Source organism: Melospiza georgiana, chromosome 4 (genome assembly GCF_028018845.1).
Source record: "Melospiza georgiana isolate bMelGeo1 chromosome 4, bMelGeo1.pri, whole genome shotgun sequence".
NCBI classification, from domain to species: Eukaryota; Metazoa; Chordata; class Aves; order Passeriformes; family Passerellidae; genus Melospiza; species Melospiza georgiana.
In genome coordinates, this window is record NC_080433.1 from 50488432 (window position 1) to 50560520 (window position 72089).

General features: G+C 38.4%; 2 protein-coding genes across 2 annotated transcripts; one reads left to right on the top strand and one right to left on the bottom strand.

Moving 5' to 3' along the window:
• Nucleotides 1–30557: 30557 nt before the first annotated feature.
• On the bottom strand, nucleotides 30558–34841 carry ATP23 (ATP23 metallopeptidase and ATP synthase assembly factor homolog). The gene is made up of 6 exons (XM_058022493.1): nucleotides 34618–34841; nucleotides 33414–33459; nucleotides 33225–33306; nucleotides 32808–32945; nucleotides 32008–32091; nucleotides 30558–31095 (listed from the first exon to the last, which is right to left on the bottom strand). The coding sequence occupies exons 1-6, from the start codon at nucleotides 34799–34801 to the stop codon at nucleotides 30892–30894; spliced, it is 738 nt and encodes a 245-aa protein (XP_057878476.1). The 5' UTR covers nucleotides 34802–34841; the 3' UTR covers nucleotides 30558–30891.
• Nucleotides 34842–35293: 452 nt separating this feature from the next.
• On the top strand, nucleotides 35294–53527 carry RPAP3 (RNA polymerase II associated protein 3). The gene is made up of 16 exons (XM_058022960.1): nucleotides 35294–36802; nucleotides 37399–37539; nucleotides 37959–38081; nucleotides 39283–39410; nucleotides 39923–40044; nucleotides 40370–40440; nucleotides 41366–41497; nucleotides 42851–42978; nucleotides 44602–44723; nucleotides 46169–46239; nucleotides 46402–46518; nucleotides 48238–48449; nucleotides 49575–49770; nucleotides 50375–50472; nucleotides 51866–51966; nucleotides 53041–53527. The coding sequence occupies exons 1-16, from the start codon at nucleotides 36650–36652 to the stop codon at nucleotides 53130–53132; spliced, it is 2007 nt and encodes a 668-aa protein (XP_057878943.1). The 5' UTR covers nucleotides 35294–36649; the 3' UTR covers nucleotides 53133–53527.
• Nucleotides 53528–72089: the final 18562 nt, after the last annotated feature.

Sequence of the window (72089 nt, forward strand, 5' to 3'; positions counted from 1 at the left end):
GAATTTAGGAGTCTGGGGTTTTTCTAAAATTAGAAGGAAAAGGAGGTTTTGTGGACTGTGGATCTGTGCACTTTACTGCAGAACACTCTGAAATTGGTTAAATCCGGAAGTCCTTCTTCAGGGAGCACAGCAGTTAGGGATTTGAGAACAGCAATCTGACTGAATAGTGCCTTCTGGGGTGAAAAAAAAATTGATTTATTTATTGCAATGGACAGAAAATGAAATTTTCAATAACAAGTCAGTTTTGATCATGATCTCTGTTCATGATTTATTTCAAAAGCTTGGTTTCAGCTCCTTCTTTGAGAATTTAGGATGATGACAGTGTTCTTTTCCTAACAAGACACATTTCTCATTGGATAAACTAACCCTTATTCTGTCTTTTAGGCAGCCTGTGAGAGTTTAAAAATATTTTTCTCACTGCAGTCAAGGTAGATAGGCCCTGCTACGAAAATATATATCTTAAAATTTCCAATCCAAATTTAAAATAAATAGCCACCAGAATCTTTGCTGAGATCTAACACAGCTTCAGAAATAAATGTGAATATAAGTTCTAGTTGCTGAGTGCATTGGAACAGCAGTCAGAGGATTTCAGCATTACATTGTGCTTTCAATTACTAAGAGAGTAAGGAAATTTTATATTCCTTAAATCACCTTGATATTCAGCAGTTATGTTGAATCCCTGTATCTTCCAATATTTATTTTTTTCACAGTAAGCCCTAAACTGTCCACCTCCCAAAATTAGCATTACCTCGGGTGATCTCTAGTGGAACTCCTGCTCAGAGTCACATTTCCCCTCTGACCAGGTTGCTCTGGGCTTTCCCAGCCAGGTCTTGAAGACTTAGAGGGAAAGAGGATGCCCAGCCTCTGCTCGGGGCAGCCTGTCCCTGCCCTGCCTCCCCTTATGGTGATTCCCTCTGCCCCTGCCCCTCCGTGTCAGGTCAGAATGTCCCATCTCAGTTCACGATCCTTGCTTCTCATCCCTCTTCCCTGTGAAGGCATTGCTTGTGTTTTACCAAAAAGAATTCTTAGTTTTTTGGAAAACTCTTTACATTGCTCCCAGATTTCTCTTCCCTGGTTTTCATGTGTCCTCATGTTCAGTAACTCTCCTACAAGATGTTTGACATCAACTTATCAATAGAAGAGATGAGGTTTTTTTAACTCCATCAGCATGAAATTGAAAAATCTGTTTTTCATAAATCTTTCAGCTATTATATTTTTTTCCTGTAAAATATCAGAAATAAGGGAAATCACACAAGTATACCTCTAAGCTAGTTTTCATTCCTAAACTTGTAATATATGATATGCAAAAGAAAGATGAAGTAATATCTGTGTGTTCATTGACATAATCATTGCTTTTTCTTAGTAGAAAGCTAGATCAATTTTAGCATGAAAATATATTTGCTTATTTTTTACTTATACTTCTGCTTCTTCCTTCCATAGGAATAGAGGCTAGGGATGAAATCCTGGTACTTTACATGCTCGTTGGAGTTCTGCTATTGACAAAGAGGAACAGAAGAAATTTCACCTCTTTTGACAAAGGGAAATAACACAATTGACTCCATGCTTTGGTTTTTTTTTTACTCTTGTCTCCCTTTATGTATCAGAGGGAATTTTTTTCCACTCTATTTGAAATTTCTGCACGAAAGTCTACAATTTAAAACATTTTTAATTTAAAAACAAACTGCATAGATAAAGATTAGTTTATAGGTATTGTGTATTTGGCCAGGTAACTTTTCATCATTTGCTTGAGCTGCACTTTTTTTTCCCAGATGGGGAGCTACCAGGAATTAGGTTTTGTATGTTGGAAATAGCTGCAAAGGTTGATGTGCAAACATTGGTTTTACCAGCAGAAATTCTGGGGAATGGTTCTGCTGAATAACAAAAGAGGCACTGGCTCCAAAACAGGACAGGTGTTTATGCATGTCTTTCATTATTTAATTATCAGATGTATTAAAATGTGCAGCTATGGGGAAAGAAAGCTTAGATGTGTATTTTAAGTGAAATAGGACTGATGTGAAAACATGATGCTTATCTAATGGAAGATACAGTATGTTGACATATCAAGGAATTATCTTTCCAGATAATCAAAGTGCTACTTAAAAGAAAATCGCCATTTCTTTCTCCCAGATCCTCTTTCAAATGCCTTATTTTCTTAGTCAGTTTTATTCTGTTATTTTTTTCTCCTTCCTTTTATTTTTTTCTTTTTATGAGAGCTGACCGTTTATGTAGAATAATTGATATTTCCCAGGTATCAGCCATAATACAAAGACGACACTGAAACTTTCTTGGCACTTGAAGTGCAGTCATTCCTCTTCTCATTATTGCCTTCCTAGTCAATCTGGCTTGTTTATAGTCCATTCAAGTAATTTGTAAAGATAACAAATTGCAAAATCATTTGGAAGCCTACAGACATCCCACATCACAGAGCTTCAAATAGATGTGGTCTTTCTCCTGTCAATTAAACTGCTATATATTCCCTATTTCTTTTGCAATTCTTGATTTTATTTAGCCACACACTTACTGTTGAATCAGTCTGAAGATCTTTGTCAATCAGCCTGTTATTCCGTCACTGCTGGTGTTCTGCTCTTCAAATAAGCATTTTCAGGGGGAAAAAAGAAATTGAAAAAAAAAAAAAAAAGTCTGTAAATACATCAGATGACAAAAAGGAGACAGTAAATGGGCAAATTTTAAAATGTGATTAAGAAAAGCCCAGTCTGTGACAGAAATATATTTTCTATGTGAAGGATAGTTTCAGTAGATGACCTAAAACCAAATGCAACAGACTTAATACAATGAACACTTAACATAAATCATTCCAGATCAAGGCTTATAAATGCCTCTGGGAACTGTGTGTGATATCCTTCTGCTTCTCACTAAGGCTTCCCTTTATAAACTGCCCACTACCAATACTGCTTGTAAACTGAACACCAGCAAAATGGGCTAAGTCTGAGCAGACTCCTCAAGAGGAGTTTCAATACCTTGGCAAGCTGCAATGGCTGCTACGTTGGGGCACCCACAGATGGTTTTGCTGTCTCAGGACTAAGCTGATAACAGGCCAGAGCAAAGCAATAGTGAGTAACCACTGCTCTGCTAATTAGAAGCTGGAATTCAATGCTTTATTCAGACTGTAAATAAGTAAAGAGACGTGCAAAAAAAGCTACCAGCAGCTCTTGTGGTGACACTTGTACAGATGGTTTGAGCACCGAGGATGGCATATTTATACATATTTATGTGCACATTATATTGATGTGAAGAATAAAATATTTTCTGCCTCTGAGATATTATCTTGCCAGAGGCAAAGAAGGAAATCAGAGGACACTGCTAGAGGAACAGCTGAACAGTGACCTCTCTCTGCAGTCTCCCAGTAAATGATTCAACACAGCAACCAGGTTAGAAGAAGTTACTGGCTTAGCACACAGCTGTAGAGAGGTTCTTTAACACGTTGGTTTGGAAAATGTGGAAAAGGAGCATGAAACTTCAGTTAACTGTTCAAGATAAACCTCTGGCAGACAGAGAAGGATAGGCTGCAGCTGCACCTGTTATATTTCTTCTCTTGGTCCCTGCATGGAACTAATCTGGACCTAGTGGGTCTGCAGACAGACATTGAGAAGGAAACATTTTACTGTATTAATTACCTCGATGCCATGTTCCACCTGGCTAAGACCAGAACTTTGGGATATTTTTAATTCCTCATTCCAGTTAATCTGGCACCTATTGGGTTAACAGAAGGGAATGATCCTAGGACCAAGGCTCCTCCAGCAATCAGAGCCAGGGCAGGAAGTGAGATACCCTCCTCATCCCACCAGCACAGCACCTATGGAGCAGGAAGCAACTCTGCATTTAAAGAGCAAGTTCTGGTCTAATGAGTAAATGATACACAAAAATAAGAAGGACTGTGACCTGACAAGTCATGTTGAGGACGCATATGGAAATCGAATTGCCTCTGAAATGCTAAAAAAGCTGTCCCACACCATGGCCACAGCCTCAAAAAGCTACTTCTATGTCTCATTCCACTAAATTTCTGCACTTCTGGTTGATATGTGACAAGGGCATTCATCTGCAGACTGATAGGTTACTTCCTGAGGACATGGATGATACCAATGGAATTTCAATCAAGAAACTAACACATTTTGATATGTTATGTTTTCTCCTTCTCAAGCTTCAGCATCACACAGCAGATGTATATTGTATTGTATTGTTAAATGTTCAGGGACTGTGTTTTTACAACAGGGGCCAGAACCAGGAATGATGCTGTGCTGCTCTGTTTCAGAAAGAATTCTGGAAAACACAAAAATTTATATTGGCAGGATAAACTTAAGGTGAGATCAGTAAAGGGCAGCTTATCCACAGGGACAATATACCTTCCCACAGAAAACATGTCTTTTTTCTATGGGTTACCACAACATTTGTGTAGTTCTCCTGTTCCTCAAGACCATTCTCCTTACTAATTTCCTGCCATCTAGTTACAGAACAACACAGGGCACTGCTCACCAAACTGTTTCATTTCCAGGCTACATCAGAGCTCCTCTACCCTCATTTTCTCTATCCAAAGCAAACATTTAAAATTTTCTTAATAATACCTGGAGCAGAAGGAAGGGAATTTCCAATCAGAACTTAAGTTATAGTCTGGCTTTTTTACCAACTACTCTAATTGATAATAAGGAAAAATATAGAAGATGGAAATTCTGAAGACAGTGTTGATAGGGGTTAACTTTAAGGGGTTAACTTAAAGGGGTTTCTTATCCAATTATCACAGAGTTATCTTTACTCCCCAGACAACTGGGCAGAGGAAGAAAGTCACATAGAAGGTCAGACAAAATCTTATTTTTAAAAAAAACTGTATTAAATTGTCATATTAGTGATCTGTCTTTCTCAATAGTTTCTTCAGACTGGTAAGTGTGAGCCAGGGATTTTCCAGATGTTGTATTTTTGAACAGAAGCATTTAGTCATAATATGCCATACTAACTTTGTCTACATTTATATGTGTAGCCGAGTCCTTTGGAACGGAAGGTTCAGGTTCACAAATCACAGGTCTCCTATTATTTGTAGAAAAGTAGTCATATAACTCCTGCCTGCTGAAAGACACGCAGGTTTAGGTAAGGTCTTATAATGGTCTCTTTATGTGGTCAGGATGGACTGCTATAGTCTGTTTTTAGAAGAGTGAGTGCAGAGAAACATGTAATGTTGACAAAAATCTCCCCAAGTGTGTGCACAATTTGTGTGTGTTTATACAAAATAAATACTAAACCAGTAGATAAGGACTTTATGCTTGGTGTTGTAGCTTTTTCTGTCACACCTTAACGGGTAGTCTGAAGTATTTGGACCTTATTTACATCTATTTCAAGTTCTTGTTTCAAAATTATTGCTGGCAACCATCCCCAGCCAGCAAGCTTGCTGGCTTATAAATCTAGTTTGGAGTTCTTTGCACAGCAACCAGCCAAAACATCAGTTTTCAGTTTATAAGTCATTGTTTAATGGAACTAATAGAATTTAAACTCATTTTACAGCACATTTTGTTTTGGTTTTCGAAATATACATTTGCTGGTCACTAGATGATAACAACTGTTTAATGGCACAATTAATTAGGCTTTGATTTGTAAGATATATGACTTGAAGTCATATGATTTCCAGGATTCTAGTAATTATTTTTAATTCAGGCTATAAAATTCCATGCTATATTAACCAGCAAGGCTGGGAAAGAATCCAAAGACACAGTTTAACTTCTTACGATTTAAAAAAATCTTATTTTCCAAACTGTGCTCAACTCCTGTTTTAGTAGACAATTTGCTCTGCAGATATTTCGGTATTAAAACTGTGAAGTCTAGTCAGCACAAGATTAAAGTGAAATGGAAATTAGTGTCTAGACCAGTTCATTCAAAGACCAGATGCTCTATGGACACAGTATAAGTAGGTGTAAAAGGCTCCATCTTCAAGGCAGCAACACAAGGGATTCAGCAGAGCAAGGCATCCTAACCAGGGGTTTAGGGAAGGCAACTTTGAGTTGACAGGATTCAGCAGATATCAACAAACCCCAGATTTGTTGCATTTCATTCAGGCTTTGAAGGCTGTGTCAGAGAACCTTTCCCAAAATTTTAAAATATTATTACTTAGATGAAGAACACTTGTTTTTAGGGAAATCTTAAAAATCAAGGACTGAACTTCTGTTTATAGTTGGTAGCCCCTCAAGTGTTCCTTCACAATGTACAGATAACAATTTTTTTCCTCAACCCATTCAAAGACAACAGAGAGGCTATTTCTCCTGTACAAAATAATCCTGTTGTATTGAAAGGAGGAATTTTATATCAGCCAATAGCATTCATTTTAAATAACTCAAAGGAACCAATTATTGTAGATCTGGAGCAGAACAAGTCAACTTACTCTGTGACGGTTTCAGTACTCAAAGTATTTAAATTCTTTGTGTGCGGAAAAAGCAAATTTAATAACATATCAATAACATAAACATATTTAATAACAAGATTGCTGGCTTGAAACATTTTGGGTGCGTGTGTGGGGTGAGGAGCGGGTCAGGTTTGCCCTGGTGAGGCGATCCCTGCCCTGCACACCCCCCCACCCCTGCCCTCTGTCCCAGCCCTGCAGTGCCCACCAGCCCCTGGCACACTGAGCCAATGCTCCACACCCTTCCTGGAGCCCCAGCCCAGCTCCTGAGGGCACAAATGGCCACAGGTCACACTGGGGGAAGGGCCCAGGAAGGACAAGGAGTACCTAAAGTGAGACACAAGGCAAGCACATGACTTGATCCTCCTCTTGGAAGTTCTTTCAGCTGGCTGCTGCTGGAACCAGGAATGGTGGTTATGTGTGTTCTTTTGTATGCCTTTTCTGTTTCTCTTCTTTTAATTCCCTTGCAACTTTGGAGTAACTTAAAATCGACCAGGCTTAGATTTTGCTATGTTGAATGGAGTAAGCTAATGCTTTGAGAAGTGTTTTATTGTTGAGTGAACGCTGTTCAAAACCTTTTGCCAAAGTACTTTGATTTTCTAAAGTTACTAGTAAAGTTTTTTTGTTGTTTTGACCTCTTGAGAGCATCTTGTCAGTGTATCTCCTGTACACCTGATTCAGAGTGCAAGAGCAACTGTAAGCCTCATAAAGGCTCATAAAAGTCTCATAAAGGAAGTTTTTTGGAGCCTTACAAATGATGATGATAAGGCACGCAAATCTCCTTGTGATTTTGCAAGTTAAAGAACAGAACTGATACAAGTTCTTCCTGATGATCAAAAGCTCCTCTTCAGTTTTCAGTATTTTCTGCATCAGATAAGCTGGAAGTTTAGTACATTAAGCACTCCAAAATCTTCCTTCTCTCTGTAACATAAATTGGAAAAATCTCCTACATAGACTTTGAACATAGCATTTTTTATTGTATGACTTTTTCTTGCTTCTTTCTGCTCCAGGCAGCCCTGCTGTGTTTAGCTTATCCTATCTTTTAATTTTTACAAATATGGCAAAAGTCTCCATGGTTGTAAAAAAAATTTAAATTCTCTCATTTTTCACAGTTTTAGATAACTGTATATAACTTTATTTCAGTATTTGCTAAGAAGAATTGAACAGAAATGCTAGAATTTATGCATAAAAATTTTCAAAATGCATTTTGTGCTAAAATATGCTAATAAAAATAGTAAAATTATTACTGCACATCAGTTTCATTATGTAGCTTATTTTAAATGGGGCAGAATATTTTAATAGCCCAAGCAAAGACATGTTTTATAACTTACAACAGGAGATATATCTGTAATTTAGTCCACAAAATATGCATGAATGATTTTAAGCTCCATTTAACTAATGTGTTTTGAAAAGTTTTTGCAACAGTAAATGCAACAAATCTCAGGCAAGACAAGCAGTAATGTTTAAGCATGGTTAAGAGCAATTTTTCATTTTGCAGTTCCAATTTTGGACCAGACATTTCCTTACAGACATAGATAAGTTTCAGTATTATTCTGGAACATGACAGAGTAACAACCAGGTATAAGATTGCAAGCTGTGTCAGGAAACAAAAATGCCCAAACATTATAAACTACTCACACTGTATTTGTTAAAGGAAAAATAAGGTTGTGTGTCCTTGGATTGACTGGGAGACCCTCTGGGAATTATGAGGTACTCCACAGATTGATAGAAAAGACAGTCTTGTCCTGAGACAAGAGGTACTGAACACAGAGTTAAAGACAACTGAGAAGAAGTGGGGATTATTTGGTCCTGCCCAGTGCCGGTGAGTGTGGTCTAAGATCTGTTAAAGTCTCCGAATTCCCAAGACATTTGGACTTGCAAGAGCACATTGTACTCCGCCCATCTCCCACTCATCTGCTATGGAAAGTGTGTCCCACCCTTCCACTCATCTGCTATGGAAAGTGTGTCCAACCCTTCCACTGCTGTAAGCTCGGCTCAGGTCAGCGGTGCTGGGGTCTGGAAGGCAGCTTCCCATGATTTCTCAAGTCAGTGGGAACAGGCTAGGTTCCTAAAACTGAACAAAGAATAACAAATAACTGATGTGATATATCAAAAAGGACTTAAAATATATTGTTAATAATTACTTGCTCAAAACAGGTCAAGTTGTCCCATCAGAAGCTGTTGGCTGAAGCTTCAAAATGGCAAAAAAAAAAAAAATCCCTGTACCCAGAGTCATCCCACTTATCTCAGGTACATAACTTACAGGAACCAGCTCAGGAAATGAGCATCTCAGTTGTTTCTTATGATTAATAACTGATCTTATTATGATTAATAGTTAATGAACTCTATGGAGAAATTCAGCACCTAAATTAAGTGATTTTTACAATAGAAAAAAATTAAACCCAGTTCCAGACAGAGGGAACAGAACTGCAGTTCTGCTCCACCTGTACTGAATTTGTAGATAATTTACATAGAAATATGCCCTCGTTCACATATTTCAAGGCCTGTGATTTTTTTCACTTGTGTCTATTCAGAAATTTAGTTTCAAGAGGTAGAATGAATGGGTTTTTTTTGGTTTGGATCCAGTATGTTTTGTTATTAGGACACAATTCTAGGGCTTAATGAAGAATCTAATCCTGGAAACCATTTCCACACACTTTATGGTCCTCAGGGAAACTATGGATGTACATTCTGCATGAGCAGATAGTGAGATGGACTGAAAACTGGCTGAATGGCCTGGTCCAGAGGGTGGTGATCAGCAGAACAAAATCGAGTTGGAGAGCAGTCAGTAGTCAGATATTCCAGGGATCTATACTGGTCAGATATTCCAGGGATCTATACTGGGTCCACTTCTATTGAACATGGTGGGGCAGACTGTACCCTCAGCAAATTTCAAGACACCACCAAACTAGGAGGAGAAGATGATATGGCAGATCATCCTGACATCCAGAGGGACCTCAGCAGGCTGGAGAAGTGGGCTGACAGAAACCTCCTCAAGTTCAACACAGAGAAGTGCAAAGTCCTTCACCTAGGAAAGAACTACACCAAGCGCTAATATATGCTGTGGGCCACCCAGCTGGAAAGCTGCCTCACAAAATTTGTACATCTACAAATATCATCAATATAGATGGGTTTTTTCAATGTGGGAAAAGCTGCCTTGATGTATTCTGTTTTCAGATGTTGTAGCAAAAAATGGAAAAACAGTATGAGAAGTATAACGATGTATTTTACATGATTGGTAGTTTTGAAATGAAAATACAGTTATACACTCATCTTTACTTTAAAGACTTGAACATTGCTATTCATAGAAAGGTGGGATTGAAAATGCAGCAAACAGAAACCTAGATAGTAGTAGAAATATAACCCATGCAATGGCAAATGCATTATTTATTACATGCTAAATTGCCCCATTAACACATCGTTTTTGACCTTGAAATATCACACTGAAGACAAAAGTGTAGTTCTGCCTCAATGCTCTTTGCTCTTTTTTTTTTTTTTTCTTGCATTTTGTGCAGAAAATGACAAGATGTCTGGTATATCTGGCCATTATAAGTGTATCTGTTTCTACTCCTTGTCAAGAACATACATCAAGCATAATATTCAGATAAGTAAAGTGTGAAATAAAGGTCAACTAAACAATATTTGAGCAAATATAGACTAGACATTGATCTAACATTCAATTTCCTGGAATGAGAAAAATATTTGGGGATTAAAGGATTATAAATTAGGTGTGCAAGTTATGTGTCACCTCTGCATATAATAGAGGTTTTAAGATCAAAAAGCAAAAGAAAAGTCACCACTACCTGGAATGCAAACTTTGTTTGCTTTCTTGTGTCAGTGGTATATCAGACTGTTATGTAGCACAAGGTCTCTTTTCTTCCAAAAAAACCTCAAAACACGCACACAGACACACATACACAAAACCAAAACCCAACAAACAAAACAAAAAAAACCAAAAAGGGAAACCCCCCAAATACCCACTGACACAACTATTCAGCTATCTATTCCAGTGTAAATAAATCAGGTGACTAAGAATTAAGTCAACAATGTTAAAGATTCTGATAATAAAGGAATAAATGGAATAAAAATATGCAAATATTTTGCAAGCAACAATTCATTTTACTATCGTGGATGATAGGTGTTGGTGGTTGATGATTTCTTTTTTCTCTCCATGAAGAAGCAGATCAAACCCAAGAAGAGTAGCAGAGCTTTGAGGAGCTTTTGCCTGATTTCCCTGTATTACTCCCCTCTAAAAGCAAAATTAAAATTAAGAATTTAGATATAGTATATGACAACAACTGGAATGGAGCCAAGGAAAAAGCTCTAGGCATATTGCCTGCATACATTCAGGTTTCAAGGAGGTGGTGTGAGTTTCACTGAGTATTTAATCAGATTCTTATATTAACAATTTACTCATCCCAGAGTCCCATGTAGCAGACACAGAAATAGTATCCTTTTTTCCGTGCTATTAAAATTATCATCAAAAGCTTCTGTTTCAACACAAAATTTGAAAATTCAAAAGCACTTGCTCACAATTTTGCATCATTAGTATTACAAGTTATAACTTTAACCCAACTCCCAGTTCAATGTTTTAAAGATCTTATGTGGACGTGTATATTTATCTATCTGTGGCTGGTAGAATGTGCACGCCCATATGCCTGCATATAAAATAACAGGTGCATAGGATGTAGTACAGAACAGTTTAAAAACTGGTGATATTGTGCTGCTTATTTGACAGCCTGAAATAAAGTCTGGTGTATAAATATCTGTTTGATAACAGAGGAGTGCCAATATTTTATTCTGGACCAAAAATACCCACAAGACAATACCAGTAGCAAGATGTTTAATTTCAATATATTCCCTCTCTCCCCCAAGGAAGTTTGGTTTTTGTTGGTTTGTTTTTGCTTTTTTTTTTTTTTTTTTTTTTTTTTTTTTGTAACAAAGGAAAATATTTGAGGGTAATAGTAGTAGAAACACAATTTTCAAATGCTGTTTTGGAAGAGTTTTGCACAGTGAGGGTGAAAGACATTAAAGACATTTATTATCCTCAGAATAAGATATGGATTTATAGAGGATATAAAAATCAGTAAGTGTGGCTGTTGGATATGTGTCTTAAATTGCTTGGTTTTTTTTGCTATCTTATGTATTACTCTAATGTATGAGAGCTGTGATTATTTTCTAATGTGAAATTGGTACACTGTTATTATTATTTAAATTTAATAATTGGATTTGGCTAAAGTCCTTGAGAATTTTTATTTCTAACTTGAATAAGGTCATCTCTTCGTCTTTTACTTTTCTATCTAAGATACATCTGATCTACAGAGCTATTATGAGTAGTACCCTTTCTTTATATTCTGTTTATATAAACTGGAATCTACAGGTTCTTTACCTGAATATTAAGGAATATTTTGCCATATTACACCAATTATATAAATCCTTAGTTCATTAAAATTTTTTCCAGATAAAGTAACATTGCCAAAGCCACTCTCCAAGAAATCATTGACAAAGGTAAAAATCATGTTTACTAATTTCATTAATTAAACTGCAGGTTTGGGAAAGAAGACCCACTTTTAGGGGTATGAATTTCTTTTGCTAACAATGAACACTTCCACAGCCTTTTTCGTCTACAGCTTCATCTACAACCCATCCACAAGGCAGGGCTGTGCAAGCTGTACAGCCCAAGCTCACATCCTCACCCCTTCACCACTAAAGCATCCTGCCTCCCAGGAACCAACTTTTAGAGGTTGAAATATATACTGGTATACAAGAAGATAGCTTTTATTGATTTTTTTTACTACATAAGTTTGCTTAAAAAAAAAAAAAAAAAAAAAAAAACAATTATAATGAGGGAATGGCCAGGAACTCTAAGGTAAGGAAGATCTCAGAAACAGTTCTGAATTTATCCAGTAAACTCAATGAAGTAACACTTATAATGCACTTTTATTAGGAGTATAAAAATGGATGTAAATATTGTGTCAGAAACAGGCTAAGCACAGACTAGAAACAATACAAACTGTGTCTTTATGTGTGTTGAGCTACAGGGTTTGGGATCAAGTAACACAGCTCAAACAAAATTATTCATACTCCACCTTAATGTGTCTAAACCCCTGTACAAGGCAGATAATTATTAAAATTATTCATCATTCATGCTAGTTATCTCAATAGTAAATTATTGGCAAATCTTTCGGATAATCTTTAAAAGATATTCTTGAAAGAAGAGATTTTAATATGTCTGAACAAATACACATTTGGTCCTAAGAGTATTTTTTTATTTATAACTTTCTTGATGCCTTGAAGAAGTAAAAATTGGTGTGAGTATATAACCTTTGGTGACAGGAAATTTACTGATCCAGTTACTAAATCAACAAAATATGATCAGAAGATACTACTGGCAGGGACTAAGTCCTTGCTCATTTATCAAGCTTTTATTTAATTACAACACTGTATGCGTAAACAACGAAGCTTAAGGGTCTGTAAAGAAGGTAATTAATGTAAAGCAGACAGTGGATGAAGACCTGATTCCTAAGATTTTGTCATGTCATTTAGAATATACAAAACATTTCTCAACACATTTTCCATTAAACTCTCCTCTCCCTTAATCACAATGCTCAGCTTCTTCATCTTCCATCAGCAACGCTACAGCCCCTCAGACCCACACCTGTCACTCATCCAAACTTAGCCACTTCTGGTATTCTCAGTTCTCTCCCCCTGCTCGTTTGGGGAGCATGGGAAATGGATAGGATGGATCCATGGACAGTCACATTGGCAGCATGGACCCGTAAGCCATACTTCCTGAGTGAACCAGCTTGGGTGGTGCTTCCTATTCAATATTTTACAGGTATCCCCTAACACAGAACAGATGTTTGCAGCTGTACCTCAGAGTTCTCTCAGATCCTGTTCCTCCACCAGCATCCTTAACATCCCTAGGTTCCCAGTTGAGCCACTCCTGAAAACTCAGGGTTCAAAGTTTGGTGTGCACATCTTGCAGGCCTGATGGTGCAACACTTTTCTCGTCTATGTAGACCCACAAATGTCTTTCAAATAAGCATGTCACAATAAAATCTGGTGTTAACTGCAGTACTCTGTTATTCAACATATTAAAGAGGGAAAAGACTGAAGTAGAAAAAGGGATGAAATAGCATCATATCATTATGGCATGAATTTTTCCACTTTTTCTCCAATTTGTTACACGACTTAAAGCTTGAATAAGCAGGGACATCCTGGGAGCTGTGTGGGTGCTCTGTGCAGCTATTCAGGGTATGTCTAAAAAATCGAGTTAAGGACAGTTTTAGCAGATCCACAATGTGTGAGCAGACGGTCTCTGCAACACGTACACAGTGGTCAACATGTTCAGAAAGCAAATGCCTACCCAAGGGCAGTTGATTGGGCTAATCAAGCATGCAAAATATAGATGACCTGGACACAGACAGCTGTCATTTGTCCTGTTTCTGTTTGAGGGCACTCAGAATTCCCCAAGAAAAGGGCTAATGCTGATAGGAGACCAGGAGGTGAGACATAAAAGCAGTCAGCTACTGCCAAAATCAGCAACGTTAGCAGGTGTGTATTCCCTCATCTGCTTCTGAGGCAACCTGGGTAGGATCGCTGTAAAGTTACAGGCAGGACACTATAAAATTGCATTGCAGTAATTACTGTACAGTACAAAGTCCTGTGTCCAGTCATTGTCTCAAGCTACAAAGGGTCTTGCTTTAGATAAAAAATAGATGCTAGAACCATTGATACTATCAATTCTGTTCTGTGGCAAAATTACTGCATAGCATCCAGCTAAAGATATTCATGCCTGTCTAAGAGAGGAATCTGACCTATTATGTTTTTCACAAGTATTTGTCTTACAATCTTCATCCCTATTATCCCTCCTTCTCAGATTGATTTTATCATTTTATGTAGTGTTCACTCTTAGACAGGCCTTAGTAGCAACCACCTGGCACAGTACGGCCATAAAATATTTCTCAGCATTTGCTTTTTTAAGTTAAGCATTAAGATGATTATGATTTTTTTTTTTTTTTTAATCAGGAGCAAAACCTATATGGCAAACTCCAAAACAATGGTATACATGGCATAGGTATTTATGTGCATGTTTGTATGCTCTCCAAACAAGTGACACATATTGAAATGTATTAGAGCACACATAAAATAGCACACTAAAATGATAATATCTATTTTTTAAAGCATGCAAATTGCATGCTTGTCTCAATAGTTTAGAAACAGATGGAGCGTTGTGTTTAGCACATTTCTTTAGAGTTTCTAAATCTGCCTGATGGGAATTCCATTACCTGCACCAGCTGCACAGGTGACCTCTTTGACTTCTACTTGCTAGGCTCTGAATATATAAGACAGTGCTGGCATGTTTTTAACATAAAGTATATGCAAATATGGACATATTTGACATGTTGCTGTAGTGCCTATTTAAAATGTATGCCATCTGGTTTAACCCTTGCACCCATAATCATAAAATGTTTCAAACTCTTTGTGCAATAAAATGTTTCTATGTCTTTCTCTTGATTAATCTACTTTACTTTTTTGCATAATCAGAATCAATTAAGATTCCTTTTCACCTATGAGTCTTTTTTGTTTCTTTTCACTGGGGAATGACACTACTTTATTCCTAAAGGTGAATTTTTCAGGCACTGAATATCTAATTTCCTCTCTAGTTGCAAAAGTTCAGGAAGATCTTGAAAGTATTCCACATTAGGAATCTTATTCCTACAAGAAATAAGATACATTTCTTGTTTTCATATAAATATAGCACACAAAACATTCCTACTTGTGTTTCTGTCTCATCTATTTGAAAATGTTAAAGTGAATGTGTCCCCTTTACAGTGTTTCAAAGATATCCTAAGGCTCTAATTGAAGAATTTCCTGCAGTTGTGTTAGTCTGTAGTCATTTTCTAGCTGAGAGCAACCAGCCACTTGAGATATTTACTCTGTTACACAATAGACAGAATGCTTCTTTCCTAGGAGTATGAATAACCTGAGATCATGTAATAGGCCTGATTTTAAGAAACCTCAAGTCAGGCAATTTCCTTTGAATTCAAGTGTTGACATGAGTATGGTTTTGAAGGAAGATTTATGGCCCCAGTGAAGTTAGGGCTGATTGATAGAGAATAGGTTAATGACAATGTAGTGTTCCACAGCAAACAATCATAGGATCATGGAATGGTTTGGGTTGGAAGAGACCTTAGAGAACACCTAGTTCCAGCCCTCTGGCATAAGCAAGGACACCTTGCATTAGACCAGGTTGCTCAAAGTCCTATCCAACCTGTCATTCAGCACTTCCAGGGATGGGACATGAAATCTTCAGGCAATCTGTTCCGGTGACCAGCCCACAGAAAAAACCCTGTCCTTCCACTTGAAGCTGGTCTGTGGACTGGCTTCTGACAGTTTAGCAGACTATAAAATAAGGAGACAAAACCTCTTTACTACCTGTGGTCTTTTTCCATTTCCAGTGATTACTCTTGCTATGTTCCAGATTTTGTCACCAAGCAAAGGGAAAATACATCTTGTATGAAAGTCATGAATTTGCTCAAAACTACTACAGTGTAATCCAAGAAAAAATTTCCAGGTTAGATCTAATTATTACTTTTTTTTTTATATGGGGAAAAGTCTCTGTTGTAACAATAGTAACAAGAAAAATAAAGAATAGTAATCTTGTCATGTGCTTGGTTTCTCCCCCTTTTCCTAGTGTTACACACGCCCTCTCTTCACTTGTGCAGATCCTGTGGTCGGCGGTTTTGGCCTGGCAGCAGTGATGGGTTATATGATGTTCATATTGGTGGTATCTTCTTTCTCAATAAGTGGTGTACATCACTGAGAACATTTTTATATGTTTGCTGACATGTTTTTACCCTTTCTTTATTCTCCAATGATCTGAAGCTCCACATTACAATGAAATTAACTATATACAGCACCTTTTACTTGTATAATGTACTATTTTAACAAAATGTACTATATTAACAAAGGTTATCCCTAAAAATGGTGATATCCCTAAAAGCAGTTCCAATTGTTGCTTCCTTTACTTGACCACTGGTGAGTTGCTTACAGCCCTGTGTCATAAGCAGCCCCAGTGTCAGCCTGTGCCCATTTATAATCACATCTGCCCTCCTCTGCTCTGCATTCTGCGTTTCCAATTCTTGATGTCTTTTCTATCTTACCAGGCTGGTATTTCTGTATACTACATATTCGTGGTAGCCAAAACTATATCATTCTACGTGGAAAAACTGCTTCTTATTGCTATCTTAATAAATCTATGATTTAATACTTGACAAGGTTAAAGGAAAGTAGAATGAATTAGTGACAACCATCTAGTCGATAGAAAACTCAAAAGTGTTAAAGCCAACCCAAGTAAAACAACAACAGTTCAGAGAGGGCAAGCCTGATGCACCTCTGTTCTGGGCCTTGCAAACTCATTTCAAAGTCTGTAGCCAGATATAAACAATGCCAATATCGTATTGCAGGTTTACAAAGTCACAAAGTGTATGTTTTGTAACTACACCATATCTCATGAGAACCCCCCAGAGCTTATTTTCATTTTGTGAGGTGGTGGTTGCTTCTGAGCACTCTGCATTGTATCAAATTCCCCTATTGAATTATTGTCTGGCAAATTTTCAGAGTCCGGATTTTTACAGAGCTGCTCTGATCAGTGTGCAGAGCACATCCTGACCTAACACACCCAGCTGCTGCCTGGAGCCCTCTCCTGTCTCCAATATGAGCCTGTGAGAGACCTGCCTCCCTGCTGCTGCATCAACTGGGACTGCAAATTTGCACAGTAAAGGGAAGACACATAATCCAGGCAACTTTGGGAAAGAATTTAAAAAGAAACCGGTGTGAGGCAGAAATAGGACAGAAAATGGAATTAAGCAGGTTTTAGGAATGGGATAGTGGGAAGAACAGGAGGTGTCAAAGAGTCTGAGCTCTCAGGAGAGAAAGAGACATGATCAGCAAGAAAGCTCAGTGTCTATTCCATGTGAGGCAGAGAACTCACAAATGTAAAAGCAGCAGCATGTTCACCTTCAGCTTCGCAAACTGCCTCACTGTGAGAAGTGTAGTGATAATTCAAATACCAGATGAGTAATAATCTTTATTAAATTGCTAGATGACATTTAAGATATGTCACCTAAACTAAACGCAAAAAGTTCTACAGATCCACCCAACACCTAAAATATGATAAATTTCTTCCGTCTAGCACTAAATCACTCTCTATATTTCTCAGCACTGGTTAATTGTAAAAACATTGTGACCATGGTCACAGGGGTTTGCAGGTGAAGCAAGAGACGAGAATGTTGACTCCAGGATCAGAAGGCTTGATTTATTATTTTATGATATATATACTACATTATAACTATACTAAAAGGAATAGAAAGAAAAGTTCTCAGACGGCTAGCTAAGAATAGAATCGAAAAGAATGAATAACAAAGATCTGTGTCACGGCAGAGAGCGAGAGCAGCTCTGCTGTGAGTGGTCAGTAAATCCAAACATCCACAGGAGACCAATCACAGACCCACCTGTTGCATTCCACAGCAGCAGATAACCATTGTTTACACTTTGTTGCTGAAACTTCTCAGCTTCAGCAGGAAAAATGCTAATGAAAGGATTTTAATGAAAAGATCTCTGCGAAAAAATATATTTACTTTCAATCTTAAAATAGTTGGGCAATTAAAATTCTAATCTAAATTTACACAGATCAAGTAATTACTTATGGAAAGTGTTCTATAGGTGTTGCAAAAAACATTTATGGCTTACAATGGTCCAACAAATGCAAAAAAAGAGGCTATGCTTGCAAAAAAAGCCCAAAACTTAAGATTGTTACTATGAATTTGAAATCTTGAAATAAAGCCAATCTTTAACCTAAAATCACCTAAAAAAGTGATTGTAACATTTTTGTTAAAAGTCTAGATATAGGAAAAGGTTTCTGAAGTCTGATATCTAAAAATGAAACAAAAAGTATTTAATTTACTTTGGAAAAGACTTTTTTTATTTTCCATCAAAAACCAGTTGAAACACGCAAGAATTTATCTGCCTTCAAAAGTCACTTTGAGCAACAGCAGTAATCCCTTCTTAGATGGAGAACACTGAAGCTACCTGTAAACCAAATTGCATTTTCCACAGCTGACAAGGCAGCTCAGTGTAATGGAACCCAGGTGTTAGACTAATTTCTAATTTAACCATAAATGAAGAAAAGAAAAATATAATCCTCAATGCAAGTTGTTGTGATATTACAGAATCCATCATAATGAAGAAATGCCCCCGCTTTGCACAAAGGTTAACTGTACAAATGGCATTGCATCAACGGAAATGTTAATGAGTCTGTGTGGCAGCAGGTAAGCAGGAGCTGGCAGGAGGAAGCTGTTGTGGTAGGCAGATAATTACAATGGAAATCATGTCTTTGGTAATGACTGGGATTCACATCACATATCTTTTCAGTCACAAGACAATTTCGCTCGCTCTGTTTATGGTAATCTATGGGATTATTTGACAGCAAGGTGACACTTTGACTTTGGAACAAATTTCTTTCATAGACAGCACAATTACTAATATTGTGACATTCAATTAGACATATCACTGATGTATAATTTTAATTTTAGAAAATAGACAAATATAAGATATATTTTTCATTAGTACATGAAGTTCTTTTGGTTCTCAATTTGCTTTTCATCATGCTATTGCTTTGATCTTACTAATGTGTAGATGTTGGGAGAAATTTAAAAGCTGTGAGTTTTTAACCATTCAGATGCAGGATCAGTAAAGTAAAAGAAAAAATTATGCAAGCATGCAATTGTCTTAACAAGAAGGAAAACAGATTTCCAGGCAATGTTTATCTGTTTGTTATAAACTCTACCATGTAACAACAAATCTGTAATGTGCTTTTCAGGAGGGAATTCTTTGTAGCAGTAACTACACATACTTTATCATATTGTATGCCAAATCCCCAGCTAACCTATTTACCTCAATCTCAAAAAACAGTTTAAAATAGGAAAATATTCAGGTGAAGAATCAAATCTCTGTGGCCCATTCTTCCCTTTATGGAAGGAATGTGAAATTACAGGGAAAGGACAACATTGCCAACAAATGTGGTGAGTACCTCTTGAAGTCCCACCCTGTCCTTGGTCTATGGCAGTAAGCAGGATGTCACTCTGAGTATTTCCTTGCAAGACCAGAGATTACAGCACACCACAAATACTTGCACCTAAGTGTTCTATAGTCACAAGTGATAAAATATATACTTTGGTAAGCAGAGTTTTCTGTTTGAAATTCTTCAATAAATGGTTTGTGCAAATGAAGTTTGGCTTCTGGGATGCAATGTGTCTAGTCACCTAAAGCACCTTTTATTGCTTCAGTTCTCTGAGCACCTCACCTTATTTTACACAACTGCCTCATCTGAAATCTCTCTTGCTCCATAAAATTCTACCTTCACAAATACAGCATTGTAAAGATTAAATTTATGGGGAGAAAGAAAACAAGAAAGGAGGATACAATGAGGAGTATGAATATACCAGAAGCAAAACTTTGGTTAGAAGACAAAACCATTTCTGTAAATACATTGCCTTACTATAAGCATGGCTCTTGCCCTCCCAGTGATCTCCCTTCTGCCCTTGATGTAGGTTTTACAATTTAAAGTTACATATCTGCCTTCTTTGTAGCTCTGAATCTGTGTGAAATATTTGTTATTATAAGTTATGGGATCTAAGTATTCATCAAAGAACAGTTATAAGGAACAATAGTCACTCTGCATCATTCTTCTATTGAACTTAGTTGCAAACTTTTATTCAGAATTTGGATTAGAAAAGTTGGCTTAGGTAACTTATTTATAGTCATGATGTGGAAAAAACCAATTTGCCATCAGTATCCTATTATTTCCACTTCTGTTGAGAAATTTGTGACTTGAATGAACAAAACCTAGGGCCTTAAGAGGATGTTGCTAGAATTTTTTAGACTAGCCATGTTTGTCGCTCTCCAAGGAGACAAGTCACAGTCATAATCATCTTACATTTGTAGAGGAGATTTCGTGCCAAAGAATGCACAAATGCTTCAAAACTTGACTAACTACAAACATGAATCTTACCATTCACCATTAAATACCAGCAGCCTCTGTTGTGAAAGGTGTTTAACAATGCACTGTAAAGTTCACTTTAGTACAAGATATGGCTGCTATAAAGCAGGAGGAGTCTCAGCAGGCAGACAATAACACTTTAAATGGAAATGCAAAGACACCGCTGAAGTTAACATACTACTTAGGAAGTGTGTCACATCGATTTAATGACCTTCCTTTTGTGTTTTGAGAGGACAATACATGCAATAGCTCACTGAGCAAGTTCAAGTGCACTTGATGCACTCAGGGAACTGTTCTCCAAGGTGCTGAGTACTGCGGTTCACAAGGCAACAAATAGTAAGTCTGTAAAAATGACAGGATTAAATGTAAGTAAGTTCTTAAGTGCTTTACTGATTAGAACTTCCAGAGCTGCACAAAAGAGTCTGTGTCCCTGAGAGTCTGACATTCACATCTTGAAAATAGGATTCCTGAAGAAGAGAAATAGAGGCATTGAAAAGGTTTGGATTTTTTCACTGACACAGTTTACAAGGCCAGAAATAAGTAATTTAATCCTTTCTCCAGCCCATTCCTTTAGACTTTTCTTTATAAGGCTACAGCTGAAGAGGACAAGGGTTCTGTTTAAAAAAAAAATCAAACAAAATGAAAACAAACAAACAAAACCCTACAAAAACATAAACAGAACAAACAAACAAAGGAAAATAGCACCAAAACCCCCACTTAAACCATATCAGAAGAAATTTAAGCAAAACCTAGAGCTCTAAAAGACTTCTACACAGCTGTTAACATAACTATAGAAATGCTGGTTTCCACAGACATCTCCAGATCTCCAGTGATGCAACAAAGATTGCACAAGAGGGAGGTTTACTCTAAGCACTACTTTAAGAATTTCTCAGGCAGAAGCAAATATACCTGAATACGGATAGCTGCCACAATCACTGCTGCAGGAGGGAGTGGAGAGAGTCGACAGCAGTTTGATGAGACTCTCAGGAGATAAGGAGCATGTGCAAGAGTCTTGAAGAAGCAAGAAAGAGGGTCATCACAGATAAGGGTGATTTTGAATAGGAAAATGTATTATCCTAGTGTTTTCCTAAAGTTCACCTGTGGAGAGCTTGGTTCAAACATGGCTTAAAGAAAGAGGCCATGAAAATATACAGCTGATGGAAAAGTAAAAGACAGCCATAAAGCAGCAGTTCCCAAGTCTATTTCTGTAAATAACTCGGTTCTCAGGCACATTTTTATAAACAGCAAGATTCTCAGACAGTCTTCTCATAACAGGTAAACATTCTGTCCTTGGCTGGTCTGGAAACAGACTTGGAAGTTTTGAGAACTTTTCCATATCAGGGTGAGAACACAAATCTTGTTTTTATTAAACAAACCACAGGTATTGAAAACAAAGGGAGGGGTTAATGTTTTCTCTGTAGCCTATCGTGAGCTCGAGTTTTGCAATATGTATGATCTTAATTAACACGGTTATAAAAACGTGCCTTTGGATCAATAAATCTGGAGTCGATGCTCATCAATCGGATGGTCGTCTCCCTTCACTTCAATATTCACCCATGGTTCTTCATTCACCCTCAGACAACATGGGATCATCTACTCTCAGACACCCAACCTCTGGCACCAGATCTGTTGCCTTTTATCTCAGCATTTGGATTGGAGTTAGATTGCTTACATTAACCACGTCATGAATGGTGACAGTTATGTGTCTCAAAAAAGGTCTACAAAGGCCAATGCGCCAAGACAAAAAGTAACTAAACTAATACTAATACTTCCTAAAATAATACTTTCTAAACATAATACTTTCTAAGATGAAATCTAAAAGAAATGTTAAAGAAAATGTTAAAATTTACTTTTTTTCTCCATGTTAAGACTTTAGCACTGCACATACAGTAGATACCTTACTTCATGGTGATAGAAATTACATGCTCAGCCTTCACTGAATGGGGTTAGCAGATTTCTAGAAAATATCTTCAGAAAAGTGCATTTTCTGTGAGATAGGCATTTGAAAAGGCCTGTGAACAGTAAGATTTCTAAAAGCCTAACTGCATCAAAGACTCAGCTATCCAACGTTCATTGACTGAAATCAGGAAGGCTTCCTGAGCCCATGTGTGAAACACTGAGCATCTCTTTATTTCTGAGCAGAAGTCTTAAAGGTTTGCCACCTCTTGGGGAATATTATGTCAGAGTATGGGTATTGTAAAGAAAAGGAAGGGGACACCCTTGGTATCTTTTGTTTTCATGGAGTAAGTAGAAATATGCAGGAATCAGAAAACGTTGGCATATATCCAGTCTACTTCAGTTAGTGGCTGGAGGAAAATTCACTCCACTGGAGTCTCGGGTTTGTTGTTGCTGAAATGGCTCCTGAGGTATTAAAGAGTCTTTTTTTCCAGCCCCGTGACCGAAGAAGTAGTCGAGATTCCTCAGTTCTGGTTTTTGGATTTTTAATTTTCTCTTATCTAACACATTGTTTTTCAGACCTGCAGAGGTCTGTCCAGCAGGTCAGGTTGAGGTACAGCGACCACCTTTGGGGCGGTGTTATCTTTTTATACTAAAAGTACGTGTACTTTACTTACAATAATTTTCCAATACCTATCACCTATGATAGGCAGTTTGTCTCTACCCTAAACCAATCCAGAAGTGCCACCATCACAGCAGAAGATGGAGGACAAGAAGAAAAAGAAGAAAGACAGGACATTCCCAGATTCCTCCATCTTGCCTCTTGAACCCCCATTCTAAAAACCCTAAGATCCTACGTTTTCACCCTGTGATAAATTCACTATCATTCTATTCAAACCCTTGTGGCTTGTAAGTCTTCACACAAAGTTGGTAATTGTTTCCATGGGTTAAAATCGAAGGCACAGGTGTCTTTCACCCCATGCCAAGGTCTCTGAGCCCCCTGCCAGGGTCTTGAGTCCTCCAGGGCAGTCAGAGAAATATCTTGGGTTCCAACACTGGAGGAATCCAAAGAGCAGGAAAGGATATTAAAGTTGTCCTGTTAAGTCTGCTTTTACTCAGCAGTCAGAAAATGCATCAAGATGGAAATATGTACCTGTGACCTTCTTTTCTTGTATTCCCAGTCCTATAGGTAATTAGTCTCCTACTCCTCGTACCAGAAGGTCTAAGGCAGAAGGCGTGAAACCTGAGGGTAATATATATTCTGTGATACCAATGAATGCTCCAGTTCCCATGAATGAATATTCAGCCCTGACAGAAATTCAATTCAGTATCAGCATGAGGTCTGACAGGTAATCCCTATCCCCTGCCATGGTTCCTATGGTAAAGAAACATATTCCCCAATGGTTTCCCAAGTGCATTCCAGTAAAGTGTCAAATCAAGAGAGTAAAATGTGGTGAGACACCAGCTGGCACCAACAACAGTTTGGCATGGATGCAGGAAGTGTGAGGGCAGCTGAGGAGCAGAGAAGGACAGTAGGAGGAGCTGGGGCACAGGAGGAGTGCGAGCGACACAGAGAAGATGCCTACAGGTATCCAGGTTTATACATGAGCATATGACTGGAGGTGAGAAGGAAGCTGTGTAAAACAGGACCTGGGGAAAGGGATTCAACTACTCACTCACATTCTGATCCTGGGGACTCCCTGGGAACTCCCAGCTGCCTCCCATCAGACCAGATTAAAGCTATCAGTGTAAAATCCAGTGTTGTGGCATTAGGAGGTAGAAATTAAAAGAGGACACTTGGAAGAAATACCCCTTGTTCTCACACACGTAACAGCAGATTCATTCCCTAAATAAAATTTCATTTATCTTCTTCTTTGTGTACATTGGAGATGCACAGTGGGAGAAGGAAAAGGTAACTAGTTATGAAAGGAAAAGAAGAAAGGCCCTCCTTTACTTGCACATGCAAAGTGTGGCAGTGCATCCCCCCATCTCCAGGCCTCAATATATTCTGAAAAATGCTTGCCAAGCCTCGGCCCTGACCAACAGCACCTGGGCTGGGCAACTGTTGAGCTTATCAGAAATACCATCTGCTCCCAGGAACCTCTGCTGCCTAATGACCTCCTCCCCGTATTTTTTAACAACCTTGGAAGCTTGTTTTGCCTGAATAACAACTCAAGGAGAACAATATTTTTGTTCTCATTCTTTCAAAGAAAGTTTCCGATCTGAAGTGCGGCCAAGATGAAACATTGCCATAACTAAAGCTGACTGTCTTGTGACCCTGTTTAAAATGAGACCGTTTGAGCTGTCCTGTCACAGCAGGCTGTGACCAGCAACCTCCCTCTGAGCAGAGCACCTCTCAGAGCCAGCAAACTCTCAGGTTTGCTGCACTCGAAGGACTGCCAAATGACAGTAGATCTGAGACCCCCACTCCCCGAGGCTCAACCCTTCACCCATTGACAGGACAAAATGCATCTGAAGGGGGTATTCCACTACCTTCAAGGGTACTTTTTTATAGTTACTTTGTACAGACTCTTTATGTCTGTGTGCATGCAAGCATGCATATCAAATGTGGGAGAAATGCTGCTCTCCTTCATTCTTAAGTCCTTTAGATTTGTAAGGAAGTTAGGCCTGTAAGTAAATTACTATTGTGATATAGCAAATCCTATATGAATTCTTTGACAAATTGTTTAAATTATGAAGTAAATTAGGTGAAATGTTGTTAAGTTTAAGTACTATCAAATTTAAATGCTGTTAAGTGCTATTGGACCCTTAGGGTTTGGATTGATTGGCTCTGAATTTTTTTTGTTGCTTTTCCTCAGTGTGCCCTAACCATCTAGTAAGTAGTAGATTAAACCTTGCCAACAAATTTTGTCATGCTGCCACTGTTATATTAAACTTGTTCTTACTGATGCCTTTGCTGGCAATTCTTTAATCAATCTTTAAAGAGTCTTTCATGATACAGATGCATAGGAAGAATTTGAGTAGGAAAGAGGAACAGGTGTAATGTGTTCATGAAGAAGTAATTCCCTCAAACACGGAGAAAACAGCAGGACAACAAATGGAGATGAAAGAAAATCATTCAACCCTGAAACATTCTGGGAGTGGGAAAGGTGCCCCGAAGGGCTCCACTTTGCACTTGGAAGGAGTGAGGGGAATTGACCAAAGTGCCTGGATACTGGAGGGTCCCTGCCGGCCCTGCAGCCAGCATGCTGCCCAGCTGCTACACAGCCTGCCTTGCTTCCAGCCCCTTCCCAAGCAGATCTCTGTCAGTGGAGAACATGGGTTTAGAACCAGCAAAGAACTTTTTTGCTGAGAATGGAGGCTCAAACCAAGATGTCTCTTCGTTATTGGTTCCTTACTCAGCAGCACAGAGTTCTTTGTGCGTGCCCTTCTTCTCCTTTTCCCTACTTTCATCTTCTTCTCCTTTTTCCTGCTGTCATCTTTTTCTTGAGAAAAGTGAAAGTAATGGTTTGTCTCCTAAGCTCTGAATTATTTTCTCATGATCCATTAAAGAGTTACAACTACAACAACAATATCCAAAAACCCCTCAAAAAATAAACCAAAAAACTCATAAAAAGCCAAAATCAAACAAACAAAAACCCCACCCAAACTAACCAACCAAACAAACAAAAAAAACCCAAGTAAATCTTTGTTTTCTAGTTTTCTTTTTAATCAGACATACAGGCAAGCTAAAGTATGAATGTTTATTAGTTAGTTTGGGTGGATTTCCATAGGATAATAATCTCTTGGTGCTGAATTCTTCAAATCTAGCAAGCAATAAGACTCCCTGACCAAGCCCTGGGAAATTCTGAACTTTTCTGTGTTTCAGAGTTGGGTTTTTCTGTTTACTGATGATTTTTGTTGTTTTCACTTATACTTGCAACAGTCTCTAAAACAGTTTTAAAAAGCTACAATCAATATCTGAAGGCTCCTGGGGTAACTGACATACATCCATGCAACTGAGAGCTAGGTGCTACAAAGTTTAAAAGAACTCTGCCAAGCAGCTATTGAGCGATGTATGTCACAGCTAGCACTTCCTCTCTAGCAGAAATAAAATAACTGAAGGCTCTTTATTAAACTACTCTTCTGTGTAAAATTATGTATCTTTACTATTTGGACAGTGATGTCCTTCTCTTTTGGTCAAAACTTGATAATCTTTCAGATTTAAGAGAAAAAATTGTAATATTCTGAAAATTCAGGCACGAGGAATAAGAGATTAAGCTAATGTAATTTCATAATTGTGATTACCAATGATGGGTCTTTACAGCTTTAACGTTTTGGTCTGCCACATGCATCCCAGCATTTATCTAAGTGTCCCTGTGAAGACAGTTGCACTCCAAAACAGCACAGATGGCAAAAGCATTTCCATACATGTTTTGAAGTTTTCTTCTAAAGGAAGCAAATATTCTTTAGAAACAGAAAAAAAAAAAAAAAAAAGGAATTGAAATACGGTGTAATTTTGAACCTCTTTTAATATTAAAGTTATGCAAGTTTGATTAAACCAGAAATTTTAACCAAGAGTGAACTGCTCACTGAAGAACAGCTGTGTGTAATCTGCAGCTGATTTTCCACAGCACTATGCTGTTCCACAGTGCTTCAGCTCCCTCTGCTGCTTATTCGATCCACAAATTTTTCATATTTGCACAGAGTTTTTACTTGTTTTTTTAAACCTCTGTTTCGATGTGAAAAAAGGATGCAGGTTAAAATTGCACCTGAAGTAATGAAATGATTGCTCAAATTGATAAACAGTATGTGCAAAGTTCCATGTAATTATTGTCCCTCCTTTTCTCAAGGAATAGAAGCCCATTAGACCGTCTTGATTGCTTTCTGGTGACTTGCTGTGCATACATTCTGCCATTATAATTTGACTTGGTATAACTGAAAAGTATCCGTTGCTTAAACTGACTTTTTCTGGATATGCAATTTCATTTCATAGAAATTATTACAGAGAATCAAAGAATCATTTGGGCTGAAAAGATCATTGAGTCTGACTGTTAGAGTAATGATGCCAAGTCCACCACTAAATGTGTCTTCTAAATACTTTCAGGGATGGTGACTCAACCATTTCCCTGGACAGCCTGTTCCAATGCTTGACAATCATTTCCATGAAGAAGTGTCTCCTAATATCCAATCCAAACCTCTCCGGGTGCACCTTGAGGTTGTTTCCTTTTTTCCTGTCACTTGTTTGTGAAAAGAGACCTGTCTACAACCTGCAGTAGTCATACAGAGAGATAAAGCTTCCCCCAGACCCCCTTCTCTTCATGATAAAGAAGCCAAATTTCTTCAACTGCTTTTTATATGACTTGAGCTCTAGATGCTTCATCAGCCCTATTTCCCTTTTCTGATCATGCTCCAGCACTTTAAGTCAGGGGCTTGAAACTGAGCACAGAGTTCAAGATGTGGCCTCATGAGTGCCAAGTATAAGGGGATGATCATTGCCCTGGTCCTGCTATTTCTGATACACACCAGAATGCCATTGACTTTCTTGGCCACCTGGGCACACTCTGGCTCATGTTCAGACAACTATCAACCAACACCCCCAGGTGCAACTTTCCAGACACTCTCCCCTCAGCCTGTAGTGCTGCACAGGCTGCCTTTCATAAACCATGCTGGCTGGGCCTGACTCCTGGTTGTCCTGTATGTGCCACATCATGGCACTCAAGATGATCTGCTCCATGACCTTCCCCATCTCAAAGGCAAGTCCAACAGGCCTCTAGCTCCCTGGATCCTTTTGACCCTACTTGTAACTGGGCATCACATTTGCTAACCTCCAGTCAACTATGGCCTTCCCATTAGGCCATGACTGCCGACAAATGATGGAAGATAGTTCAGTGAGCACTTCTGCCTGCTCCCTCAGTATCCATGGTTGGATTCCATGCAGTCCCAGGCACTTGTGTCTGTCTAAGTGGTGTAGCAGGTCACTGAACGTTTCCCCTTGGATTCATTCTGCTCCCTGCCCCTGTCCCTCACATCAAGGGGCTGGGATCTCAGAGAACTGGTCTTACTACTAAAGACTGAGACAAATAAGGCATCGAGTACCTCAGCCTTTTCCTTATTGTTACTGTTTCCCCTCCCATCCAATAAGGCATCCATAGTCTCCTTAACCCTCCTTTTGTCACAAAGGTACTGATTGAAACACTTTTATTTTACGCAATAGCCGGATTAACCTCTAGCTAGGCTTTGGCCTGTCTAATTTGCTCACTGCAAAACCTCATGATATCCTTGTAGTCCTCCTGAGAGGCCTGGCCTGTCTTCTAAATCTCCTGTTTTCCCTGAGCTCCTGCCAAAGCTCTCTGTCGGGCCTGCTCCAGCCCCTTGACAATTTCCTTCTTGAAGATTGTCCAGCCTTCTTGGACGCCTTTGACCTTCAGGACTGCCTCCCAAGGTACCCTGCCAACCAACCTCCTACACAGGATGAAGTCTGCCCTCTGGAAGTCCAAGGCAGCAGTTCTGCTCAGGTCCCTCTTTACTTCTCCAAGAATTGCACAAAATCAAACATTTTGTGATTACAGTGCCCAACATGGTCTCCAACTGTTTCACAGTGATCTACTATGAAACATACTATATGTTAAGAATTGTGTCTTTCTACAACTAAATGTTCTCTTTACTAGCAATATATTCTGTAGATATGTTTGAATAGATTTTCATAATTAAATGTTTGATGTTCACCAATCAAAAATATTAAAGAAAAAAAAGCAGGTTGTATACTTGCATTTTCTAGTTTTTATTGCTGTATTTTTCATTTCTACATAGACTTCATAAAGCTTATCCCAGATAGAAGACAAATGTATATAATCAAACTATGTATTGGTCAAAATACAATATAAATGCAAACACACACACATTAATTAAAGCAGAACTTTGGTATAAAAAACCCAGCATCATACTGATTAAAATGGTGACTTGAAAAACAGTAAAGGTTAAGGGACTATTAACACATACTATTATGCTGATTTCAAAGCATCTCTGATCCTCAGAGGATTTTGGAGACTCCAGGTCTATAGAGACTGCATGGATAATGGGAAGCTTAGAATTCAATGTGTAATTTTCTCCATAGGTATCTACGTTATTATACCCATTTTTTTCTGTTCAGATATTCAGCCATGAGATTATGTCAGTCACTGATGAATTACCCCAGAAAAATAAGATTATGAAATCTCCATTTGAAATTCTGTAAAACTACTGAAGAATCTTAGTCAAGACCTAACTTCAAGTACAACGGGGATGACTTTCTGAGGGATCTACATCAATGCTTAGCCCCAGAAGCAATGGTTCCTGTAGGTATGAATTATGCTACACCTGGAAATAAATGCAACCCATTCATAGCCCAACAGAAACAGAACTCCTAATCAGGCTTGATCAGCTTTCTCAGGCACTTTGTGTATGCTACACTTTGTCCTTTGTGAGGACTGTGCTTAGGTTTTAATCTTAAAGTGATGAAACTGATCAGGAAAAGGCAACACACTGTTGTCATCTTCAGGCACCTTGTTCCTGAGTGACACCTTAGAAGCAGGACCAGTGGGCTGGAGATTTATCACATGACTGAATACTTCCCAGGAGGAAACTACAGAACGATGGTCAGATCCAAAACATTGTAGGGATGTGAAATAAATAGGTGGATTGCAGGAGCCCAAGTCTACAGTCAAATAAGGGCCCTGTCAAAGGCTGCCAAATTCTGGAGGTACTTGGGATTACCTCCTCCTTTCAGTTGCAGCATGTCAGGCTCTTGAAAATGGTGCATGTGCTGACATTTCCCTTCCAGAGCAGTTCAGTGCCTCACTGCAGCTCAAGTCCCACCAGAGTCTGCTGCCCCACTACAGTCAAATTACGTATTGCCCGAAAAAGCATCATACATTGACAGTCCTCTTGTCACAAAACATTTTGGAACACAGAACAGGAGAAGGCAACACTGATCATCATACCTGGTCCTCCAATACCAAAGACAATAAGGACATGAGCAGCATATTCAGGGCATAAAGGACTCAAGTCACAAAAGCTTTCCCACTACTGGAAAGGATAACCACCCAAGAATTTCAGGACGTGCTCAAAAGCAAATGTGGCGGTTACTAAATTTTGGGTTTACCCATAGTTATTAAATCTAGAGCATAGAGCTGCAGTTCAGGGGCCCATCTTTTAAAATAAAGTGATGAAGATTATCAACTTCATTACTGTGTATCAAAGACAGGGAAAACATTAAGATTTTATGGAAAGATTTATTCAGTGGCAACAAAATTTCAGAAACCAAGTCCTAGTCAGCCAGAGTGAAAAAAGCACATTGAATTGTATTTGACGATCATTTGGCATACTAAATTATCTTTCTGGAATAACAGGTGAGCAAGCACCATTTTTAGTCTTGTTCATTTACCCCATTTACTTCCATGGAAGTTGGCTCACGAAAAATGTCTAAAAAATTAATTAATACGCTTGATAGATTTGCCCTTTCCACGTGCACTGTGGGCATGGACTGTAACTCCAGATGTTACTGAACAATCAGGTATTAATATAATTCCTCACGTGGCTTTCCCCTCCACCCTTACAAATTAGCAGTATAGCGATCTCTGTTCTGAAAGTCTCTGTAAGCACGTTTTGCATCTGCCTTGCTGTGTGGGATTCTTCCAAAAGGTTCCAGATCATTGAAGCAGGCATCAAAAACTTCATCCACAGCTTTTTCTGCTGTTTCTTTGCTAACTTTTCTAACAGCCAGAATGGAACGAATTGCTCTGTCTCGTACACAAGTCTGAAGTGAAAAAAAAAAATCTGTCATTATTAGCGCAACTTTTTTCCACATTTTGTATCCTACTGTATAGGCAACAATTTTGTATGAAAGAAGAGTCAAACAGTGCCTGCAGTAAGCATTGAAGTACATTTTAGTCCCATCCTGTGTAAACAATACGCTTTAGTTTTCCATGTACACATAAACCATGAAATAATTAAAAGACATTCCCTAGAACAGGAATTAAAATACAATTTGGCATTATTTGTAGGTATTAAGTATTTGTAAAACTTGACCTGGACACAAAAAAAAGGTTAGAAAGTGACAAACACAAATACCACTTAGGTTCTTTACAAACTGAAATGCTGTGAAACAATGGAATGACTTCTTTACTGGCCTTAATTTTGATACTTCTCTTCATGGTAACTTTTTCTTATAGTTTGTTTGCCAAAAGACCAGAAAATATGTAAACATCATCTACAAGCTAACTGCCACTCTAAAATGAGCAATTACTTGGGTCTCAATCTGTAGACTTCATTACTATTCACAAAAATAATTCCTACAACACTTAATACACATGATTATTTAGAAATCTTCTCATTTTGCTTCCTTCAGTTTTCAATAACTTTTTAAGAGTGTCAACCACTTAAAGGGGATAAGGTATTTCCACTACATTTCCTGCCATGGTTTTATTAGCCATCCATTGTTAGTGGTAATGCTTTAAAACATGACTAAATGTTCAGGGATTTCACTCCAATAAAAATAACAAGGTGGGGAAAAAAACCTAACATTGATCATTAAGGGTTAGTTAAGTGGAAACAGCAACTCCATAGCATCTATTTCTTTTTCTAAAATTTTCATCTATGAAAGCTCAGAAGGCTAAGACCAAGTAGGTAACATAATAAATTATTAGATTTTAATAGCCACAGTTTTTACCTGATGGTGCCCTTTCAATCCAAATTTAAACCTGGCTATTTCATTCATCAAAGTACAGTCTCCACTGAGATTAGCAGCTCGAATCTATTGAGAAAAATAAAAAATCACAAGATCAGAGAAACACATGAAAATACAAATGTGCTCCATTTAATTTCACCTCCTGAAGTGTCAAGTGCTAAAGCCCTTAAAACTCAAATGTCCTCTGAAACCACAGAATTATAGAATGGTTTGGGTTGTAAGGGGACTTAAAGATCATCAAGTTCTTATCTCCCTGCCATGGGCAGGGACACGTTCCACTAGACCAGGTTACTCAGAACCTCATCCAGAGGTGATGGATTCATAACTACAGTGTGCTAGCAGCAATCCCACCATTACTCAAAAAATGAATGTTACAGGAAAAGACAAGTTTGTTGTTAATCAAAAAAAACGAAACAAAACCAAGGTTACTGTGATAATCACCCAACATACCATGACTTGCATGGGATAAAAACAATTCTATAAGCATTTGATTACCATGTTAATGTGTTTTCACTTCTAACAACTCTCTTATTTGTCAATAACCACTTCTTACACTCACAGTAATCACATTCTAGTTAGTATGACATTAACTTACTAATATTTGTGAAAACTAAGTATTTGTTTTCCGAACAAAACTATTTAGGTTGACCTGACAGAAAGGACAAAATGTATTAACAGGATTAAAACAAATTAATTGTGTGTAACAGACCATGTAACACAAAGCAGCCCTAATAACCAGCAATAATTAATAAAATGACAACATTAGAAGCATTTTAACTTACCTCTGAACATGCTAAGTGTTTGACATTTTTAAACCAGTCCACATGTGCACGGCAGTGATCAAATGCATGAATCAATTCATGTGTGACTACCCGGTTCATATGGGACTGCCGGCGAATGTTGTTCTGACACAGAACAATCTGCAGAAGAAGAGATATAGGTAGTCCTTTCACTAAGTTTCAACATCTCCCTTACTTCTAAGAGACACACCACAAGCAGGATTTAGGGTCCTTGGATTGATGTTTTTCAACATTAACAGCCTTATCATACTGAAGTATACTAGTTCCAATGCCATGGAACATCTTTAATTTCTCTTGTTTTCATGATTAACTCATGTATCAGTATGGGTAGATTTAATCCTAGGCACAAAACACTAGAAAATTGCAGTCCTTTGAAAGAGTACTATGTCCAGCACCTACCTGAGATGTGGCAGCATCAAAACCTCCACTGACACAGCCATCACAGTTTTCACAAGAAAAGTGCCGGTCATTGAAGACAGTGCTGAAAGGCCCAAACAAACAAAGTCACAGAAAAGAACTTAAAAAACTTCAGTCACTACTTATTGCAGTGACATTAGTACACAGAAAAAGACAAATTAGTTTACATACCAACCAGATTGCTTCAGAGCCTCAAGAAGAAGTCGAGCATATGGATCTAGAAAAACATTGCTGCAATCAATTTCTCTAGACAAAAGTTTTGAAAATCATCTATAAACAAAATATAAAGACAGTCACGGAAAAATCAAGAAAAGCTCTATACACGCAAATTTATACTTTGCAATATTTAATCCTATTGCAATGCAACTGGCATCTGTTACAGATCAGACTATGTGATATAGAATCATAGAACTGTTTGAGTTGGAAGGGAGCTTAGAGATAAACAAGCTCCAATCCCCCTGCCTTGGGCAAGGACACGTTCCACTCGACCAGGCTCCTCAGAGCCCCATCTAACTGGGCCTTGGAACACGCCCAGATGGTGCAACCACAGCTGCTCTGGGCAACTGTCCCAGTGCCTCACCACCCTCACAGTAAAAAATTTCTTCTGTGTATCTAGCCTAAATTTGCCCTGTTGCAAAACTCGTTATTCCTTATCCTATCACTGCAATTCCTGATGAGGAGTCTCTGTCTGGCTTCCACATATGCCCCTTCAGACACTGGAAGGTTGCTCTGAGGTTTCCATGCAGCCTTTCTAGACCCACTCCACCAGTTCCATCTTCTTCTTATGCTGGGGGCACCAGAGCTGGCTGCAGTACTGCAGGTGGGGTCCCAGGAGAGCAGAACAGAGGGGGAGAATGACCTCCCTGGATGTATGGCCATGGTCTTTTTGATAGCCCAGAACACAGAGTAAAAGCTGTTCAGGAATCAAGTCACTCCTGACATTATTTTATTACTAATAATTATAAATAGAGCAGCCTATAGTGACCATCGTTGCTTGCTGTCAACATGCACAGTCCACATCAAACAGTGCAAGGGGCATAAATGCACAGACATTGACAAATCATCTCAATTTCTCAGGAAAAAAAAGAAGTACAGGAGAACCTTCTTATAAGAAAAAAGCCTCTCTCTGCCACTTTCGAAATTGTATTTTATCTTAACCAAAATCAGCATATTCCTAAATCAGCAGCCGCACCCCGCCGCCGGCTCGGGCGCAGTCCGGCGGCCGCGGGGGTGCTGCGGCAGGAGGGCCAGGGCCGGGCCGTCCCCCGGACCCGCGGCACAAGGTCACCGCCGCTGGCGGCCGCGGGCGGCCCGGGCTCCGCCTGGCACCTCTCCCGCGCCGGGCCGGGCCCGCAGGAGGACGGGGAGCGCTTACTCGTTTCCAGGGTCAGCCTCAGCATCAGCTGGCACTTGTTGTGGAAGGTGAAGAGGCTGCGGAACAGGAAACTCTGCGGCTTCTTATTTCGTTCCGGGAAGAGCCGGTAGCCGAAATCATCCTCCTCCTCCTCCGCCCCTTTCTTCTCAGCCGCCGGCGGCGAATCCGCCTCCCCCTGCCCCATGTCCGGCCGTGCGGGCCCGCGCCTGCCGGGGGCCGCGGGGCCCGGGGCCGCGCCAATCGCCGGCCGCGCTCCCGGCACGTGGGCTAGGCGGCCGCGCGCGCAGGCGCAGTTGGCTCGTGGCGGCGAGGGGCCGCGCGGCAGGCCGGGAGCGGGCCGGGCAGCGCGGGAGGAGCCGCGGCGCGGCGCAGGTGAGGCCGGGGCGGGACGGGGCGAGCGCGGCGTGCGGTGCTCGGGAGGCGCCGTCCCGCAGCCGCATCCCCGCCCCTGTGGGCCACGGGCGGCTTGGCCGCGCGGGGAGGCGAGGTGAGGGGAGCACAGCCTGATGGAGTCAAGGCCTCGCTTGCGCTTGCGGGCGGTGCTGGGGCTCGCAGGGGCTGCCCTGCCTCGGGGCCTCCCGCGGCGCGGCCTCGGGACCCGCCCCAGGGCCGGCCCGTGCTGCGGCCGCTCCAGGGGAGCCGCTGGAAGCAGCCGCCTTCGGGCGTTGGGAGGGCTCCGCTCTCAGTTGAGAGTCGAATAAAAGTGCCCTGAAGGGTTTAAGGGCTGCGCCGCAGAGGCTGCTGTCAGTGCGTGGGTTAAAGGCGTCGCTAAGCTGTGTGCGGCTAGTTGGTAACGGAGCAATTTAACTTTATACACTTTAGCAGGATGCTTTATATTTGATGTGTCCCTGCCCAAGTTGCTCGAAATTAACAGACTGAATATTACAGTGGTAATTCGGCATGGGACAACAGTTGAAGGTGGATAAAAATATAGTAAGCTGCTTGACTGAAAACGTGATGAAAGCTATGTATTTTTGGCTTCAATGAAAGTTGATTTCTGTTTTGTTTCAAATAGACCTAGTACATTGTTCAGGATAATTATGCCACCACCTGTGCCTGAGCTAGGGAGAAACAAACTGCTGCAGCAGGGCATCCACTCATCTGCTTATTCCTAAGCATTTAAAAACCTTTCTGCTTTGGTAGCATTAGTTCACTAGTAATTGTACAGTGGGTTTTTCCCTCTCTTTGAGACCCTTGTCTGTAATTATGGATGGCACATTGTACCACAGAAATCATTAGCTTTGTCTGGTTCATAAATTTTTATATTGTTGTGCTACTAGGTTATTGCACAGGTGTGAAAAATAGTGTTAAATAAAGCATGTCAAATAGCCTAGATCTTTTTCTTCCTTAAAAGTTTTATGTGTAGTATCTCTACAAATAGCTTATTTATATGTCCATGAGGCTTGTAACAGATCCTGAAGCTCGCCATCAAGAAGTTATAGTTAGAAACCATTCATAACTCTTTGTCTAAGTTTGTATTTAGCTTATCATGAGTTACTTAATCATGATTGTTTTCAAAACATGTTTGCTTCATCCTTTCTGATTTTTGTGCTTTGAACTGTACACATATGGGATTTCTTTTTTTTCTGAATTGCAACCAAAATTTTTAAGGTTACTTTTTAATTGTGACTTGATATTTTTGTGATAATAAAACTTCTTTCACTTAAGACAACAAAATTGAGATAGCAAAATCTATGAAGACAATTAAACAGTGTTGTAGGGACTTGCTTCCAGTTTCAGGATTACCATTGAGTTGTTGGGTGCTCTACCTTATATTTAGTTAGGAAAATGTGAATTGCTGTTTGTTATTATATAGTTTTATTGGAATAATATGGCTTCCCTTCATTTTTGAAAGACGTTTAAACTGTGTTTCCTCTTTAGTCTCTTAATGTTTAACGTTCCTACTGTGCTATTGGGAGGTCTGACTGGCATGTAAGTCAGACTTGTTAATGTTGAAGTAGCTAGCTTCCTTCACTACATACTTCCAACTTCTTTTTAGAAGGCTTTTTTCCTTGAATTTTGGCGGGTTACGATGAGTGCACCGAGTAAAACGATAGAGCTGCAGCTGCAAGTGAAGCAAAATGCTGAAGAGCTGCAGGATTTTATGAGAGAATTGGAGAGCTGGGAAAAAGATATTAAAGAAGTGGATTCTGAACTCAGGAAACAGAGTGGGGTCCCAGAAGAGGTAAGAAAACACGAGACCTGTGTCAACTCGTGTCAACTCAGCTATTCATACTGTGATAATGTTTATAATAATTATGTTTTGCATTAGCAAAATTACATTTTTTTACTTAAAATATCTGAATAGAAGGCATAGAGTAATCCATGTGTTCTTCACTTGAAGTAAACTACAGATTCCTCTGTAAACTGCACCACCAACAGAGCTGTGGGCCAGTAGCACCAGAAGGTGATGAGGCCAGTAAACTTTTTATCAGTTCTGGGTAGATCTATGAGAATATTTCTGTTTGCAGCATCAGTATTGGTAATTTACTGCTGACATTTAGTATATTGAAGTGATTCTTTAGGGATACTCTGAAGACAGTTGTCTTCTAAAACTCGGTTTTATATCATACATGTAATATTTACTATTAAGTCTTTAAAGATTTATGCTTGTAGTTCTTAGTGGTTTTGTAGAGCTCATGAGAACAGCTTGCTGGATGGATTTCTAAAATAAAATTAGCCACTAGATATGTATTCTGTCTAGATACAGGTGTTGCAGATTCTTCAGTGCAAGTGATTTCCACACATCTGTTTTATAATAAGTTACTTAATTCTGTTTAGAATTTGCCACCAATTCGAAACAAGGCTTTTAAGAAAAAGAAGAAAAGCAAACATAAAGTCCCTTCAAAGATAACCTCTGAGGAAAACAAGAAAAACAAGATCAAGTCTTACGATTATGAAGCATGGGGAAAACTTGATGTGGTGAGTCTTAAGATTTGCTTTGTTGCCAGAGTCTTGTCCCCAGTTGATTCTGTGTTAAATAAGATTTTGTTCCAGTGCTGAGAATCAGTCCACTAGTCAGTATCTTACTGTGCTGGGTACTGTATGAACATAGGGTAGCTTTCTCCCAAAAAGATTGCAAATTTAGTATTTGGAATATTCATAAATACTTGGTTTTTTTTATTGACTGTGCTTTCATCTACCAGATTGAATTTTAGTTTAAGGGGAAAAAATAACCTGTTTTAACAATAAGCCTATTAAAAGGTCATAATTCTAGTAGAATATAAGACTAAGCACAACTGTCAGTATTGGAGGACACATTAATAAAATCTTACTTGTATTATTTTGCACTGTTAAATTACAATGAAGACAACATCTTGGTTTTTTGTTTCTGATTCCAGGATAAAATACTTGAAGAACTTGATAAAGAAGATAGTACTCATGATTCTGTATCTCCAGAATCAGACTCTGAAGAAGATGGAATTCATGTAGATGCTGAAAAGGCTCTTGCAGAGAAGGAAAAGGTTATAGAATTGTAGATGTTTATTATTGGTAAAGAAGAAATTTAGGTATAGGAGTATTTGCAATTTTCTTTTAAAAGATCATCTGCTGAGACCACTCATCTGGTGAAAGAATTGCCTATTTGGAAGTCTTTCTGTCTGCTTCCCTGCCCATTATTCCAAAATAGAAAATTCTCACTGCAGTTCTACTCCTCATTGTTGGTAGCAGCAAGCTTGGCATATTCTAATTAATGTGTGTCTGTGATGACAAATGTATTGGTGATGTTTTGCTTTGAGAAGTTAAATGGCTGTGTAGAATTGCTATATAGAGCAAACTGGTTTTTACCCGAACACAACATCTGAATGCCCCAAACTAAATCTGCAAGAACTTAAAAATACTCCCTTTGTGAGGCCAGCACATCTGGGAATGGTGGGTGAACTTCGTTGCTTTAATAGCGGAAAGTTCATACTGCTTCAGTTTTACCTAATAGAGTAGGAAATAGAAAGAGATCTGTCTCAGGCTTCGTTGCCATAAGAAGGAGGCTAAATTGTGTAGCAGCTTCTGTCTGTTTGATAAAATTCTCTGTTTGTAAGCAAACACCTAACCCATCTGCCAGTCAATATTGACTTCAGTAGTTCTAGCTTTGGTTTGGGTTTTTGTGGGTTGAGTTGTTTGTTTGTTTATTTTAAATTTTCTACATGCATGATATTTGTGTTGTATTCCTGCTGCTGTGGGAATTCCTTCACGTGCAGTCTACTCTGAGAAGCTGAGGTATCTTTGGCCATTATTATCTTGGCTGCAATGAGGTGTGTGAGGTGAAAGTTGTGTCCCAGAGGAGGCAGAAATGAAAATGTTGGCTTGGAACGCAAAGATGCCAAACCTAGTTACTGAAAACTTAAAAAAACCTCATTTGGTAATTTAAGTAGCTGTGTATATGCTTGTTACACATTTCTGGAAATGACCTAGAGATACAGAAAATGAATATTTTATAGACCTCTGTTAAAGAATATATAATGAAAATTATTTAATATGGTGCACTTAGAATGTGTTAGCATATTTCATAGTAAAGCAGTATTTTATGAGGAATGTTGAACAAAAATATTTAAGCATTTCTAGAGTACTTTGTATTTTTAGGGGTTTTAATTAGCATTGTAGCTGCCAATATACAGTAACTTGCTGAAAATTCTGAAAAATGCTGAAAAACTTGCTCTTTTCTATTCACAGGGTAATAAATACTTCAAACAAGGAAACTTTGATGAAGCTATAAAATGCTATACTAGAGGGATGCATTCTGATCCGTACAATCCAGTATTGCCCACAAACAGAGCATCAGCCTTTTATAGAATGAAAAAGTAAGCCTTGCATTGTTAAATCTGTGCTATTTTTGTACTTGAAATGCTACCTTCAGATTTTTGGTCTAGTTTTAATTCTTGATTTATGCATCATGCTGTGTTGTTGCAACCTGCCTTCCAGTTTCAAAGTAAAATAGAAATCACTGGGAGAAGCAATCTGCTAGTCTCCCTCATCAATTTTTCCTTGGCTTGCACACTAGCAGTTCACCATCTTCTGTGTTAACAGTGTAAGAATTCAAGAAAAAAGAGGAAGAGAAAGTTAAATTGCCTTTCACATTCAGTGAGCTCTATTTCTAAGGCTTTGATTTGTTTTGGGTGAAGAAAGGGGAGTTAGTTATTCTTTCTGCTCTTTCTTGTTTTAATGTATTCAGAATCAAGAAACGTGTAAGTATTTGGTTTGTGCCCCTGCTGAAGCATGTAAGATTCCCATGTTATCAAGAACCTGGTGAGCCTCAGAGTAAGATGAACTGCTGAAAATTTGTGTCCAAACTACTCGTTAATTTTTTTGATAGGTTTTCTGTTGCGGAATCTGACTGCAATTTAGCACTTGCTTTAGATAAAAATTATGTAAAGGCTTATGCGAGAAGAGGAGCCGCTCGCTTTGCTTTGAAAAATCTTCAAGGTGCTAAAGAAGGTGGGTCTTTTTTAAAAATCTTAAGATGCATACAAACTTGTGTGATCATCTTCTTTAGTGTAGGAATTTAATTTTCATTTCCTGTCAACAAAGAAATACCATGTTGCATTTCTTCTGGCAAAGTAAAATTCAAGTAGCAAGTCCAAATTATAGCGGTAGATGTTAGTAGTTGTTGAATAATTCAGCTTTAACTGTTCTAGAATGATGCAATACTTGAAATATCTCAGGCTTCTTGGTAATTACAAAAAAGGTATATCTCAAAAGAATGCTCTGCTTACTGGTCTGTGCTTCCTACCTGTAACATACTTTTCTGGTCTTCTGATAGATTATGAAAAAGTTTTGGAGCTGGATGCCAACAATTTTGAAGCAAAAAATGAACTGAAGAAAATTGATCAGGTAAAAAGATTAATAGATTCTAACATAAATTAATACACCCTGTTCCATTTATATCTGTGTCAATTTTTATAACAAGAACTGATTGAGTAAATTCTCAATAAAGATGCTTTTTCTGGCATCTAAAGTTCCCTGAGGTCAAAATCTTTAATGGAGTTTCTTTTGGAGAAACTCACACATATGCAACTATCAGTATAATACTGGATCCCAGATTAAGACTGCATGTGTGCACCATTTGATGTCTTTTTGCACTTGTTGTTGTTGGTTGGGTTTTGGTGAGTGGGTTGATTGGTTAGTATTTTCGTATAAGGAAGCACAGCACATGAGAGAGCTTCCGTGTTCTCTTGGCCATAAAACTGCATTGCTAGCCTGCTTGTAGTCCACTGATTGCTGTGGTCAACCAAAACAGAAAGTTGTTCTAAGAACAGAACAAAATCCTCCTAGTGCAAGTTAGATTCTTTTCACAACAGGGAGAATGCTAATTATTATGACTTTTGGAGCTATTAGCTCACCTGTCACTTCTGTATGAATTTGCTTACGCCTCTTCAACTGTGTTTTTGACAGTGCTTGAAAAATTTATTTTCAGAATGAAGATGCAAAGTCTCCAGTAATTGAAGAAATAAATGATACGTGAATTGGACATATAGAAAGGTTCCATGAGTCATTTCATGCTGTGCTTCAGAAGTTACATACTTCTAATTTACCAAGCATTATTCTGCCTTGCAGTCCCTCAAAGAATTACCTTTTCAAGAAACAAATTGTTTTTAAATTGTTTCTTCAATTTGTATTTAATTTACAACACAGGCACTTCTGTTAAAAAGCTTGGCAGATTTTCTTATCCTAAAAGTTTAGAAATTATTGTAATTTATGTTCTGAAACTGTTTAAGTGGGAAAATACTTACTGAAGGGGAAAATTATGTTTTTACAGGCTCTGTCATTGAAAGAAAATTCAGAACAGAAAGAGTTTGAGGATGCAGTCAGAACAGGATTAACAGATGAAGAGAAGCAGCGCATTGAAGACCAGCAGCTCAAGCAGAAGGCAATTGCAGAAAAAGATCTGGTAGGTCACAGGTTCTGGTGCAACAGGAGAAACCTAGCAAAGAAAAAGGTGCTGTTGTACTGTTAGTTATGCTGCTTTTAGTTATGCAAATGTATAAATTAAACCTGGCACCGCCTTGAACTTTATACATGGAATGTCCTTGATGTTACTTCAGGTGTTTCCCATTTTGCCTCTAGGAAGGTGAGTGGGACAGTGAGCTCTGTTTGGATTTGTCTAGAGGAATACTTACAAAAGGTAGCTTTTACAGCCCAGATTGTATATGTGAAATTTCAAATACACAGTAAGACAAGTAGAACTTAAACTGCACTTTACAAAGATTCCATTTCTCCATTGTTGTAAGTGTCTTGATGCTTCTTGTCCAAGGGGAGTTGTGGTCTATTTCTTGTTTTTAGACCTCTGATTACATGATGAATAGTAGTTATAAAAAGGACTTTGGGGGTGCAGGCAACAATGACAATGAAAATGTATCTCTAGATGCATAGCCTTGACTCACAGTTGGTTTATTGATTTCTCCCTGTCACCACTCTTTCAATAAATAATTAGCATTACCAACTGAACCATAATTTTTCTGCTCACTTACCTAGATATGTAACTCCTAACTTGTTATCATTATTCAGGTTTGCTATACTGGTTGTGAGAAGTAATCAGATAAGAATGAAAGTATGCATTAAGGAGCAAGAGTTTGACTAGGTCTCAGAAGAGAAATTTCAGTCCAATGCAATAGTTCATTGGCAGCAGAGCTGACTCACTGCAGGCTTGTTCCTGGTGACATGGATCAAGTCTGAACTGTGGCCTTTCTGGTTTTTTGTCAGTCAGTTAGTGAGAAGCAAAAGGTAATGTTAGTTCCCCAGAAGCAAACAAAAAAGGAATGTAATTTTCTTGTATGGAGCATTGGTTAGAAAACAACAACAACATTTGGACAAGTAATATTTGAGTATAAGTTTTATGGAGCAGGATAAATATGAATTTGTGAAGTCATAAAATCATCTTGAAAGGGGAATTGTAAATGTTCAGCTTGTGTTTAAATTCATGAGGTACAGGGTAGGTTATCCTGCACATCAAGCATAAAGCTAAATAAGTTGTAGACCTAGAAGTCTGCATTTGAACTATGCATGTAGCAAAGATTTTTTTTTTTTAATCCTTGAAGTATTAGAAAGTATTAAGATAGTTTGGAGGCAGAACACAAAAACGTAGATAGGAAGAAATAAGCTGTAACTGTCTGCCCTGATGTGGATGTTCTTTGCAATTCATCTTCATAATGTTGTCACTCTCTGCAAAAAAGGATAACAAAAAGTTAATTGCACTGAATTTTTACAATGCTGGGTTTTTTTTGTTTGGACCTAAATATTCCAGGGTAACGGTTATTTCAAAGAAGGAAAGTATGAGGCTGCAATAGAGTGCTACACCCGTGGTATCGCAGCAGATGGCACCAATGCACTGCTGCCAGCTAACAGAGCCATGGCCTACCTAAAGATTGAGAAGTAAGTGGAATTGCACATGCTGTATTGTTTGGTTTAGATCACGAGGAATAATGATCCTGCAGATTTTCACTCGAGTTATTGTCACTCCTTCTCATTTTTTTAGAATTCAGTATGGAATAAATCCAATTGAAAGCAGTAAAGGAGAGGGAACAAATCTGTATGTGTGATCTCAAAAGGCAATTTGTAGGAAGCAAGTTCTGAGAGAATAAAATAGCACCAGCGTGAAATAATGGTTTCTGAAGTTGGATTTTCATTCTTTTATGTGTGCAAAATCCAGATATTCACCTTTCCAGAAGGAGCTGTCCAAAGTTTTGTGTTCAGCTATGAAACCCAGTCCACTACTAAACATTGCTCTGTAAAAAGAAGTGAATTATAACTTCTGACTTTGGAGGGAGTGAATAACAGCTTTTTCTGGAAATTTTTACATTTTAAAATGGTATTTTTAACTTCGCTGATAGAGGCATGTGTGTGTTGCTTGTTTATTTGTAATTAAGCTTTATCCAAATAACCCAGAAACTGTATGGAAGTTCATGCTTTCCAGCAAATTAGATAAGTTCCATACAGCCAATTTTTAGGTGTGAACTTCGTTTGACTCTGTGATGGTGTGGTAATTTAAAACATGTAAGCTGGTAGCCTGAAGAGCAGAGGGTTATGTTGGTCATCTGTTTTAATGTGACATGACTTGAGTATCTTTAGAGACAGTAGATTGATCTCAAATTAGGATGAGTTGCATGGATAGTATTTGTGACCCAACACTTGTAATTTAAAGGACATCAGAATGCAATTACTCTTCTGTGAGATTCAGAGGAAGCAATACTTTAATTGAATGACCAAGCAAGAAAATTGTTTCCTTATGATGAATCCTGTATCATGAGTCTTTACATTTCAAAGAGGACTAAACATAAAATGCAACAAAAGCCCATTGGTATTCTCACAAACTGCTAGTGCTGATGAGAACAGCAAATAAAAATTAATTTGCATAACTTCAATGATAGTTTGAACATGGAGAGGAGGGATGAATGAAAATATTTAATTAAGCACGTAGTGGAATCATGATCTAATGTAACAATATAAATGGGATGAGGAAATTTAATCTTAAAATTAAGCAAATGACATTAATACAAGGATATTTTGAGTTCTCATTCTGAAATAGTTAAGGACAAGTCACAGAATTCCAAATGTAGAAAAATTTATTCTCATGCATACTTGCTTCTCCTCTCTGGTACGTTTTCTTTGTTTGTAATGGTATTTCTGGTTTTCAGAAGTACAAATCCATGGTACTAACTTGGATTTTAAGGCTGTTGTTGAATTTTTAAAGTGGACTCTGCTCTGACAAGCTTTAATGTGTTTTTTTTTTCTTTACAGAGGATGTGAATTTTTGTAATACTAAAAAGAGTCAGCACTCTGTTTTGAGATACCAAAAGACAGCTTAAATTTCAAGGGGCTGAGAAACCATATTTTGTGCGAGTTTTTTTTAATTCACATTTTAGCTCAGTGATATGCTTATGTATGTAGGTAATGAAGATCTACCTTTATATTTTAATTGGTTTGGGAAGTTCCATCATCTCAATTGAAACTGCCCCTTGAAACTGATTATTAATTTTGTGCTACGCTTTTGCTGAGGTACAAAGAGGCAGAAGATGACTGCACACAAGCTCTGCGCTTAGATGCTTCCTATTCTAAAGCTTTTGCCAGAAGAGGAGCTGCCAGAGTTGCTCTTGGGAAGCTAAAGGAAGCTATTCAAGGTATGATTTTGAATTAGCCTAAATATGGTAGGTAAGAGACTAGGTATAAGCACATCCTACTCTTTTTTTATGCTAACTTACTGAGATTGTCAGTGTAGAAGTTAAGAATGAAGCAGTTTCTCTTTAATTTCACTGAATATTTGTAAAAACTCTTGTGTTGGTGCCCACATAATGAAAAGACGTTTTTCACACATTTTGTGTGAAATTACAGCTGTTGCTGCTTATGATAAGTGGTAAGAAATGGTTTGGAAAGTTCATTTAAAAGTAGGAAATTATATAGGCTTTAGGATTACTTATAAGGGGACAGTGAAGTAGATTGAGAACTGACTGAACAGCAGATCCTAGAGTGTCTTACTCAGTGACACAGGGTCTAGTTGGAGGCCTGTCTCTAGTGGTGTCTCTCAAGGTTCAATACTGAGCCCATTGTGGTTTAACTTGTTCATCAGTGACTTGATGAAGGGGCAGATGCCTCCTCAGCCAGTTAAGTGATGATACAAAGCTTGGAGAAGCAGCTGATACCCCAGAGTGCTGTGAGGCTTCCAGAAGGACCTTGAGAGATTGGAGAGATGGGCAGAGAGGTACCTTCAGAAATCCAAAAGGCAAATGTATGGTCCTGCACCTGGAGAAGAGCAACCCCTGCACCAGCACAGACTGAGGCTGACCTGCTGGGAGAAGGACCTGTGGACAACAAGCTGCCCATGAGCCTGCAGTGCCCTTGTGGCCAGAAGGCCAATGGGATCCTGGGCTGCCTTAGGAAGAGCGCTGCCAGCAGGTCCAGGCAGGTGATCCTGCCCCTCCACTCAGCCCTGCTGAGGCACATCTGGAGCGCTGTGCCCAGTTCTGGGCTCCTCAGGGCAAGGGAGACATGGAGCTCCTGGAGTGGGTCCCACAGAGGGGGACAAAGATGATCAGGGGAAGGGAGCATCTCTCTTGTGAGGAAAGGCTGAGGGGGCTGTGCCTGTTCAGTCGGGAGAAGAGATGACTGAGGGCTGACCTCACCAATGTCTGTCAGTATCTGAAGGGAAGGTGGCAAAAGGATGGAGCCAGGCTCTGCTCGGTGGTTCCAAGCAATAGGACAGGAGGCAACAAGCAGAAACTGATGCACAGGGAGTTCTACCTGAATATGAGGAAGAAATTCTTACTGTGCAGATGATCAAGCACTGGAGCAGATTGCCCAGAGAGGTTGTGGAGTCTCCCTCAGTGGAGATATTCAAGAACTGTCTGAATGCCATCCTGTGCATTGCACTCCAGGATGGCCCTGCTTGAGCAGGGAGGTTGGACCATGTGACCCACTGGTGGCTGGTCCCTTCCAGTCTTGGCCATTTTGTCACTTACCTGCCTTTAATTGTTTTTAGAGCTATGAAAGGAAAATAGAAGGTTAAAAATCTACCATGTGTACATTGTAACTTGAAATATCTACAGTTTCTATGTTGTTTTTCACTCAGATTTTGAAGCTGTTCTGAAGCTGGAACCTGGAAATAAACAAGCAATAAATGAACTCACAAAAATAAGAAATGTATGTATGCTTATTTGGGTATAGTTGGGTTTTGTGTGTTTACGAGTTTTTTGTAAGGCTATAGTAGTATAAGGTTTTTATTCTTTATTACATAATTTTTAACATATCTTGTATTTACTCATGAAACACCTGATCTTTTGGACAACTTGGCATTTTTTTCAGGAATTAGCTGAGAAAGAGCAGCAGACTCACCAAGAATATCCTGCAATGTTGATAAAAGAAGCGGAAATCAAAAATATAGTGAAAATGATAGATAATCCATTACAGATTAAATCAACAGTAAGTTGTTACATGAATTGCTTTCTATAATGGTGGGAAAAGTAGAGTTTGGAGTTAAAATCTGCTTTCTATATTGTAGACTAACCCCTGATAGATAGCCTTCCCTGTGCCAAATACATAAATATGTGCTTTTGTCCAAAAATACATAAATTTACTCTTTTGATATTTTTCAAGAATATATACACACATGGAAATACTGATGTTCACAGCAGTGGTGGGATAAGCATTCAGCCTGCAGTACCACCCTCAGCCAACATGGCGTATGCATACATTTACAATGTGGAATAGGCAGGCAGCCCCAAACCATGGCTTGTGCCCATAGGTGACATTGCACTTGCAAGTAAATGAGAGAAAGTTGAGAACCTCTGGGTAAACTTTCCTTCATTTCTACTGCTGTTTACAGTTTTTACAGCAGCCATAGTGGTTATAAGATAAGTTGCCTCCTTGTGCCTCCTGCTGTCACCTAGGGCTGCTTTCCAGAGAGCTTTGGGCATGCATTTTCATCCATGTAAACTGCAGGACAGCTGGATATTGGTTCTCAATAAGCAATGTATTTGGACAATGAATTATAACCACCATCAGTGGTTATAATCAGATGAATGAGTTATAGATGAAAAAATGTAATACCGGGTTTCTTTATGTATTAGGCTTCCTCCTTTAGTACATTTAATCTTTATACATTCAGCAATGAGTTGTGTAAATACAAAGAGTGCTTGTACTTGGTTATGTGTATGCACTCATTCTATTTGAAAATCTTTGTTTGCCCTCATAAGTAATGTAATTCAGATGGATAGTTTTAATAGAAAGTGTGTGATTATTTTGATCCTTTGGGAGAGAGGAGTATTATGTCCTCTCTATAACTAGAAACATTATTTCTTTAAACCAAAATGAAGTAGCTGAAATACTACAGACAGTTATATTTATTAAGTGTTCACTTTGGCTGCTAAATTAAATGAAGACGCTAGGTTGGTTGTATTCCTCTTGTTATTTTGTTAAGGTAGAATAAGTATAGATGAAACATCTGTGCTTTTATTGCTGCCATTTCCTAGAAGTCTAAATTGTTGAGTGTGTTTAAGCATGTGCATTTGCATCAGTATTTCTAGAGCAGTACATAGTGTGTTCATGTTCAGGAATGAAGTTCGAAAGTAACAAGCAATGAGAGCTTTTTGTCTAAGACCTGTGATGGTGGTACTAGGTGATGGTCAAAAATAATGGGCATCATGAAGCATTTTAGCACATGATGGAATTAATTATCTTGGGATGTATGTTATTTGGTCAGTCAGCAGGGTTGACTTACAGATATTTATTATATGAAAATTTGAAGTTGTGGGCCTGTGTTGTTGGATATTTTTTGTTTTGCTAAATTACAAAGCTGTACCACGTAATGGGACAAAGTATATGATAGATGTTGCCTATTCAACCTTAGTGTGAAAAAGAAAAAAATTTCAATTATTACTGGGAAAACAGACTGCATATGGAGATCCATAAGGATACACTGCTTTATGAGGGTAAAGCAATAAAATTATCATATCAGGCTTCATGTAGATTTTTGTTTCCTGGTTTTGCCATTTACCTTTATGCAGAGTGTCTTCTCTGTGCACCACTGCAGAGGTAACTGGTTATCATCCAATTATTTTAAGTTACACACAGCTGTGTCTGGAGTCTGCTTAAACACTTGTGTTGAGTCCACACGTGACATGAGCTCTGTGCTCTGTTTAGAAGCCATTGCGAAGAATAGAGATTGAAGAAGTTGATGATGATGATACATCAGATGGTGACTTGCTCAGCACTACTTTAGTCAATAACTGGAGGAATTCAGTGAGTGTTGAAGCAACAGAAGCTCTAGATCAGGATGATCTGTTGACTACAGTTGATATTCCAAAAGCAAAGCACTTGAAAATAGAAGAAATCAGTGATACATCACTATCACAGTAAGTATAATAATTCTGATCCTCTTTTTAAAAGATAAGTGTAGTTTAAATATAATCTTAATTTCCAGATGTCTACATGTGGTGAGGTTTTGAAGATACTTTGGAGAATCTGAATTGGAAAAGCAGTGTTGAAAGAAATGGGTGGTTCCTGCACGTTTGCCTTGTTGACCACTCAGTGATTCAGACAAATATGGTCCATTTAGTGTCAGGTGGAAAACTCAGAATTATATTGCAAATATAAAAAGCATTTGTCTGCATGCTGTACTCTTTCTTGCTTGGTCACTCCATCTTCCCTAGCTGTTTTTACAACTTTTATTTGTTGTTTTTAGAAGATAGTTTGAACAGAGTTCAAGCATTCTTTGTACCCCAGTTACGTGAGAGAAGAGGAGCAGATGAGTGTCACCACCCTTTCCTCTGCTGAGGCAGGTGGTAGCTTCAGATGTGCTCAGTTTCTAGGTCACAGTGTTAGTTAGGCAAACTGAAGTCTGTCTTGCTGAAACTAGGCTGAAGTACAGAAGCTTTATCCTTGCTCAGTCTGAGAATTCATTGTCCACTGCATCGGCGCTGCCTCATTCTGTTGATACAAAGATTCCTTATCAAAAAACTACAGTGAGAAGCACTGGACCCACACATGTTTTCTAGCTCAGTTAGATGGATTTACTGTGAAGAGCTGAAGAAAAAAGTATATTCTTAGCCATTTCTTAATTTCTAAAAAATCAGTGGACTTAAATGAGAAATTGTAGGACAAAAAGTAGATCTGCTGCTATCAGTGTTGAAACTAGTTTATCCATTTGACATTGTTACTGCTTTGCATTATGAAATTACAGAAAATATGATTTTGTTTGTTTTTGGCAGGTATATATGGGAGTAACCTACTATAAAATGCAATTATTTCCAGAAAAAAAGTAGAGGGAGGCTGATTAAATTTAAGTATTGGCAGATGTGGGTTTTTTAGAAAAGGTGAAGAAAAGGAATTTTAAAATAACTGCTTAAACTAAAATACTATCTTTTCTAAAAAGTTTTCAGTATTTTAGCTTTTATTGAATAGAGGGATCTCCAATTAGGTCTCACTGTAGAATTTCCTTAAAAGTTGATTTGATTGTATGTTTCAAAATACCTTTGCAGGCTGCCTGTAAATGTGAAAGGAATTTCATCAACAATGCATCAGTCTTCTCCTGCAAGCCAACAGAGAGAAAAAGAAATCAGAAGGTCATTTATGTCTGCTTCTCCAGTTCCTCCCATTCCTACAAATTCTTTCCAGCTTGAATCTGACTTCAGAAAGTTGAAAGACTGCCCTGAAAACATGTACTTGTACCTGAAGGTATGAAACACAGAGTATCAACAGTGTTTGGACAATTTCTTCAACATCAGTTGAAGAAACAGTACCTTTAGGTGGAAGGGATAGATATGTTTAGAGTGCCTCAAGTATACAATAATCCCTTTACTTAATTGTCTTCACATAACAATAAGCAATCTTATGCACATTTGAGTTTTTCTTCTTTTGTGCCTTTTTATTTGCTTTAAGTACAGTCTCTGCGTTTTTTTCAAATATAGGCCCTTCTTTAAAGACTTTACATTAATAACTATTAAATTATAATTTTCTAATGACTGCTTCTAGGGTAATTAGATATAGCAACATTTTTAAACTGATCAAATGCTTGAAACAGCAATCTGCTTAATGTGTACTTTTACTCATTTATTTTGAAAAACAAAATCACTTAACATTTTTTTAAGTTAGAAATTACCATTAGTAAAAAACCCAAGCAAACAATCAAAAATAGTTGTTTCATGTTAAATTCTGTGATTTGATTTTTTTTCTTTCATGCCCTTCAGCATTGTCCATGACCTTCTAAAAATGCACATGTAATTCTCATGACTCAGTTGTATTTTTTTGTCTAAAATTAACTTTTAAAATTTTTCTATAGCAAATAGAGCCCTCGCTTTATGCAAAGCTGTTTCAGAAATCCTTAGATCCAGACTTGTTTAACCAGATCCTGAAAATTCTACATGACTTCTATATTGAGTAAGTTTAGCTCCTCCTTTGTTTTACATTGCTTACTGCTGTTTTGAAAGGTTTGGTGGTTTTGTGGTGGAGAGTGTTTGTTTTCTTGTTTTGTGTTTGGGAGTTTATTTTCTCTCTAGGCCCAACCTCGGGCTTACAGATTTGTTTCCAGCACACAGCATTGCATGAGCATAATTAGTGAAATAATTGGAATTACTTAGTACATGCTTCTTAAGAAGTGAAACTCATAATGAAAAAGCATGTAGAAAAGAAGTGAAAAAAATACTTTTACTGAGTGTTGTTGAATTGTGCTTTGCTAAAGAGCACCAGAAACTTGCATTAATTTGTATGAAATAACTTTTGTTCATATTATTGTGTGTGTATTCTGGGAGCACATAGAATTGCCCATTGTCCTCTATTTTAACTTTCTAAAGCTCAGAAATTTAGAGGGTTTTGGTTTTATGCCACACTTACTGTGATGCATTCAGACTTAATTATCTGCTAGCATTTTACAGTTGCCTGTAGCAAATGTGTATTGGAGACTGAGGTTCTGATAAGACAGGACCTGACAAGTTATTTTTGAAATTTCTATCCATGCTACCATTTGAGTCCTAAAGTTCATTTTGTCTGTCAGAGGCACTGTAGTGCTTTTCTGAATTACACTGTCTGAGAAGCACACACTCGATGTTTTTCAGTGTTGTTTTATGGAGATAAAGCAAGCATAAATCAATGTTTGCCTTTCCCTTGGTTTCCTTAAAAAGTAAAATATCTATCAAATGGGTGAAAAAATGCTGTCTTAGACATACAGTCCTGCATTTGGTGATACAACTTAAAAAGGCTAGGAAACTGCTGTTAGGTAAGAGTCCTGTCTCCCTCCAAATGAAATGTGAAATTATAACAGAAAGATACTATTTGTTAGTATTTGTAACAAAGGCAGTGCCTATTTACTGTTGACCAAACAATGTGAAATAAACACAATCTAGGAATTTTCTGTATGGATGAAAGTTAAGGCAGCTGTAATTGGCTCAGCCTTTCAATGAGCTTCCTAAGGCCACAGGTGCTGCTTCCTTTCACACTACCTGATACATATAAAAATAGTGATATTTTGGCCAGGTGTAAGCTTTAAATCATGTAGTAGGTGTTCTGTACGTGATCATCAGCCAAATTGCATCAGTCTAGGTTTTTGTATTTCTTGACTCTTGCTCAGTAGAACAACAATACCTACATAAAGGTTTCTGGATATTGACTTTTTGCTTTGTGAATGGACAAGTGGAAAGACAAAGATAGTGAATATGAAAGGGTAATTTTATTTGTCCTTTAATTTCTTGTTCCTGAATTCTTCAATATTGCTTGCAGCTACTGAATATTTCTAATCACCAGTGGTTATTTTTATATTTTTAATAATCTTCTTCAGGAAAGAGAAGCCATCACTCATCCTTGAAATCCTCCAGAGGCTCTCTGAATTAAAAAGATTTGATATGGCAGTAATGTTTATGTCAGGTTCAGAAAAAAAAAGTAAGTAATTTGGTAGTGTCTTTGTGATACTGTAGAATCTGGCAAAAATATGTAAAACGTAGCATTACTCTTGTTTATTCTATGTAATAATCATTTTAGTTGTCTAGTTTTTTATTGTTTTAGAAGTTAATATGAATGTAATGTAATTTTTCTTAATCCTTTGACTCTATTTATTGTTTAGACTAGAAAACTACAGCTAAATCCTCTTATTTTAATCAGTAATACCACTGCATTTTATTCTGATAAAATAAGCTTTGCCATCTTGTCAGTTTGTAGCTGGTAATGTTACAAATTTATGAATTTGTATGAAATCCTACATCTGAGATCCAAGGTATCCAGATTATACAGTTTCCACAGTTTACGACTATTTCTTGGCAAATCCTGACTTTTCTGTTGGCAAAAGAATGAGAACAGAGTCTCTAAAGCACTCAGCCTAGTTGTCTGTCCTGTTCTGGAGGCATCAGTCATGTTAGTTTGCAATTTGTGTTGACATTGGCTTGAATTCATGGTTTCTAAAAGTGGGTTTTGTCTCAAACTTTTTCTTTATTTAGTGCACCAGACAGACTATGTAATAGAGACTCTTAGAAGAAAAACATTTCTCTGGGTCTATGTAAATTTAAATTCACTATCTACAGCTGAGTTTCACTAATTCATATTTCAAAAAATTTTAAGTATATGGTAATCTCCTTAAAATAAAATAACTTGACTTACTGAAGTGCAATGCCTCTTATGAATGCCTTTTCCTGATGTAAGCTTGATCTGCCATTGGCATTAATGTTTGTCTTCTGCATGTAGTGGCATAGTGTCAAGTTAGTGAAGAAACTAAAAGCTCTCTGTTGCCTGGATTATGCACCTGTGTAAGGAAGTGTTGCTAGGCAGCTCCTGGGCATTGAAACAAAGTGAGAGTTTTGCTTTGCTACTTGTGTTCATCCTCCCAGTAGTTCAAAAATGTATTTGTATTTCAGCTGTATAATCTATATGCCCCTTACTTTCACCAAGGAAAGAATTGGATTAACTTATTTAAAGAATGTGAGTTACAAAAATAAGGATTCATGTTGGGATTTTCTTTTTCAGTTACACAGGTATTATTCAATCATGTGAACCATATGGGATTAAAAGATGCTTCTGTTGAAGAATTGGAGAAGAAATACGGCATTTTCTCTTAGCAACATAGCTGATGTAAATGTCTAGTTTTGCACCTTTTCCATGCAGAAATTAGCTAAGAAGGCTGTAAAGACTGCAATTTTGTTGCTTTTTATAAATAATGAAACTCTTAAGCTTGGGTTAGCCAAATGGCAAGTGCCTGAAGAGATCATTATTTAGTTCTGAAGTACACTTGTTCTCCAGTACCTGAAACAATATGGATCTACATTTTCTTCAGTGGAATCTGTTTGCCTGAAAACCAGTTGGGCAGATTGCCATTCAGGATCTGGACTGTAGATAGAGATCTTTATTAAAAGGAAAAAGATATTTATAAACATGTCTTTGTTTATCAAATGCTGTATATTAGAATTATGCATGGGATTTTTACTTTAGAAAATAAACTGAATGTTGAATTGAAGATGTTATATTTTTAAGGGTTTTTTTATTAAGATGCCTAAATCTCCCTTCTGTAAAGATCCATCACATCAGAATTTCTGCTGTGCAAAGTGAATCTGAAGTATGATGGCAAGAAAATTCCAGAATTTTTACTTGAGTTTATCTAAAAGTGAAGTTTAAGCATTGTGGTAGCTGAGAACCTCTGAAGCTCTTCCTGTGAACCTCAACTGTAATTGCAGAATAGAAGGAAGACAGATACTGTAGAATTAAACAAAAAGTTTAAAGGAAAACACTTTCTGTCTTCTTTCAAGAGTACTTTTAAAACAATCTGCTGAAACCTAATCCTTGTGGGTCAGTTGTTCCTGAGTGGGTAAACCCCTTAAGATCGCTCAGGAGGCTAAGCAAAATACCTCAACAGTAGAAGAAGGCAAAAGCCTGAAATTAACTGAAATCTTAGATAAGATTGAGCATGAGGCATGATAAATTACTGCTCACATGACCAGAAGGAAGTAACAGCGCTTGTCAAGTATACTGTACCAAGTATACACTCACCAAGTGGTGGTGTAAGCTTATCTGCTACCTCTTCCATCCTGCACATGCTCATGTCCTGCCAGTTTGCTTTCATCCTGATTCAGCCCTTGTGCTGTGCTGATGTTTTTCTGAAAGTTTTGGTTTGGTAGTTGTGCTTTTTTCAGAGAAATTATTAAATAGCTATAGCATTCAAAAAGATGTCAAACTCGCAACATGAATTAGTAGGAAAAGGTGTAAATGTTGTCTTCTATGCAGTCAGTATTACAAAAATAATTTTAAAACATTTGCAGCTATGTTATGTCCTAAGTAATATATAATCTAGTTTAAAAAAAATCAAACAAACTGAGCTGCATCCTCAGGCCTGGTAGCAATTGACAGGAATGACATTAGTGCTGGACCCCTAAGGTAGCTTCAGATTAGCTGTGGACCTGAGTGAGCACTAGAGCAGACAGTGCTGCTGGGGGAATGGAAGGCTCCTTGCAGTAAGAATTGTCACTGCTGGGTGTGTCCCAAGTTATTGACAATGGGCTATTTATTCCCCTTATTGTAAAGCACTGTGGATAAGGTATTGGTGATACTGCTGTAATTAGTAAATGATAGGGGTTGGAGTAGTTACCTGATTTGTAGATACAGGTATATCTTCCTATGGACTGTTGCAAGGTGTTCAGCGTAGAGCAGAGGTGTTTGCTCGACTACATTATCCTAATAAACCATTTGGTACCTCCTCAAAGGCTGTTGTATGAAAACTGGTGATTGGCATAGGGACCTTCAAAAGTAAAAGCAAGATCATGGCAGAAGGATTTGAAACTCTAAGCCAAGAGTCACCTATAACCTCACTGTGCTGTGCTCTTAAAGAAAATAAGCTGTCATTATTGGGTTTTGTCCAAACTGTTAGTTTTACAGATTCCTGTTCAGGATTTGTGCATGTTGAGGAGGACTGATGAAGTTTGCCAATCATGTAGAACATAGTGAGGTGGATGAGTAGACCTCATGTCTACTCATGTCTCAACCTTGCTGTTGAATTTAGACCGCCAAGATTAGTCTTGCAGATGATATGCTACTGTAGGGTTTTTCTTTCATTTTTAAATGCAACACCTGGAGTTACTTTTCAGGCATAGAAAACAGTGCAATATGGAGAGCAGAATGCTGGTATTCAGGGAACTGTCAGCTCCACCTGCTCCAGGAGATGGCACTGTTTTTCCCTTTTAAGTTGTTAAAGCCTGCCAAGTTTCTGAATTGGTAGGGTTTGGTAGAACATGGAGAGGATTCACAGATGTGAAGCATGTAAACAAACCTTTCTGGGGAGAGAAGTGGATTTTTTATTTTCTTTTTTCTTTTTTAATCCAACACACTCTACAGTGATTATAGCCCTGTTGTGTTGGAGAAAAAAAGGGTTACATAAATAGTGTGAAGCAGTTAAAATGTGAAATACTTCATAGTCCTTTGCTGTGTTAGAGCATTTGTGGTGTCAAAAAGATGAGATCGTGTTTGCTGTAGTGATGGATTCAGGCTTGAGTTTTGAGTTATTCCTTTACTTACCAGTATTAAATTATGTTTTTCTAGATAACTTTTTAGTTCATCAAGATAAGTTTTAAATTTGGATATTGTCCTCCGGTAGATCTCCAAGACAGTCAAACTCCATATTGTCTTTTAACTCCATAACCCAAGTTGTTAGAATATTGAGGGAACTTATCCTAGGACTTACTTCTGTAGAACATCCTTACACCTTTCCCTTTTGACAGTAGACTGTGACTTTATTTTCTTTTTTTGCTTTCCAGCAACTCTGAGTAGCTCTGCATTCATAAAGCAATTAGTTACTCTGAGCTGTGTTTTTCTTGCTTATAAGGATGTCTGGTGACAATCACACATCAAGATAAAGACACTTGACTTACTGCTCTTTCATTACACTGCTCTCAAAAAAAAAAAAGGCTTTAACATAACTTGTACTTGGCAATACTTGTGTCAGTTAATGTGGAAAGCGTAAATGAATGTAGTTTGAGTACTTGTTCCCAAAGATTTTTAGGAGTTTTTTCTAGGATTGAAAATTAATGATTGTGACACTGCTCAAGAAGTTCTTGCTGCTTTTCTTCCTTTTCATTTTATTTAAAAATAGTCATTTCAGTTTGCCAATTCTCATATCAACAACTACTGTTGCTTCTGAAGCTACTTTTTAAATAATTTTATTTATATAAATTGATATATTATTGTAATAACTTTAATATTAGAATAAGGTTAACATACCAGTTTTTGATATTTGGAGTATAAGTCTTCAGGGTCCAAAGAACCTGTGAACATCAGTTTCAGGACATTTAGGTTCTAGCTCATTCTTCTTTACTAGGCAGAGATCTTTCTTTGTCAGTGATGCGATTGCAGTTGCTTGTAGGTGCCATCACTAGGGAATCCTGAAAAGGAAACAGATACTGAACAGCTCATTACCAGTGTCATCAGCTGTCACTTGTTTTCTTCCATCTTCCATGACTAACATTTCCATTGTTCAGGGCAGTTTTTTGTTTTAATGCTGGTGCACTTGACAGTGCAGTCTCTTCTTACTCCTGTCAACTACTGCTTATTTTGTTTTCTTCTTGTATTTCTGTGTTTTCTTGTTACTGCTACTTAATAATTATTAAACAATCTCTCCTCATTTCTATTACTTACATGCTTTTCTCTTTTGAGATCATTGAAGAGCCCTTTGTTGTTCAGAATGATCCCTTTTCACACTTGCTATCCTTTCTTCTCTTTGCCATAATTTGAGCTTGTTATCTTGATATTATTTGGTAGCTGCCAACTCTGGTGTCCTCTTTTCAGCCCTTTTATTTCTCTCCCATTAAACCTTAATGAGCGATGTTGCAGCAGAGGAAAAAGAGAGAAGATGAAGGAAATAAAGTTTTTTAAGTTGTGTTTAGATGCTGTAGTGTCTAGGCAGCTTGGGATTGCTCTACAGTCAGTGTTAGAATCCAAGAGTGTGTAGTGTTAAATATACATCCTCTTTCCTGTCCTTCACCTGTGTCCCATGTAGGGGTAACTGTGAGGCAAGGAGTCTGTGCCAGTCTCTTCTGCCACTGGATTTTGTTTGTTTTCAGTAAATCCATGCTTTTCTAGGAACAGCAAAAAGGACCTTAATAATAGCATAGGGCTGCACATGTATTGTCTCTTACTTCTCCTCAGGTAAGATTCACCCTGTAGCTTTTCTTTTGGAGCAGCTGTCAAGCCACTCTTTCTCATGTCTTAGAGAGCAGTTAGTGCTTTGAATTGCATTCTATCTTTGCTATTTTTGCATTATGCTTTTTTGACTTCCTTAAGGTGTATTTCTAAGTGTTGTATTATTCAGAGGACACTATTGCCCTACAAAATCCTTTGTTTAGTGATTATCCTTGAGAGAGCAGGAAACTAGCCTGACCTCTAAGGGATGCATTCTAAACTGGAATCTAGTCTTCATGCAAGTCTGTCAAATATAGAATTATATTAGTGATTGATCTGACTTTGTTTTCTTTGCTGGTTAGGCTTAGGGAAGGTACAGCTTTTATGATAAAAGGTGGAAGTGTATTTTTCACTGTTGTGTCTTCTGTTAAGCATGCAGTTCAGACTGAACGAAATAGTAAAGCTTTATGGGTTTCGTGCATCTGTCACTTTTTCTTTGTACCACTTCACATAAACCATTTGTATCAGATCTTTCTTGTTACATCTGTCCCTATGTGCTGATTACCTCTCTGAATGTCTTCATTTTCACTGTGCCTTTTCTGTTCAAAACATTGTATTCTTCACTGCCTTCCCCTTCCTGTCATTAGTTACAAGCAACTCAGCTTCTGAAAGTGTCATTAGAAGACCCCTTCTAGTTTTTAAATATTTCTGCTCAAAGCTCTTTATTTCTGAAGGCTCCTTCTAGTAACCTTGCTTCTTCAGGCTCCATTTTGTAGAAGTATTCCACTCTAAAGTCTGACTTTATAAACTGAAGTAAATAAAGCATAAAACCCTTTTTTATTCTTTTTTCTTTTGTTTTCTATTCAAGTGATTGCTCAGTTCAGTTGTGGTTGAATACTTCAAAGCCTCTTGCTTTCTTAATAATAGCAGAAAGTAGTGCTTTCTTCAAACTTCAGACCTTCCAGTCTCTCTTCTGGCAGTTGTTGCATTAATGAAGTTTAAGATGACAGTATAAAAGATAGACTTGGTTCCTTGCTCTAAGTAAGTCTACCTCATTTTTAAAGCAAGAAATGTACCATGAAGCCTGAATAACGTTACATTAACCAACAACTGAATATACAAAAGTCTTCCTTTTCCTGATGCCTGATAAGATAGATTAATGCTCTGTATAAACTATCCTGTTTTGTGGCCCCTTATTTAGACAGGTCTTCCACAATGAGCTGAGCATCAGATCAGTCTAAGTGAGGAGATCCACAGAAACCCCTGCAAGAGACTGAAATGTTACTGGTTAATGGTTCAAACAATTGGCCAGTTGCAAGAGTGCTTAGCTGAGGCCAGTTTTGCATCCCCCAACCGAAGGGGAGGAGGGGGTTTTGTGTGGGGTGGGGGAACCTCTGACCTACAACAGACTGAGAGGGTGAGAATGGTGACCAGGACAAACCAACTTCTGTTCAGCAACAAGCTGGATTTTGAGCCAGATAAAGGAAAAGACTAATGAGAAACTGATGTGAGAGGCAGCTGTCATGTCTTATAAAGTGTCATAAAACCATCAAAGACTCTTGAAGTGTCCCCAGACACATTTCTGGCTTCTTTACCAGAGAATGATCTACAGTGTTGAAACAGAGAGTGGTTTATAATGAATTGCTATCACTTTTGGAAGAATCAGTAAACACCTTGCTGACTTGAGAAAAATGTACTCCAGAGCCTTCACTGGGAAGTGAAAAAGCTGCTAACTTTCTGAAATAGTACAAAGTTCAGATGTTTAAAATAAAAAGTAACGAGCTACTGCTGTACACCCGAGCCTGTGTGTAACACCATGTAGCATGTGAGGCTTGAGGAGTCCAATTCTGTCCTTAATGTTCAAATTTCTTTGCTTTTTGTGATTGGATTCTGGTGGGTGTGAAAATTAGCCCAGCTATTACAGGTTACATCATACTAAATGCAATATTTAAGTGAAAGTGTGTGGGTTTTTTTCAAAAGATGGGTAAAAACATACAGGACACCCCCTGAGCTGAGAGGAGCAAGATGATGGACATCTCTCTGAGCTCTCGTGGAGACAGGTCCATCATCTGACACATCATGTCATCTGGGACACAGATGCAGAGTCCTGCATGTAATCCAGGAACTCAGTGACTGGCAGCTGAAGGAAAAGTGAATTTCCCTTTCACAAGACTCAAGATCAGCATATTTTTTCAAGCTTTCAGAATTTCAGTCTCAACATTTCTCTCTACTTCAGTAAAATCCAAAAATTGGTGAATGTTTTTAACATAGGATTTGCAGAAGCTGTGAACAAGAGAACAAACTCCACTAACCCTTTTTTAGTAACTTCCACTAGCTTTGCTCTCAGAATTACATTTTGTCCTGGTCTTTGTCCTTTTGTGCTTGTGCCTTCCACATACTGGGTTTATGTGAAGCCAGCAGTACTGAGGACAGATTCCTGCAGTCTGTGCTCCCATTACCGGACTTTATCAGGACAGCTCTGCTGCTTCAGATGCAAAGAAATTTGGCTCATAAGAATTGCCCTCATGCTGCATATAACACAGCCAGGCTTTGATTGTACTCCTACCTGGTTTGTGCTGGGAGAGACAGGAAACCATGGTACCACACAGCCAGAGCTCTTTTCATAAGGCTCCTTCCTCCAACTGCAGTAATGCCAATGCAAAATATCATGGGGATCAGCTGCTGTGCTCAGAGGCTGATTATGGGGATTGTTTGTTCCTGTTCAGCTACCTGGAGTTACAATATATGGCTCTTCATCTTCAGACCTCAGGCTTAAAAATGTTGATAAAGGATGTTTGTTTATCATTCCCAGTTGCCTAATGCATAAAACAGTTTATTCTGGTCTTCATTACTTTCCCCTGCTAATTCCCTGTGCTGATAATTTGCCATCCTTCAGCCTGCCTATGCTCTCTTGTCACTGCCAGTTCCTGACTGAATACACTATGTGTTTGTCAGAGCAAGGAGGATGTTTTGAATGGGTGGAATTAAATCAGAATAATAGTCCAAGGAATATTTTCAGGCACCTCAATGTATTCAATATCCTTGTGCACAAGATTCCCCCATGAACAGTAATGCACACTGACAAATTTCAAAACTTAATAAGATAGATATTTCCAAACTGATGAGCATCTGTTGGGACATTGCCAAAGACATGTGACAATTAAATGTCCATGTGCCTCTAAAACTCGGGAAAAAACAGCTGCATTATGAAGCCTATGGGAGCAGTGCTGTGTCCAGTTTTACAGTTTGATTAGTCCAAGTGTGCCTGTGGCCTATAATAAGTCCTTGGAAAAAGAAGGGAAGTGGAGCAATGAAATGAGTGATGAGACCAAGCTACCCATCATTATATTCCGTGGTTTTAGGGAATTGCCTCATTTTGAGAACTGTCCCACTTTTGTGCATAGCCTTATGTCTCAGGCAAGTTCCTCCCTGGAAATCATTTGTCCTGTAAGTTCAAGACCTGGATTTTTTTTTTTTTTTTTTTTTTTTTGTTACTATAGCTGTATTTGTGTGCTATCACTGCTGCATTAGAAGCAGATTGTCACCTGTGAAATTTATCATAGAATCACAGTCTGAGTTGGAAGGAACCCAGAAGGATCAGTAAGTCAGCTCTTAAGCAAATGGCCAGTATAGGGATTGAGCCCAAGACCCTGGTATTATTAGCATCATGCTCTGACCAGCTCAGGTGGAACATCTGAGACTTTCAGAGACAATTAGGTGACTGTTGCCCAGGTGTAGAGATGAAATTCTTCCCTCTGGCAGGAGAAGGTAAAAATGTTTTCTTCTGATGGGGAAGGCAGCTCTGGGTCTGCAGGAGACTCAGGATAAAGGGAGGCATGCTGAACTTCTCAGTGGGGGAAGGTTCTGGCCTCTGAGAGTTAGAAGGAAAAACAGAGCAACTTTGGGCCCACGTTACAGCTAAGAGGGCTACTCATTGAAGATTGTATTTGATGAAATTTACATGAAATACCCTTTTTCCTTCCTAATTATACAGCATAATGACTCAAGAAAATCCATGGACTATTTATGAAGTGAATTTTTTGAAGGGAAAGCTATGAACTATATTTGATTTAATTTATTTGACAAGCTCTGAATCTGACACAGCTTGGGAGAAAGGAAATGCTATTAAGGAAAGAGAGCACAAGGCCTTTATCTTCACTGAATTATTTCTGGCAGCGAAGAAAACCTTTGGCTCTTCAATTATTTCAGTCCCATCCTAGAGTTTGTTTCCTATCACCCAGTCCTGGATTATCTGACTTTTCATATAGGATCATAGCTCCTTTTTCCTCTTCTATCTAATGCCTAAAATGAGAATCTTGAGTCCCCTTCTTACTTACCAGCAAGACATATTGTGACAGTAAAGTTTGAAACTTCACAGAATTGCATAAAATCCAGTATCAGGGAAACTGATACCAGACCGCTAGGGTACAAACTGGAAATTATTTTTCCAGGGATAACATATCTCGGGACATGGCTGTTGGTATTAAAGAGCAGCACAAGAGGATTAGGCATGTAGGGAGGGTGTGAATGCAGGATAAACAGATAGAAAGACAGGATAGGAGTGTCCAGCTGTTGGCTCAAGGGAAGATTTTCTTCCCTGAAATGACCCACTGGTGCTATTCAAAGGCAATAAAAAAGTCAGAGAGAAGAGAGCCACAGCTTTCTGCTCTGACAGAAAGAGCAAAGTTTGCCACAGCTCCTTGTTCTTTCTGCCCTGATTTATCCCAGAATCCTTAAGATGCCACACTAGCTGATACAGATTTCTTCTGGTCACCAATTCATTCTCTCAATGTGAAGTGTGTTGATTTATGGATAAATAGAACGCGTTGGCTGTACTGAGCCTACTGCTCACGTTTGAGCACAGTCGTGGAAACAATGCTTCTTCTTAAAAGAATAGAAGTAGAATGGCAAAGTCAAGCACTCAAAAGGCTCAAATTGCCAGTAATGCCCAAGGTGATACTTAGCTTTATACAACCCATTTATAGTGTCATTATATTGCAAAAGTTCTACTGTCATTACATTGCAAGGGCTCTATATTGCTAGAGTTTTGTACCTCCTTGATGTTTCTCGCAGGCATCTCCTCTAGGCACTGACTCTTCCTTGTCCTCACAGCAGCCAGCTGACTCCAGCTCCCCTTCAACCATGCAATCCACTCTTTTATAACACTCTTCTGATTGGCTACAGCTGTGGCCTGTTAATATCAGGCCTGCTTCTAATCTTTAATAATTAACCCAGTTGCAACTTTGTAGAGGATTAGATTACTTTCTATAACATCTTTGTTTACTTATATTCTGTCCCCCTACACTGTTGTGTATTTTTCATATGATGGTATAATCTTTAACTACATGCTTCACCAAATTTCTTACCTTCTAGCAGCCATGTTTAGAATGTATTTATCTTACAAGCATGGATTGTTTGTGTGAAATATTAGCTTTTTTCCAGGGAGATTTTTTGGTGCCTGAATTTAACCATCAAGAGGTCAGCCTCTCTGCAGCACAGTTCATGCATTTAAGTGTTTCATAATACAGTTGTTCAAAAAACATCAAGCTGAGTTGCAGCCACAGGGGGCAAAGTGAAATGAATCTAGTGGTCCTTCCTCAGCTGGGTTTTATAAGTTTCTTGATAGCATTGGTGACAGCCGTGCACAGTTGCCCTGCTCTCCCTATTTAAGTACTCCTCTCTTTCCTGGCTGGTTGACACCGGAGAATTGCCTGTCTGACAGACAGACATGCACACAGTTATGTGTGTGTGCCAGTTCAGCTGAACCACATGCCAATGTCTATTTGCGTATTGTTACACTGGAAATGAAAAATCACTGTAAAATCTACAATATCAATATATTTTTTTATTAATCTTTGAGTGCCTTGCTCCAATAGACCTTCATTGTTGTTTTTTTGGGTTTTTTTTTTTTTTGCTTTTTTTTTTGCTTTTTTTTTTTGTTGTTGTTCTTACTGGTCTGATTTTCCTTCCTACTTTTCTTTTATTCATAAGTACTAATTAACTGTGCCTATGAGCCATAACGCTTTTCTAATGAACAAGCCATGAGCTTTGTGAAAGCACCTTAAAAGACATGGAAAAAAAAATCCCACTTCCAGCTGGGCCAAATGCAGCACATCTCCTTGTGTCAGTCAGGTTAAGAGCAGCTCCACTGAGTAGCCCTTTGGAGAGTTTCTGGAGCTGTGCAATTAAAATCAAGCCTGGAAGCAGCCAGAGCAGCGGTGCTCAGACGCGTTAGCCACGGTGAGTACCGTGCTAGGACAAACACAGGGGAGACTGTGCCAGGAGGAGAGGGGCTTCCTGGGGGCCTTCTGAGGCTGTGCCTACTCTGACTTGGGACATGGCCCTCCAAACTCCCCGAAAAATCCACCACATTTAAGAAAAAAGAAAAATGTCTGAGGACAGAGTAAAGGGAAAATGTTTCAGGGAAGAGCCAGCTCGGCAGGAAGATGTGGAGCTAGTGTAATTGGAGGTGCATGGGAGGTTCATGCAGCTTCACAGGAAAATCACTGTAAATGGAGAGGAAGGATCAGTCCTTTCTGGCAAAAGGCAAAATGGGAAAAATGGGTTGATTTGATGCCTCTACAATAACAGAAAATGAGATGCATCTGTATCTCCATCCCCTCTTTTGCAGGCAGATACAAAAACAAAATAGCTCTTCAGTGCTTTTATGTTCTGCAACGTAATGGGCAAAAGAGAGCATTGTGAAAAAATAATTTAATTCACACTATTTCCTTATGTTTTATGCATTTTCAGTGAAAGATCCCACGCTGAACTCTTTACGGTGTTAACATAAAAGGAATGGGAAAGAAAGAATAGAAATCGACCTCCATTTGGAGAAATTAAAATCTTTGAATATAATACCAAATGAAATTGTTGTTGTGAGTCATTGTGTAGCAGAGAAAAAAAATGGATATCTGATTTGCAGAAGTCCCTACTTGATTTGCAGAAATTCCTGTCTTTAATTCAAGGCAAATGAAGCAAATGCAGGTCTATTGCACGAAGGAGTTTTCTTCAAGGGGCTTCAGCTATTAATAATGCACTTCATTTAGACCAGACGTGCCACAAGAATGAATGTTATGTACAATAGGCAAAGCCTGATGGAAAGCTGCAAGAATGAAGCTGCATGGGCTGAAAAATGTCTTCCCTAAATTTCTGCACTTCTTGCACATTGTCCATGGAACAGAGCCTGGAAGGAAGCCATAAACAGCATTTCTCAGGCTGCGCTTGCTCTGCTGTATGGAGAGCATCTCATGCAGCAGTGGGAACAGAAGGCAAGGGATGGTGGGGGATAAAGAAAGGCTGTCAGACCAGTGTCCAACCTTTTCTACACCCCACAACTTGCTGAAATCTCAGCAATTCTTCCTGTGCCAAGACGAGTTTGTGAAACATTGAATGAAAACTCTACTTTTGGAATGGGGAATGTCACCCATTCCCCTCAGCAGCTGAGAGTTTCCAATAGCATATGCAACACACATATTTTCCTTCTGGCTCTAACACTGTAACATCACTTTTCCTCAGTTAAAGACACCATGTGAAAACATGACAAATATGAATATTTCATGATTCTTTGGTGCTTCTTTGGACTTCACACTACAGTCTTATTCATGACACAAAGAAAAACAAGGTTAGAGCAACACTGATTTTTTCTCATAATGCTCTTTTATGTGTGAACATTAATGGAAGAAAAGCAAAGCAATGAATAGCTTTATAGAAAAGCTTCCACCAAAGGGAAATTAAAAGAGGAAGATGAGATTAAGTGTGTGCAATCACACCAAGTGCATTGTGACTTTCTATTTGGTTGTTATGCTGGAAAAGCCAACATTAAACCTGGTGTAGAAAATAAACATACAGAGGGGAATGTCCAGTCAGAACAACCTGACTGCCAACCTCATAATTATATTTGTAGCTTATAAGTTTTTTCTAAATCTTCTCCAATAAATAGATAAAAAGATAAATAGAATAAATTAAAATTTCAAATAAAAACTGCTCTTGAAAAAAAAAGAAAAAAGAAGAAAGCACCAGCAGAAAAACTGGCATAATGAAAACAGCAATAAAACCAATAAATCAGGCTGAGCACAGTACAGGCTGCCCAAAAGCCCAGACTTTGAATGCAAATAAGGGTAAAAATAAAGTCTGGCATTTTCCCTTTCAAACTGTTCTACACTCTTGACTTGTACAACTTGCATTCGTGAGTACGACTCTTGCTATTTCACATTCTTATTTAAGAGGGCTTTTTATCCTGAGGCGTTCAAATTCCTGCTGGAGTATCTCAAGTTATTTAATAATTCTGTAGTTTAATTATTGAGATGTTTGCAATTTATATCCAGCAAGTCCAGCAGCATATTGGAGATTTGAAGGGTACAATATATGTACATTCTCAGCAGTAGAAGAAATAGAAACAGTTTTCAGTCTTGTTGGGTTTTCCGCATAAAATAATGACGGGAAGAGAAGCTTTTTGGAGGTTCGACAACAAAAGAGGATTTGGAACCCAAATTGCTGTAGCAGATCTTCTCTTCTAATCTATCAGGTAAAATATCTTTAGCGCATCAATTTCACTGCTGAATTTTCACAGGCAGCTGAAGTTCCTCACAGTGGGTACGTGCTGACCACCAAAACCCAGAGAGGATAGAGCTGCACAACCCCAGCAGATACTGAAACCAGTTGGGGGTATATCTTCTCTGCCAACAGGGCTTAATCCTTTAGTTTAACCATACCTCAAGAGAAAATTTGGTGTCCCTACACACTCCCTAAGATCACAGTGGATGAACATCAGAGGGAAAAATCCTGGTTCTAATGCCTTTCTCATCCTTACAGCACAAGCCAGTGCCCTAGAATATCCTGGGCAGGAAATTCTAAAAATTCAGCTATGAATGACCTCGATAAATGTCTGCTTTGAAAAAAATATGGAAGAATGTAGTAGAGTACAAGCATACAAATCTTGACCTCTCTTCAGCTACTGGGAGGAAGTTTTATAACTAGTTTATAACTGCATAAATACTGGATTGATTGCTACAGGAGCAATATCCAGCAGGTGGGCCACATATCTTGTGTAAAGTCCCATGCTAAAACTGAGCTGAACAAAACATGGTTTTATTTGCAGAACATTCCCTTGCCTTAATATTAGTTGTACTTGTAGCAGTCAGTCTCAATGTGCATATTGGCCTTTTGACTTAAGGGGCTATCACAATCTTTCACTCTCTTCTCACTCCTTCCTACTGTGAAAATAAAACCCAGATTCAGGGGGAAAGGAACATGCAATAGGTTCCAGGCAGACCTCCAACCTGGATGGTCAAATCCCACATTACTAGGTGTGATGGTCCTCTGCTGGAAAACCACTTAAATAATTTTCTCACAGAAATCTCTGAGGTCTCCATTTGCATTGTAGCATGAAGTCCACATTCTCAGGGTAGATTCCCACATCTATCTCTGAAAAAAGTGAAGAAAGGGGATTGATGAAAAACTGAAAGATGCTGCAGAGAAAGAGTATGGGTTGTCCAATGTGTTTGTAGGCACAGTAGGAATCCATGCATAGACATAAACTATCAGAGGGAGAAAATACCTCAGCATCTAAGCCATGTTCAATGCGTGGGAGAGCCTCAATATAGCTCAAATATAGCACAGTGAGCAGATGTCTTTACTACCATAAGTTTTCTTAGACCTCCCTGCATTTACAGCAACAGCAGAGAATCACAGTCTCTTTCATTCAAAAATTATAGCAAAACTCTATGTTGCCAGTCACCTTTTATATCAGGCTACGAGGCTACAACACTCACCTACAGTAAGAGATCTGCACTGAAGGCAAAAAGAAACAGGGGAAATTAATGGAGGGAAGATGAAATTTCCATTTCTACTCATGAAGCCAGACTTCCTTACGTGGAGAAAGCAAATTTCCTTGCAGCCAAACTCAGGAGGTGTAGTCTGAATGGGAAGGCCACAATAAGTGGAAATGCCTCGAAAGTAGATATAACTCACTTGAACTCATCAGGACAATTTTTTTTTTTTTCACTGAAATGGTGATTAAGCATTGGAAAAGGATACCCATTGGAAAAGAAGTGGTAAAGTGACCATCCTGGAAGTATTCCAGAAATAACTGGATGTGGCACTTAGTGCTATGGTTCAGTTTACATGGTGGTGTGCTGTCTAAGGTTAGACTTGATTGTCTTGGAGTTCTTTTCCACCCATAATAATTCTATGATTTTATGATTCTATGTCAAGTTTCTGAAAAGTATTGCCTCACATCAACCCCTCTGGCTTTGAAAAGCTCTCCAGAGTCAGAGATGATAAATACATAGCAGCAACAAAACAAGGTAGCAGGAGAAGCAACTATCCCTCCAAGCACCTTTCCTCTCAAACATTGTAGGAGAAGTTGTTTACAGTGAATGGTTTGCTTCAATTTTTGTTGAAAATATTATCTAAAATCTCACTGAGTATGGCTATGGTGGAGACAGTATTGGGCTTTTTCACTTTGCCTCAATTCATTGGACCCTTGGATAGACAAACTTAATGGAAAAAGTTTCAAATAAAACCCATGGGTGATTTACTATACAAAACTACTATCAATGAACTCTTAAGAACAGGACTAACATGAATTATTTATGATGATGTCTTTTAAAACTATTTTATTTCCTATTTTAAAGCTGAATTTCTGGAAAGCAATATTGAGGTATGAAATGTTCCCATTTATGACAATTCTAGAGTTATATAATAAGATTTCTCTGGCAGATTTATTGCTTTTAATTAGAATCAAAAGTGCAGACAAAAGTCATAGTTATAAGAAAATGTTATGTTTTCATTAATATTTTAATAGAGACATCTGAAGCAGTCATTTTACACAAGAATAAGTCAAGTCTTCGAATATTTGATTTCACATGTAAGCGGAACAAAAATATTGATTTAAATACAAGGTATTATATGAACCAGGTACTGCCTTGAGGAAATAAACTGGTGTGGAACAACAGCAAAAAAAAAGAACCAATTTTGATCTTTTTATTAGACTGTTGCCAACAAATATATGAAATTCTGACTGCCTGAAGTCAGGTCTCAGAATTTATTTTTTTTTTTGTAATGTAAATAAAAATATGTAATCAATATAGCATTTCCTGAATGGATGCTAAAATTGCTTCATCTTTTTAATTAATCTCTTAGGCATACACTGCAGTTTGCATTGAAAAAAAAAATCACATACAAATATATTGAGGCAAGAATACATCCCTCCTTGTTAAAATGCATGCTCTGCTCCATGTTTATCCATTGTGAAGAGGGGAGAAGGGTTCTAAACAGCACTGGTAGCAAAAACACCCAGCCTCTTTCTCCCCTTGCGCACCATTACTTGTCACACCTCTAAAAATGTATATAGGATGGTGGGAGAAATTTAGCCTTCAATTGAGTACGAAAAAGGAGCAGAGGACTTTCACTTACTGCTACATAAATTGGTTTTCTAATCTCTGTTTACATGTGATAAACCATATGAATTCAAGATCAATCTATTTTTTTGCACTATAGGGGAATTTTAAGAGCTTTTTAAAGAAGCCAGTCACCAGCACGTAAGAACTTTCCCAAAGTGCTACCTTGACTCCTGAAGCTGTATGAGTACAGCACTCTGACCCAGCGAGATGGAGGTAGCTGCCAAGTTTCTCTCAGCAAGTCTGACTGTAGGCTTGAGTGTCTGTCTCTGTGCTGTGCACCATTACATAACCATGCCCATCGTCACACCTGGCTGCAGCTGCTTCTCAGTTTCCTCCCACGGTCGCACCTCATTCCAGAAAATCTCAGCCATGGAGGCTGCAGCTGCGTGCCTCAAAATTGCTCTTGTTTTTCCTATCACCCCTGAGACATCCCATATACAGGAAACTTGATTTATCTTTCCTGTCTCTGTATCAAGACCAATAATTACATTCAGACAGAGCAGATGACAGCATCTGGCTGTGATCTGGAGATGGCAGGAGAGAGAGAACTGCCTGCTCTTTGGTTGTGGTTTCTAAATTCCAGTTCATTACTAAAATGACTTCCTAAGTTCCAACAGTACTTAAGCTCTTGCTGGAGTACACCTTAACTTCCAGATATTAGTTTTTATTATGGGTAGGTTCATGAACTCTTAAGTGCCTGTTATTTTCATCTCCCCAAAGTGTTTATTGGTGATTTTTAAACTATCTTGGCAAGTTTGGAGAGCTTCACAGTACTCTACATTGTTTCCATACAACGTTCTTTTCACTACAATATTTTATATTTAACATATGGATTTACTCATCAGGGAGCATAGAATCACAGAATCATTTAGGTTGAAAAAGACCATTGACATAATTGAGTTTATTGTATGAGAATATAAGATGAGAAATTAAGTTAGGTACAAAGTTTAAATCATATTTGATTGCATTCAATCTTAAAAGCCTCAGGAATAGTGTGAGACCTATCTTTTAAACACCTCTCTTAGTTCACAACATGCAGAGCTGACATATATCATGGGACAGTATGCCTTTAATCTAAATTGTGTTGAGCTTGTCTCCACACTAAAGCCATCACTGTGTCTCTTTAGGTGGGGTTAGCTCCCAGCACCCCCTCTTACCCACACTAAGCTGTAGGGCAGGACAGCAAACCAGGGATTAGCAGAGACCAGGCAAACATCAAAAATGTGTAGCACTGGCTTTGCATCCCAGACCATCATCCTCACTGGCAAGAACAGCCAGCTGGCATGGGCACAGCCTTCTGACTCAAATCCATCTGACTGCACAGTGCCACACTGGTGTGGGTGTGGGTATGGATGTGGGTGTGGATGTGGGTGTCAATGTGGGTGTGGGTGTGGGTGTGGGTGTGGATGTGGGTGTGGGCGTGGATATGGGTGTGGGTGTGGGTGTGGGTGTCGATGTGGGTGTGGGTGTGGATATGGGTGTGGATGTGGATGTGTTGAGCTGGGCTGGGGCTGGCTGGGCTCTTTCTGAGCAGCTGCTCCTGGGTTCAGGAGATGGTCCATACCAGCAGCCATGCTCAGGCAAGAGCTCAGTTTGGAGTGCTCTTGGCAAGAACTGTAAGTGGTTACAAGCAATCCATTATCACTCTTGACTTGTTTGGCTCCTTTCTGTATCTTTCTTGGGGACACGGCAAAAACCAAAGTTGTGTTTACATAGCTGTGATCCTCCTTGGCAGCCTCCCTGATTTTTTGGAAACTAAGTGTGGCACAAAAATGGCACCCTGCAGGCACAGGTCTAGTAGCCCTAACTCTGCTTATCCATTAAAAAGCAGTATAACAAAAGGTTTTGTTTTCAGTCTCTCTTTTTAAAAAATAATACTGGAAAGACACACACATTCTGTTTCAATTAAATGCCAGGAATCAGAAAAAAACAATACTTTACTGGGGTTCTTTGCTAGCATCAGAAAAACTACAATTTTTTTCCAGTCAGGGTTTGTTGTTCACTGCCTTGCAAAGGGTTGGTAGGAATCCTCAGGAATCACATAAAAGACCAAAACAACTTTTCTGTCCTCAATCCTTCTCCGTTTGAAGGTTTGGTTTCCTCACCATGAGCCTCATTCAGACTTGGATGCCTACAGCGGTTTTCCCACTGCCAAAGACAAGCATACCTTCTATGGATAGAGTGGGGAGAAGAAGCTAGAATCTTTCCTCTGGCCTGGAAGGTAGGGATTGAGAATATTTTCTTATAATTTCCAGGTCAATATCTTACTTGTTGTCTAACTGTTATCTCCTCCTTCCATTTAATAGACTTCAATTACTCTGAAATGAGATGCAGTTAACAGAAGAGATGAGGAACCTCCTTCTCTGCCCTGTTTGTCAGAATGGTTCATAGTTCAATGATCAGATGAGGTATGGAAACTGAATTTCCTCAGAGGAAACAGGGAGTAGTCTAGAGATTTCATATGGTGTGGGACTCTTCTCACTTCAGAAAAACAGAGTAAAGGAAAAAAAAAAAAAAGAAGATAAGGTCATCTTTGCATACTTCCCACCCTGGCTGGAGCTTTTCTCCAGTCAGATGATTCATTACCCCCTGACCAGACCTTAAACTGAATATATTTGTTCAACTCTTCTTCACAAGAACAAATTTCTCACTAAGACATCTCCATATGCTTAGTGCTGTAATACAGTAATTATTGAAAAATCTCGCTAAAGAAAAGTCATTCATGGGAGTATTTTTAGAAGAGCATCCTGCTGTCCCCATGGTATCCTCAATTATTTTGGGTCTGAGGACTTTGAGACAGGCTAAGAACCCTCTGCTTTCCAACAGAACAGTTCTACTTAATTGAAGTAACATAATTTGGAAGCACAGACAGAGATAAAATTATATAAAAATAAACCAGAGCACAAAACAAGAGAGTAGGCTCATATTTGTCACCAGATCTGATTTTTACCTCTTACCCTTCATCAACACATAGTTTACCCATTTGAAGTGTTTTTGTATTTCTGTTATATGTGATGCTATCAGATCACTTCATGAGCAATTTTCACATAACAGAGTAAAATAAACAGCTTCCAAAACATATCAGAGACACCTTCTCTGTATATTATTTTCATGTCAAAATTCTTGAAAAAATAAGTTGTGAAGGGAGCCTTACAGACATTATTCTGAAATATTATGCTGAAATATTCTGAAATATTAAAACCAAAACCTTATTTCCTTAAACTATCTGTGAGATCAGTATTTTTTCTAGATGGAGAATCTGCAACATTGAGCAAAAAACCCTAAGCAACTCCATAGCCATTTCTTTGACTTTTTGAAACTTATTTTCTGTCCTCATATTGCAACTTCTTTAGCATACTATTGAAGGAGTAAATGTCATTTGTGAGTTATTCCCCACAACTCACAATTTTTAATGGTCTCAGTGGGAGCAGGTTTGCTCTCAAGTAATGTATTGCTGTGCCAACACAAAATATATTTACATGTCAGTCTTGTAAAATGTGAGAAATAAAG

Coding starts and splice junctions, on each gene's coding strand:
- ATP23 (XM_058022493.1), bottom strand. CDS start 34,801: ATGGGGCAGGGGGAGGCGGATTCGCCGCCGGCGGCTGAGAAGAAAGGG. Junction 33,307..33,413: donor GCTCTGAAGCAATCTGGTTG/GTATGTAAACTA, acceptor TGGGCCTTTCAG/CACTGTCTTCAATGACCGGC. Junction 31,096..32,007: donor GATTGAAAGGGCACCATCAG/GTAAAAACTGTG, acceptor TTTTCACTTCAG/ACTTGTGTACGAGACAGAGC.
- RPAP3 (XM_058022960.1), top strand. CDS start 36,650: ATGAGTGCACCGAGTAAAACGATAGAGCTGCAGCTGCAAGTGAAGCAA. Junction 38,082..39,282: donor CTCTTGCAGAGAAGGAAAAG/GTTATAGAATTG, acceptor TTCTATTCACAG/GGTAATAAATACTTCAAACA. Junction 46,240..46,401: donor AACTCACAAAAATAAGAAAT/GTATGTATGCTT, acceptor CATTTTTTTCAG/GAATTAGCTGAGAAAGAGCA.